We start from the raw sequence: 72,089 nt of genomic DNA on the forward strand, positions 1-72,089 counted from the left end.
AAGGTGATGGGTGACACTCTTTACCTTTTATTATCTTCACCTGTTACTTATTATGAGTTATAGATGATGAGTTAATAGTATAATCCGTCACCTATGACTTATTATGAGTGATAGGTGATGATCATAGGTGACGGGTGTCACCCGTCATCTATGACCATATATGTATATATTGGCTGAGTCTCTTCCCTCCTTCGTGTCATTTTGCCTAAGTCATTTCCCACTCGCCCGCAACACCCACTCGCGCTAGGGTTCACCACCGCCCCGCTCCACCAAGCCTCTTCACCACCCTCAGAGCCCTCATTTTGCCTAAGTCATTTCCCACTCGCCCGCAACACCCACTCGCGCTAGGGTTCACCACCGCCCTGCTCCACCAAGCCTCTTCACCACCCTCAGAGCCCCTCCGCCCTCTACCCTCCATCGACCCTGAGCCACCTCCGAGCACCAGGCCGCCGTCGACCCCCTGCCCTCTCCTCTGTGTGCCGCCACACTCCGAGCATTGCCTCCCTCTGGTCCCTACCACCTATCGTCGTCAAGCACTCCGGCATCGCCGACACTCTTCCCCGGTGACCATGCTCTTCCTCAACAGCCACACTCCTCTCCGACGACCTCCGGTAAGAACTCAGCCGTCCTTCTACCCTGCCTTTGTGCGGTCTCCAGTAAGAACTTGACCAATGCTGCAACAACCACCCAGTTCCCCACCAACCTGAGTCCATCCACAACGAGCCAGTAACACCCAATACCACACCACTCTTCCTCCATGAAGGAGTCGCCCCCAGTCCAATACACGCATGTAGCATCAATTTACACACAACATGACTGAGATAACACAATCCTTAGTTGCTTCTTCTTAGCCTTGAGATTGGCATTCTTCAACTTTGTTTTAGTTTCAGGTCCAAGCATGTTTGTGCCCCACTCCATATACTTTGCAAACCCTTTCATTGAAAGGTACCAGAAGGTGTTCATGAGTAAAATTAAGAAATACTAACATAAAAAAATATTTATTTGGCCTAAGGAAAAGGTGAAATTAATATGCATACGTTTTCAATGAGTTCAAGTGCTAGGTCCTTTGCAGTGTTCCCATCAGAATAATACACTGAATCAAACATGTTGTTAAAACTGGTTGTATCCTTCAATACAATCCGCACCTACAGAAAATGCAATAGAAATTGTGATTAGAAAGTAATAGTTTTATTAGCATATATTCTTTGTAAAGTATAGTTTTATTAGCATATATGGAAGAACGGAGGGATTAATATATTCTTTAATACATGCTTGGTGCGTAAACAAAATATTTCCATAGATACATCTCGCTTGTTACTTTCTTAATCTATCTTTTTTAACAAGGTGTACTAATTTAGGTTAGAATTTAGTCAGAATATGATTCAATTTAGGTTAATATGGATCAATCTTGAAGCCCAAACTTTGATTAGATTGGTTAATTTGGGAAGAAATATGATTCTATTTACATCATGTCCTAAAAATTGATTTCTCTCAATTAGGACAGAGATGTTAGTGTTTTAATTAGCTACTCAATATCAGTCAGTATAAATTAAATCCATTTAGCTAGATTGTTAATCAATTCTCAGTTTTTTCTAGGCAAACAATAATCTAGTGGTCGATTAAGTGTCATAGGACAAAAGGATAACAACCCCTAAGAAACCACAAGGATAGAGGATGCTCACAATAGAGGGCGCTCTAACATAGGATGGGAGCCCAAGCCCGCACCTGTCATCCTCCTCCAACAGCAGCGAAAGCGAGTGCTCATGGCACAGCCCGAGCCTTATTTCATGCTAGCGGAAGAGCCAACGTCGGGCAAGTAGCGCTGAATACAATCCCGCCGAAGAGGTATTGAGATGAGTCAATGTATTTTATACTTCTTAAATAGAGGAATTTTTTTTGTTTATATGAACTCCCCTTCTTTTCTCTCTAGAGGGTGCAAAGATTTTCACATCGATCATCTGTGCCACAACCTTCCGCTCCTAACGCATCTTCAACAATATCATCTGACGTGTCACATAGCTATGAAGAAGTGCAGTCTCCAAGTCAGACAACAGGTAGTGCTGCACAAGTCGGAAAGCTAAGGACACAATGGCCGATGGACAAGATTACTATCACAGGAATCGATGCGGATGGGCTGCCTACGTATGAGAAGGCCTTGAATAGATTATGAAGGGTCGTATGGCTTGTTGCTAGGGAAAGGGTGCTAATAATGACTAAGTTCGATGACCTTAGTGATGAAGCAAAGAGGGATTTGTTTGATAATGTCATCAAGGAGTACCTGGAGTACCATAAAAACATGTGTGAGTGTCAAAGGAATATCATGGTCAAGACAGCAATGAAAGTGATCACGAAACTTCACCGAAGCTTTAAGAGCAAGCTTGTTAATTGATACTTGGCTAAAGGGATGGAGACCTTCGAGAGCTACATGCACTTGAAAGTGGAAGATTAGGAAGCTTTTTGTGCAGATGAAGAACTCAAAGTAGTTCAAAAAGGAGAGTGAGGAGAAGAAGCACCTTTGGGTTAGGAACAAGCACAACCATAGGACTGGCACAACTAGGCACATGGGTAAAAGGGTGAAATGGAAGTAGAGGATGAAAAGTTAGCCAAAGAAGACCATGAGAATTCTTAGTTGTAATTCCCAGGATGATCACGGTCATATTTGCATACAAGGGGTGAGCTATCCGAAAGCAGAGAAATCACATTTAGAAATAGCAAAACCCAGTCAATTGCAAAAAAAGTAAAAGAAAAGTCAGCTGAAGTTAGCCAAGGTTCTTTCACTGGGGTTAGGGAACACGATATTCTCTTAGTGGCGCTGGGACACCCAGAACATCCAGGTCGAGTGCGAGGTATATCTAGTTCCTAGGGCTGGAAATATGGCTTTCCCGAAGACATCGAAATGTACAAGAAGATGAAGAGGTTGGGTGCAGTGGACGTGGATGCATTAATATAATACATCACCCAAAAAGTTTATGCAAACACTTGCAGCACAGGGAATAGACTGTGAAAATGATTGTGTAGACCCATGCCTGGGTTTAGGTGCCCATATACAAATTACTGTTGATCCTAGAGATATGCCTCCATTTAGTAGACATAGATGGAATAATTGTTCATGCAAATGAAAAGAAAAAGTAAGCTATTTTACCCGCTTCTCATATTTACAAATTTGATTACAACTGCTATTACTTCACACTATAGAATAAGTTTACTGATGCATTGTATTTTTCATTAGGAAAAGACATGGCAAGTGGAGGACGAAATGAGAATTCTACTGACTGCAATGAATACGAAAGAGGTAGGATAGAAAGAATTAGAAGAAATATAATAAAGTTCTACAATCTCTCATTGAAAAGAAAAAGGAGTTGGCTAACATAGTCGAGGGAAATCTTGGATCTGACTCTACTCATCAGCAGACAACAAAAAGAAAGTTAGGCATTCTAACATGCCAATTGCATGAAATCATATATAGTTGCATGCTATTGCTTAAAAAGCTATTCTATCTTCTTATAGAGATTGGATTTCACAAGTAGTGAGCCAACAAACATGAAGATGGGAATCCAAATATGCGGTCTAGGTCGATGAGAAGAGTAAAAGGGACTAACACAAGAACACAAGGTGAAGATGGAGAGCGTGATGCTAATAGCAATGATGTATTTATGCACGATGAGCAGAGAAATGATGGCTACATGGCTAATGATGGGCCAACACAAGAAGATAATGGAGGTATATATATTAGCAAGCTCCATGCCTATGCCTCAGCTTTTAAAATGAATACTTTACACCTTATTCACTTCTATTTTATTCTCATGCAAATGCTACTTTAAATGATGGACAAGATAATGGCTTGCCAAGTTTACTTCCTTCAGAAAACTACTAGATACTGCAGAATAAAAATGGAATGCAAGCTATTATCTGATTGTTGCTAAATTGAACCAACTGTTATAATGCAGCACATAGAAAATGGTTTTAAGCCACGACGAGATGACATGTATATTGAAACAGACACTCATAAGAATAGTCTTACATCAGAAGAAGCACAAGCTACAATTGTAAGTATTTTCTAAAATAGCACGTCAAAGTAGTTGAAGAAATAGTTAATATGTTTTTGAATTTGTTGAAAGCACTTCACGATGCAGTTGAAGAACATCCAGAGTGGACAAAGAAAACCATAAATGAAGGTGACCTCATGTCGCGTGTACGTGGACCTGAAAGAAATGGGTTTGTTCGATCAATAGGGAAGGGACCAACTTGTGGGGATTTGGAGATGCATGGAAAGCAGAAATATAGACAACCGAATGGCCATTGAAGGTCATCGACAAGCTGAATTGGAGAAAGAAGCTCTCGTAGAGCACTTTGAAAGAAGGTAATCTAAAAGCGATAGAAAACTTGATGCCCTTAGTTAGCAAGTGAAAAAATTGACTAAATTATTGCTTGCTAATTCTCAAGATGGATGACATGCGCGCATCAATCCACAATATGAGTCAAATGCTCCAATAAATGAGGTATAATGCAATAAGTTCATGTCCGTTAATAATTCCTTTTTAGGAGGGCAATGCTTGTTTACTTTTTAGATAATGCATATTATCTCTTTGCCACAATATAGTTCATATATAATATGATTTATGCACATGTAGATGCTTCATAGATATGCAGCTCCTTCACAGCAAGCACAAGAAGTAGTAAGATGTCACATCTGTCTTACAAGTTTCTTTTTCCACTCTGTTTCACATCTTTTTTTTTGTTTTACTAGACTTATATGGAAATATTCAACGCTCACATGTTTTAGGGTGGAAAAAAAGTTATATTGTACTCCTTTATTAGACCTCATGATATTCCAGTGGCAAATGATACTATTCTATCAACAAACTGGATGGCTATAGTAGGTGGTACTCTATTGGGTCCTGTTTGTTATGAAGTTGTGGTTAACAATGTGCTGAAAAGATGTGCTCCACTCCTTCGTCCATATGGGGATATGAATCTTATTTCTGATGCTATTGGGACATCTATTGCATGGCCATGACAGTACATAATCATCCATCTAACTTTGTTTGTAATTCACTTTAATTTTCTTGTCTCAATTATGTAATTGCATATGTTATAATCTGCAGTCAAAAGAACATCTGAAGTCACCAGCACAACAAGAAGGTAGCCATGTTCGTGGTAAGGATCTGTATTTTAATTTACAGAAATTCCAAGTTCGAGAAAATCATATCGATACCATATTGTAGTACTATAATTTATCTCTTTTGGTAAACAAACATCTGTGGTTAAATGATTGAGTTTACTTACATGTTGTCCTAATTTTTTGTTTCTGTTCAAAGATGGTAGCTGCTTGTGATGATTGAATTAACATCAAATTATTGTTCACTTAACATTAGATTATTTATCAACTGCTAGCTGATGTTCATTTATTTACATTTTATTCATTTCACTAGATTCTTCATGCATGGGTAAAATGTAAGTTTTAAGGCAACCGACTTCCCAACCATTATTTTCAGGTCATAACCGAAAGGGCTATTGAAGGTATCATTTGTCGAATGAAGTCTTTTATCTACGGAGGATGGATCATTGTCGTACAAGATGGTTGCAAATAGTTCGATGCACTTTATAAGCTTGTGCTAAACAATGCTTTCTTTTGTATGAACCCTACAAACTGCACGTGTGCTTATGTATGTGCCGTAGTACAAATGCATATGTATTGGCTGTCCTAGGTGCAACATATACTTGATAATTATGTATTTGTGGAATAGAATTCCTTGGAGAATCTTAATCTATAATGATTTAATGTACGATTAACTTGAAATGTTGTATGTGTAGTGATGAGTGTCTATCGAGTCTATAATTTGGTGGTTGTTTTAACTTGTAGAATATGTAATCTCAATTTGCGAAAATGATATTATGTGCTGCACATTAATGGCTAATGTATTATCAAAACCCTTTAACTATCAAAAAAACATCTAACTACTGTGGATGCTCTACGGATATTGGGTCAAAAAAATTGCCTATTGTTCAAATATCCACCAGGGATGCTCTGAGCAGCTAGGGCAGTGAACTGTTGAGAATTGTGATATCTGCCGGGGAAACCCATTCACGTCAACACTTTACCAGCCAGTTGGTAAGTGTTGGGAATACTTTTCCCTGGCAAATGAATTGCCACCCCAAAACTTTTCTAGGCAGTTGTATTGTGCTAGATTCTATGTCATGGTATAGTGGACCCTATTTATTCCGTCAACCGCGTTCTCCATTCTGTTCTACCGGAATGGAGACATTTTCATCAACTGCAAGACATGCTTGAATGCCCATTTCTTGCTGAACCATGGCTGACGTTTGGTAGCATTGCATTCTGGTTTTGGCTCATGCATGAGACAGTCAAGGTATAGCCGGATTTGAATGACTATGAGATGCTCATTGAAGATGATGCTTGGGTTGATATCGTACTGAAATGCAGGAAACTGAGATGATGTCTATCATCTCTTCTTTTTGGAACATGGCATCAATCGACCCAAGTTTGTCCATCATTTTCTTCTTTTTGGAAGGACAGTGTCGCCATGATATCCATCATTTTATTCTTTTGGAATATGGCATCGATTGACCAATGATGTATAGCTAGCTAGCTCTATGTGTTCTGAACAATGTGTGATGTGCATATATGTGATGTTCTTAACCTTTGTGATATTTAAATACTTGGGTTTTGTAGTCTGAACAATGTATGATCGATGTTGTGAATAATGTGTGATCGATATTCTGAACAATGTGTCATTGTGTTTAATTTGTGAATCATAAAGTGTGTATCTATATGACCCTTTCTACGTATGGAAAAAAAGGAGACACACCGGTTTTTTATAAAAAATTTGTCAATGATAATTAACACATACGAGTTTTAAACAAATATCAACAATGACTCTTACTATGTATAGATGGTTATCTAGAAAATTCGTCTGTGTGTAAGTATATTGCAGACGGTTCTGAAACTATCTATAATAAGGTTGATATCATAGATATATTTATATAGATGTAACCTATAACTGTCTATGATAGAATTTAAAATTAGTCTGTAATAACTCGTTCTATGTAGTGTTCCAGTGTTATGTATGAGCATCACACGTGATTTTGACTTGTTTGTTGATTTTCTCGAAGACATTCAAGAATAAGATTGGAAATATCTGTATTGGAACATCCAATCTTGATGCTCTTGAAAAGGAGGTATGTGGTCTCTCAAAACTATAGCGAGAGGATTCTCAACTGACAGTAATTAGCATTAGCAGTTGATAACTCAATTGATGATTTTGCACTTGATTTACGAACGGCAAGTTCTCCTGTGACTCAAATCAAACTTTTCTGGTAAATTATCAATTGTAACATTTGTAGTTTCTACGATACATTTATTTTTTGAAATACAAAGAATAGTTAAACTACTGCTAAATAATATGAGTATTCGAAACTTCTTATAACTAAGTGGTATAACTCAGCAAGAAAAAGAAAAGCTTTGTTTAACTAAGACTAATATTTATCATCTCGTGTAGAAAAAATTATGTAGCACGATATGATATACTACCACTACTTATAGAACATATCATAAGTAACGTCATATCAGTATTTATTATGTAAAAACCGCTATAGAAGATATATTAGTACCGATTGTTAAACTTCCGAGCGTGAACAATGGCTGAGGCGCTAAGAATCTGAAAAGTCACTATCAGTACCAGTTCATAGTGGAAACCGGCACTGATACATCAGTACCAGTTCTAGCCGTAAACCGGCACTGATAGTGACTTTTTAGTGTCAGTTTGTGCTACAACCGACACTGATAATGAATGGAATATCAGTGCCGGTTCATGTCACGAACTGCCACTGATAGTTGATGACAACTGATTTTTTTATATTCATAACTTTTTGGTACGGTGTCAGATGGAGATAAACTTTATATGAAAATTATAGATTTCAATAAGATCTATAACTTTGTAGTTGACAACTTTTTGATTTGAAGTAATTTAAAAGCCAAAATAATCATGACAAACTTTTGGCAGGAGGGGTCAAAAAGAAAATACCTCGTAGTGCAATCAGCAATGAGAGATAGATGAGAGGTCATAGCTTCAAATCCAATGGAACGCACATGCGCGAACAAACATGATGACGACGTGTGTGTAGGGTAGTTCGGGCCTCGGTTGCTGGTGGTTGAAAAAAATCTATTTTTTGGCTTCGGAACGTCAATTTTTGGAACCGTTATCAGTGCTGGTTCCAGTTAAGAATCGACCCTGATAGCACTTTTAGTTTCGGATCCGAAACCGACACTGATAATTGGTGACTATCAACAACGAGTAATCAGTGCCGGTTCAAGAATTGCTACCCGGCACTGATGGCCTATTATGTGGTAGTGCAGATGAGTTGGAAGATATGTGTTCTCCTTAAATGCACGCCAATTATGCAGAATATGTACAGTAGGTAGCTAATTCCAACTCGTACTAATTCTTGAACACTTAAAATGGGGAACGATTTAGCACACATTAAAAGTAGAAGGCACTTAACCACGCCACAAATAGTAGGTGAAGCCATCAACTTAACGAAAAAAGCAATTATATAACCCCTTGATAAAATATGTTATCCTAGTACTGATTAGCAGTATGACAACCGATATATATCCTCACTAGAAATTAATTGAAACAAAAAACCCCAAATATATCTCAGTGCAGCTAGCTCAGGTTGTATATATATATCTTGCATTCATATCCATATGGAAAGCTTATGAAATGTGGCTGCCTCCCATTGGTCGAGGACGCTTATAACTAGAAATTAATTAAAACAGAAACCCCATATATATATATACACGCACGTACGTATTCAGATATACTCGCAGATTGTATATCTTTCATCCAAATCCATGCGAAACACTAATGAAACGTGTCTGCCTCCCATTGGCCGAGACGCTTATATAAGGACACAGATACTTGTAACCTCATTGGTCCTCTCACGTCTTCTCTCCCTCCTAGCTAGCTTCCCTCGATCGCCATGGGCACCTTGTCCTGCCACAACGCTGGCATGGAGATGCTGCTGGTGCTGCTGCTGATGCCAGCATTGTTGTCACGGGTGACAATGGCGAGCGACCCGCCGTTCTCGTGTGGCCCATCGTCGCCGTCGCGGGGCTACCCATTCTGCGACGCGTCGCTCCCCGTGTCCCGGCGCGCGGCGGACCTGGTGTCCCGGCTGACGGTGGCGGAGAAGGTGTCGCAGCTGGGCGACGAGGCGCCGGGCGTGCCGCGGCTGGGCGTGCCGGGGTACAAGTGGTGGTCGGAGGGGCTGCACGGGCTCGCCTACTGGGGCCACGGCATGCGGTTCAACGGCACCGTCGGCGGCGTCACCAGCTTTCCGCAGGTGCTGCTCACGGCCTCCGCGTTTGATGACGGCCTCTGGTTCCGCATCGGCCAGGTACGTACGTACGCACCTACCAACATATACGTCTCTGCGTACATACGTACGTATCCGCAATGTGGGAGAGCATGGCAGTATGTCAACACGTATTGATATGAACAAAGAAAGAAGGAAGCGAAAAGTGCGCAGTTATGTACGTGAACTGCACAGAAAGATGGTAGTACGTAGTACGCACCTAACACCATGGACTGCAACGAAATTATGCATATTATACCGGACTTCGGTGCAAACATTTTTCGCATATTTATGTCCATATATAGAATGTTGTTCTGGGTCCATCTTTGGACTACTAAGATACTCCTTCACTCATAAATATTTATTATTTTTTATATTTTACGATCTTTGATGTGTAATTTAAAAATTATTTTTTAGTAGAATAAAATTATAACATCTAATAAAAATATGATATTGTGAAAGTATTTTTCAAGATAAATCTACACATATGATTCTTATGTTTCCAAACTAAATATTTTAAAAGTTATTAACGATCAAAATTTTAAATATTTGATTGAATCTTGATCAAAGTAATAAGTATTTATGACAAAAAGAGTATTTCGGTTCAGAGCACTACTTTTGAAAGTCCTATTTATACTTATGAAGACTGAGAACTATATATGCTTGCAAACTGAAAGTACAGACTGGCCAATTGTGCGCTTCACAACGTTAACATATTGCCCTGGAATCCCAGTTTGTCGTAGGGCTCTACATACTTACTATGTAAAAAAACACATTAGCGACAGGCACTAATTATCATTAGTGACGAGTAACACACCTACCACCCTAAATGTACCACTAATAAGAGATTATTAGTGACGGCTCATAATCCATCATTAATGATCACATTAGTGATGAATCATAATAGTGATTAGTCACTGACGTGCATCTCTCGTATGCTAGAAGAAACCAAGGTCTTAAGGTACATCTAATTTATGTTCATTATCTATAATGTAAAAAAAATTCATTCTTCATTAGCAATTATCTTAATTATATGATTAAACATGTGAGTAAAAATTCCATACAATTACACTAGATCTGTAGCATATTGCAGTTGATCGAGCAAACTTAGTATCAGATCTAATATCAATACAAATCACTTATACTAAGATTTTGAATAAAGATATAAAATAGTTTATTACAACTTAAAATATAAAAATCTATCAAATAGAGGTTAGAGGAAGAGGAAAGGGGATATGCAAATCTTCAAAGATCTAGTACCAATTCAAACTTCAAATCAACAAGATATTAGAGAATCTCTAGCGGAATCGAAGAAAATCGCCAGAAGTTGGTGCCAAGGTCATACTTTGTAACTGTTGATCACGTAGTAGCTGCCTAACTCTAATAACAGAGCTAACTCATCAGTGATGGATCATTACAGTACATGTCACTTATGACTTGTCATCAGTGACAAGTCATAACACTCGTCACTTATGACTAGTCCAGAAAGACCTATTACTAATGTGGTATGTATTAGTGATGGGTTATAGTCTGGTCACAACTTAAGGTTACACAAGTGACATGTTATATAAAGATCCGTCACTAAAAGTTGTTTAGTGATGGGTCCTAGCGACCCGTCACTAATTTCATGTTCTATTTATTTATTTTTCACAAAGTGACTTGTTAACCGTGGTAATTTATAGTCCTTACCATAACTACTCTCATTGTAAAATTTAATGTGGGATGTAGTAAATTTGAGAAAATAGCAAGTTATAATCTGTACATGTTGTAATTTTTTTTTTCTCTTAGGTGAACACACACCTTTTTGACTATTTGAGGGAGTACCATTGGCACTATTCTAAACCCGATATTTTGTTGGAATTGAATCGAGTGTGATCTTATATATTTATATACGAGCGGAATCGGATAAATATTAGTCACATATACACGTGGCCGCAGTCACTATCCGGACAGTCGATTGATGCGTTGAGATGTGATGCACGAGTCAGAGCTGTCCAAATAAACGGTCCAGTTCGACACGGCTTAGATCCAGTCAATCACAATCCATTTAGACGTCTTAGCCAAGTACGGTTGTGCCATACCATCCTAGTGTCGAGCAATTAGTCTAGGGATAGCTGATTTAAGGTTAGGTCGTCAGTAGGAATTAAACTGGAGAGACACTTAAATAGGTCGTGTTCTACTCATACGACATGCCGTGGCTACAGCCTAAGTCACCATGCCGTGACGACTTAACCTATTTATTATCGTGCCGTGTCATATCTAGACTGAGCCAAAATAATTGTACCTCGTGCCGACCTATTTAGCCTGACCCACTTGACCAGCTTTAGCACTAGCGGTCCGTGGAGATTTCAATGCACCAATCAACGTTGCAGATGGTCGCTGGTGCAAGTGGAATATGCACTCTAGAGCGGAACCCCGGAAGGCGGTGGTTGTTCTGTCCATCAGCACAGGGCAGTAGAAAGAGTTCAGTCAGTTAACACTGAAGGTAGAGGACAAGAGGGCAGAATGTGATAGTCTGGTAGTAGGCAGTGGTAGTATCAACGATAGTTGCGTGGGTATTCGATCGCCGCCCGTGGGTATGCACGGTCGGCCGGCGCGGCCAGCCTGTGCGCCCGTGCCGGTGCCTCGAGGGAGAGGCGCCTCAGAGCATGATGCTGCTCTCTCTATATATATATTGCACCAACACGACTGATTAGAGGCTCCCGCGTCGTCTAAGTGTTTCGTAATTTAAAACGATTTATTCCCAGTCGGCTAACAATAACACATCAAGAACACGGAACGACGCGAGCGTAAAAACAATGTAAACAAGTGAATAGAAGAGGGGGAAAGTGAAAATAGTAATGTCCGACTTGCCAGTTTCAGTGTCTTAAGAATTAAGCAGCATGCTTGTCAAAAGTGCTGTTAACAAATGCAACTCATATGGCGGTGTTCAATCAGGCCGGCCGCACGTGCCTGTCTTTGTCAGTTGTAATAGCGTGCGGCCTCCGTGACCACCGGTCGATCCATCGCATAACTAAGCGGGGACAATACAACTCACATTATCGGTTAGGTACTTTGCAAAAAGGATGTGGTCACTAGCTCACTTACTCGTCATTTACTGGTCAATGATCGATCAGTTGGCCACACCAAACGTGCCCCCGAAGCATGTCCTACTCTGATGCACCCACTTGTTTCTTTAGAAAATCGAAACTTGTTACAACCTTTGTATCATATGATATACATAGCTTGATTCATTATTATATTATATTAGCATATTGTTGAAAATCAAATTGAAACAAATAATAAACCACATGATGACCACTATTATTGTTGGTGAAGAAGTCCATAGTGACCGAGCTTCGATCTTTGGCATGCCAGGCTTATATTCTCTCTGTCTTCCACCTGCATGAAAGGTATGATGATATTTTTATCAAAAATAATATCATTTCGACATAGCTAAATAACCTAACATAGAGCGATTACCCTAACCCACATCTTTTTCTTATTTTGAAGACCCACATGTCCAAACTAATTCCCCATCTTATGATAAATGTTCTTAGTGTGTCTATATTCAGAGCAGTCCTTACAGTTCGCCAAATTGTTGTAGCAAGATGACAGAAAAAAAAATGTTGAACACTTTCGTTTTGATTGCAAAAGCTGCACCCACTTGGTAGCCCTTGTTAGTTCTCCCCGGATTGTCTACCACGTGAATTTTTTTCTTTCATTATTCCTGAAAATGAAGTGAAAATAGTCATCTCTGACTGATGCGATGCGTGCAGGCGATTGGCCGGGAGGCCCGGGCGTTGTACAACCTGGGCCAGGCGGACGGGCTCACCATCTGGTCCCCCAACGTGAATATCTTCAGGGACCCGCGCTGGGGCCGTGGACAGGAGACCCCCGGCGAAGACCCCGCCACGGCCAGCAAGTACGCCGTCGCCTTCGTCAGGGGCCTCCAGGGCAGCTCAGCAGTTGGCGCGGGGGCGCCGCTGCAGGCCTCCGCGTGCTGCAAGCACGCCACCGCGTACGATCTCGAGGACTGGAATGGCGTGGCGCGCTACAACTTTGACGCCAAGGTGACGGTGCAAGACCTGGCGGACACGTTCAACCCCCCATTCCAGAGCTGCGTGGTGGACGGGAAGGCCAGCTGCGTCATGTGCGCCTACACGGGGATCAACGGTGTCCCGGCCTGCGCCAGCTCTGACCTCCTCACGAAGACCTTCAGGGGGGACTGGGGCTTGGACGGGTACGTCTCGTCAGACTGCGACGCAGTGGCCATCATGCGCGACGCGCAGCGGTACGCGCCCACGCCGGAGGACACCGTCGCTGTGGCCCTCAAGGCTGGTAAGGCCCTGTTTGTTTCAGCTTCGGATTGTGACTTTCAGCTTTTACAATCCGAAGCTGAAACAAACAGACAACTTTTGGTTATAGCTTTTTAAAATCTGCTAGTTGGATTGTGAGAATCTGAGAAACTGGTTTTTCTCAGCTTTTGGTAGATTATGAAAGTCCATTTTACTAAACTGTCCATCAAAGTTTTTTAGAATCTACAACCTAAAAGCTTTTCATAATCCAGCTTTTTACAATCCAGTTTTTCATAATCCAACTTCTATAAACTGCTTTTCAGAATCTCTAGCTGAAACAAATAGACCCCAAATTATCCTAGTCTTTTCAGCAAAAGATGCTAGAATGGAAGTCGAGCAGTTCCCCTGTTTCATGATGTGAGTGAATTTTCAGTTAGTACGGTACTACGTCAGAGGACTATCGTTCCCTTCATCATAAGTACTACCAGTACAAAAACTACTGGTCCCCGCCGGCTTTGCTGATTATCAGCAGTTCTCGGAAAAAATTACTATATATTTACGAAAACTCCAATTTAAATCAAAATTTGTCCAAACTATATGCCGGTTGCCAATAGGATTGAGCTTACCAGAGGTGGATGATAGAACCAATAACCGGCGATTATCAGCCTAAATTTATTTCTCTGCTGGTACTTTCTTGGAGACAAATACACTTCTGAAACGTAACATGCACCATTTGTTCTAGACTGTAGTATATTTCTGAGCTATATATACTTAATCAGACGAAACTTAGGGAAAAGCAGCACAATTTATTGTACTCAAATCTGAAACAAGATTTCTAAGCACCAAATTGACCCAATTTTTTTTTTATGTTAGGAGGCACTCCACTAGTCCATTAACCTGGGCACCTGGCCGTGAAAATTTCAGGTCTGGACCTGAACTGCGGCACCTACACACAGGAGCACGGTATGGCCGCGCTCCAGCAGGGGAAAATGACTGAGCAGGACGTCGACAAGGCCCTCATCAACCTCTTCTCCATCCGGATGCGGCTCGGCCACTTCGACGGCGACCCCCGGGGTAGCGCCCCTTACGGCGGTCTTGGCGCCGCCGACGTGTGCACGGCTGATCACAAGAACCTCGCCCTTGAGGCGGCGCAGGACGGCATCGTCCTGCTCAAGAACGACGCGGGCATTCTCCCGCTCGACCGCTCCGCGGTCGGCTCCGCCGCCGCCATCGGCCACAACGCCAACGACCCGCTCGCGCTGATCGGCAACTACTTCGGCCCACCGTGCGAGTCAACGACGCCGCTGAAGGGGCTCCAGAGTTACGTGAACAACGTGAGGTTTCTCGCCGGGTGTGACACGGCGGCCTGCAACTTTGCCGGGACGGGCCAGGCGGTCGCGCTGTCGAGCTCGGCGGACTACGTGTTCCTGTTCATGGGGCTGAGCCAGGAGCAGGAGAAGGAAGGGCTCGACAGGACGAGCCTGCTGCTCCCGGGCAACCAGCAGAGCCTCATCACCGCCGTCGCAAGCGCGGCGAAGGGGCCCGTGATCCTTGTGCTCCTCACCGGCGGCCCGGTAGACATCACGTTCGCGCAGACGAACCCCAAGATTGGTGCCATCCTCTGGGCCGGGTACCCTGGCCAGGCCGGGGGTCTCGCCATTGCCAGAGTCCTCTTCGGCGACCACAACCCCAGCGGTAGGCTGCCGGTGACGTGGTACCCTGAGGAGTTCACCAAGGTGCCCATGACGGACATGCGGATGCGCGCCGACCCGGCCACCGGCTACCCCGGCCGGAGCTATCGCTTCTACCAGGGCAGGACCATCTACAAGTTCGGCTACGGCCTCAGCTACTCCAAGTTCTCGCGCCGGCTAGTCACCGGCAGCAAGAACCCGGCGCCCAGCGCAAACCTACTCGCTGGCCTTACAGCGACATCGGAAGACACCACAAGCTACTACCACGTGGACGAGATTGGCGCCGACGGGTGTGAGCAGCTCAAGTTCCCGGCCGAGGTCGAGGTGAAGAACCACGGCCCCATGGACGGCAAGCACTCGGTGCTCATGTTCCTACGGTGGCCTAACAAGACCGACGGCCGGCCGGCGAACCAGCTGATCGGGTTCAGGAGCCAGCACCTCAAGGCAGGGGAGAAGGCCAGCGTCAGGTTCGACGTCAGCCCGTGCGAGCACTTTAGCCGGGCGAGGGAGGACGGCAGGAAGGTGATCGACCGAGGGCCTCATTTCCTAATGGTTGACAAGGACGAGTGGGAGATCAGTTTTGAAGCATGAATTGCAGATGGCAGGAAATGAACTACAGTTTACAGGTGGGAGCAGTGCAATTCCTTGGATACATAGTAACAGAAATTCACCAGATGACACAGCAACTGTTGCGTAATTTATAACTCATAGTTGCCTTAAAAAATTGAGGTTTTTTATAAGTGATTTATCAATAAGCATATTTACCTATCAAATGTAACCATGTTTACTGGTCAAGTGTAGCTAAATTATAATTCTTTCAATAAAATGATGGATGTCTTTGAAGTGGGAAAATATGACATGTATGGGTAAAAGTAGTTAAATTTAAACCAAAATTTTCAAATGTTTTTATAGCATTTGAATTTCTAGGATTCAAAAATTAATTAAGTTCTTATTTTGCTAGTGTATTGTTAGTCATACCTCGATCATTTTGGAAAAAATGTTATGTAATACTTTTGGTTTTAGCTAATAAAATAGTGTCGATTGTCACGTTCACGCGTTGGATGCCAGCATATACATAAAAATTGGTTTTCCATGTTATCGGTAGGCGTGAGCTCATTCACTACCTTAGAACGAGTTATTACAGATGGATTTTAAAATCTATATATCATAGACGATTATAGGTTATGTCTATGTAAAAGTGCCTGTAATATCGATCTTGTTACGCATAATTACAACTCTATCTGTAATAGAGATACACACAGACGAATTTTCTGTAAAACTATATGTGAGTAGTAAGGGTCATAGATAGATTTTTTTAAACTTCGTCTGTATAAATTGTCATAGATAAATTTTTTTGGAAAACCATCTGTGCGATCATTTCTCCCTTGAGAAGCCATTTTTCTTACTGAATGTGCTCATGATATGACATACACATTTCATGATTCACAAATTAAGCAACAACACATGCATTATTTACATATCACATATTGACACATTGTTCAGAACATCGATCACACATTGTTCAAACCTTAAACACATGCATTTACATATCACAAATGTTAAGAACATCACACATTATTCAGACACATAAACCTAGCTAGTTAAACACATTTTTCTTATAGAAGGACGAGATGCTTGACATCATTGACGTCATCTTATAGAAGGATAAGATGATTGATATCATTGGACATATCATCTTCTAGAAGGACAACATGATTGACATCATTGGTCAACGCCGTCTTCTAGAAGGACGAAATGATTGACATCATCCGTGTCACATGCGCTTCAGCACAATGTCAACTAAAGCATCATCTTCAATGATCATCTTGTTGTCATCCGGATCAAGCTCCATCCTTACTAACTCAGTTATCTGCTAGAACCAAACTGCATTGGTGTCAAACCATCAAATATGGTTAAGTAAGAAATGCGCGTTCAAACCAGTCTTATAGTTCACAAAAATATCTCCATTGTGATGAACATAAATAGAGAAATTTTTATATGCAAGAATAGAATGTAGAACACGATTCACAACAAAAATAAGGTCCACAGAGGGGCCCTTCATAGTTACGAATAACATGAAGGCCACATGACTGAGATTGATGCCAAGCATCCGCACCGTGAAAGTAGACATAGGAAAAACCCTATCTTGTTAGCATCTGATAGTAGTGAAGAGAGACATTGCAAATCTGCAATGGAAACACCACATTACCCTTAGTTACACAGATCGAAGCAAAACCTAACAAAACCATGAGGAAAACCCTGCAATACACACCTCAGTGCAGGGAAGAGGATTCAACGCCCATATCTCGCTCCTCCGACATGGAAAAAACCATAGCTAACCATCATGGAATGGGCTCTCGGATGGCAACGAGGAGAGTGAGAAAGATGAACACTCCTCCTCGCTTTATATTGAGTGAGCGAGGGGACATGAGCGGTTATGTGTGTGGAAAGTTAAAGAGCTAGGGAAGATAAGCCAGATTGTGCGTAGAAAGACAAAAGAGCCATGGAAGATGAGCGGTCAAATTTAAAGCAGTGCCGAGTCTTTAGGTACAGACGGGTTTCAAAAAAATATGTCTGTGTCCATCATACAGATATAGATGGATCTTATAAGAAACCATATGTGATAATATCACAAATGAATTTTTCTAATCGCCATCTGTGTCTATATGATAGTAACATACGGATTTGTAAAATTGTCTATGAGTTTAAGCACATCCAGTCAATGGTATTGTGACAGACACGTTTATTTTAGCAATCGTCTGATGTTATTTTATCAGTGATGGGTCCTAAAAAATCGTCTATGACACTCCGTCTGTTTTCACTACTTCTGTGGTAGTGATTGTAGCTCTCTAATTGGTAACCAAAACCGATATGGATCTTACACCCTAATCATGTCATCATCTGCATTGTGAGAGCATAACAAATTATTTTTCTTTTAGAGAAATGTTTGAGCATTTTTGTATGTGAGTCAATGTAGGGATCGGTGATGTTCTAAGAGGGGGAGGGGTGATGAATTAGGACACCTAAAATTAACCGGTTCTAAAAACTTTACAAGATAAACCTATACCAATTTCTCTTTAAATATGCTCTAGGTTCTTCTAGTGTGTCTACTCTACATTTCAAAAAGATTTGCAATCTGTAGTTAATCCTAGCAAACTACTATAGGAAGGTAAACATTCAAACGTAGATTGCAACTATGTAAATGCAGAACGTAAAGATGGTAGAGAGATCAAACTCGGCACAAGGGATTTTTATCCCATGGTACCAATGGCATAAACGCCACTCCTAGTCCATGTTGGAGTAGCCACCTAGGCTATAGCTCCCGGATAACACCCGGTCACATCCCTTGAGCCACATAGGCCTTAAGTAGGTTGAGTCACCAAGCCACCAGGGTAAGGTCTCACCCTAAGCCTCTCTTCTGGTCACTTGCTGTCGTCTTCATTTTGGAGCTTGAGCCACCAAGACAAGGGTCTCTGTGTCCACATACAAGCTTCTTGCTGCCGCTCCACACTAAGTCGGAGGGTCAGCAAGCATGAGCCACCAAGGCTCACGGGGTGCTGGTGAGTCACCAAGACTCGAAGGTATTGGTGTACAACTTGGTATGTAGGATCACTCCTTGATCCTTTCTCTATGCAGCAACACCTAGCAATAACTCTCTCTAGGTCTATTAGCACTAATCATTTTCTAATCTTGTGCTTAATTACCTTGGATGATTATTTTTAGCACTTTGGTGGCTTGGATGTTTTCACAAGTATCTATGAGCTTCCCTAGACTCTAGCACACTAAAATGGACGAGTGGGGGGTCTTTATAGCTTCAAACCTATGAACTAGCAGTTGCTCCAATGGTAAAAAGAGATTGTGAACACTAGATGATTCAGCACCAATAGCAGTACAAACACCGGATCATCCGACGTGTATAGCAGCAAAAACTAGCCATTAACTAGCTGTTGGATCCACACTCAAACTCATTGCGAAAACCAGATGTTCCAGAGCTATCTTAAACCCTATCACCAGACTATCTGATAAGGGCACGGCTCCTTCGGATACACACAAAGTGAATTTGCCCCTTATTCTTTATATTTTCTTCATAAAAGAATAGAGTACTACTAAGTTTTGTGTTATTTTTAGGAATATGGGAGAAGTATCACAACCCCTCCTGTACATCATCACTCGAAGGCCAAGTCTACTCGGACTCAAGGCTGGGCTCTAGTCGTGGTCGTGGTTGAAGTCGAGTTCCAGGACAACACGTTAGTAAAACTGGCATAACTCTCTCATACAAAGTCCGTTTTAGGCAATCTTGGATATTCTGGAAAGATTATGACGAGCCCTTTCCAACGGATATGAGCTCGACCAAATATTAGTTATAGTTTAGTCAAAGTCAAAGGAATAAGGTGTTGCACCACCGTTTTGAACCCTGCTAGATTTTGTAATCATGTCGGAGTCGGAGTCCAGTTTGTGCACGCCTCTCTCCACGGTTGCACAACCCTAGGTCAACCTCCTAACACCCCTCTTATATATACATAGTAGCCATTGTAGTTTAGGCTTGGGTTTAGTTTAGATTATTCTGTTTAATACAATTTCATTGTTTATGGGTTTGTTGAACCCCAAACTCGAGTGCTTCATTAGTAATTAGAAATATTCAGATTGCATCTACCTGTTATTGCTTGTGTTCTCGATTCGCTTGCAGAAAAAACCTTCTTGGCGAGGTCAACCGTGTCTTGGCACGGTTGATAACCATGGAGTAGTGGTGTAGTGGTTGTGAGGGTTCTTGATTTGTTCTAATCGGAGCCTTTGGATCATCAACGTTGAAATTCCACTAATTGACTTATCATATTACCTTTGAAAGATCAGGCAAACACACATCACTATTCAACATGTAGACTTGAGCCAACTGAGCCACTTCTCACTGAGCATTGTTTGGCGTGTAGGTCTTCTATCGGCGGACATCTGTTGTATACAGCCACGCCAAAACTTGTTGTTGCAACATTTTCTGGAAAATACTCCGGTGTAGCCAATCTTCATCATCAGACCATCCGACATGTACAACCTTTGAACCATCTTCTAAGAATGCTCCGGCATGTACAAGCCTTTGAGCATCGTACCATCCCGTGTGTACAAAACTGTAGAGAAAAATACTCTGGTGTGTACAAATGTCTCATCGCTGAACCATCCGACCTGAACAATTTTCTTAGAACTTGTCCAATTCAATCCAATCTTTATTCCACTTTAGTGCCTTCTTCATGTATTGAATTCATGAGACCTACTAAAGTATATACTTGATAAACATGTTAGTCCAATTGACTATATTATCATTAATCACCAAAATCACATACATGCTCTAAAAGGGTTATGTTAGCTACAATCTCCCCTTTTTTAATGATTGATGACAACTGTCGGAGGGTTAATTCCTGTCGCAGGGATACTGAGGGACCCCTTTTTAGAGATTCGGCAGGGGGGACGATCCTGAATATGTTCGCCGGAGAAATAAATGGGTATAAATGCGATGGCCGGCGGGATGGAATGATCTAGTGCGGAACGAAGTAAATGCACTGGGGTTTAGACAGGTTCGGGCCGCACGGAGGCGTAACACCCTACTCCTGTATGGATACTGTAAATGACCTGAGAATGTCCCTCAAGGATGTTGCTGGTTACAATAATGTTTGTCTATCCTAGAGCCTGGGGCTCCTTGTTCTTCGGTCTGTGAGTATCTGTTGGCTTTGGGTGCTCTTGGGCTTCTCTTCTCTTCTCTTCTCTACTTACTTCCTCTGGGATTTTCCTACTTCCGAGAGATTGTCTAACTCGTCCGGCTTGTTCTGCTCCTCAGAGCTTGTTCAGGGATTTCAAAGCTTGTTCCGATCTTGAACCTGTCTTTGTCCGTGCTGCCGGCTGCTTTAAATACCCGCCGGTAGTAGCGTGCCCCGAAGGGGAGGGCAGGAGTTCCAAGGCACCATAAATGGAAAGGGCGTCATCATAGCCTCTACGCAAAGTGACCGGAGGTGGAAAACGCATCCCGCGCCCGGTCATCCGTCACCATAAATGCACTGGCAATGGGTGCCGTGGGGAGGGCCCACCGGGCAGCCGCAGAGCGGCCCGGTGTGCCCGCCCTCTCTTGTTCTCCTGCCACAGCAGCGCGGCAGACGGAACGCCTCGGCCTTCACGACGTTATCTCGAGACGTGCCGGATGGCACGGGATGGGACCCGTGCATTTAATGTCCCCACGCCCTTCTGCCAGAATGTGGCAGGAACTGACACCGAGCGTGGCGGGAGCAGTTGGAGGTGACAGGCCACGCGCACTCTTAAATGCGGCCTCGGGCCTTTGACTGGCTGACACCTCATCAGTGGGCCCCTGTGGGGGCCACTGTCAGGGGGCTTCCTGGGTCGTCGGGGAACTGAGTGCTCGGGGGTCACTGTTCACCTCCCCGAGCACTCTCTCCTGAGAATGCCCTTTCTTGGTCCTCGGGGAACCGAGTGCTCGGGGGTTACTGTTCACCTCCCCGAGCACTCTCTTCCGGGCACACTTGTACGGATCCTCGGGGGACCGAGTGCTCGGGGGCTGCTACACGCAGCCCCGAGCACTCTCTCCTGGAACTTCCTTCAGTGGGTCCTCGGGATACTTGGGTGCCTAGGGGGCCACCGCATGCGGCCCCGAGCGCACTTCTCCCGGTACTTTGCTTTCCTGGTAGTCGGGGGACTCGGGTGCTCGGGGGTCACCGTAGACCTCACCGAGCACTTTCTTCCCGGCACTTAGACTTCGCAGATCATCGGGGAACTTGGGTACTCGGGGACCACTGACTGTGGCCCCGAGCGCCCTCTCCCGGGACTTAATCTTTTTTACCCTGCGGAGGAGACTCCGCGGGATGGCGCCATGTGGCGGATTGCTAGCCTGGCCTCGGGATTCGGGGACCCCCGGTTCTTGATTCACCGACAACAACACAACCAAAGTAAGTGGAAAAATAAATGATACCAATTGTAAAATGCACAAATAATGAATGATAACACTTGTAAAATGCACAAGGAGTTACCACTTTGCTTAGATGCATGATAAGAATAACTAATGATACTAATTATAAGGAAACTAATGATACCAATTGAAAGTGCACCAAAGATACCAATTGAAAATGAACCAATTGTAAGGAAAAGATCTCATCTTTATGATACCTTGTTCTTACTTTCACTTTTTTTCCCCTTTTGTTGTGACTACCATGGAGATAATTCTCCCTCTTTCTTCATCGCCACTATTTCAAAATTATCCCATCCAAGAAACAATCTTGCATCTTTCTTAACAATCATGCATCTTGCTTTGATCGTCAAAATTATCCTCCTTTGTCAACAATCTTAAAGAGGCTACAAACATATGTTAAACTCAAGGGAAAACATTGTAGCACTTAGGAGAGAGCTTTATAAATCATGATGATCCAATAATAAATTATACCAATTGTAGGAATGCAATTTAAAGGGTAATGTGGATACCATTTGAAATGAAACAATATGGATCATAAGTCATGAAGCTCGCATAATGTGATCTAAACCCCCCCTATCTGTGTGCATATATATGAGGATAATGAAACATATGTACAATAGACAATATGTATATATAGGAAGTTTAAGCTATATTATGTATGGATCTAGCTTAAAAGATCAAATGTTTTTAACAATAATATCAATTGATGAATAAGCATTGTATACATTTAGGGACTTGTAGATTACTCTATGAGACTACAAAAGATACGACTTGCAATACATGTTAGTCTCAAAATCATTATCCATAGGATATGCTCCCCCTAAATGTGTGCATACAAGTGTCGAATATTTGTGAGGGATATGCACTTGTCATTGATAATAATAAGTAATTTATCCTATAGATCAAACTCATGGTACATAAAGTATACCACTTGAACTTACTAATACACCATATAGGTTGCTCATGAGTTAGAGTGGAACACAAGCAACCTACCATATGAAAAACCTACACTAGCCATTGAAAGGAAATGAAATATGTATATGCAATCCTAGATAAGGCAAATGTACTCGATGCAAAACAAAAGGTATGAACAGAAATCTAACTACTATTACCTTTTTTATCTTTAGTTAAGGATTTAGGTATATGATGATTAAGGTCTTCATCAATACGCTCAATCTTTTATAATTGGCTTTTTTTTGCTTGAATCTTCACTTCATCTTGTGCGCCAAGTCCTCAAATCCCCTGAGCCGACCCGTGGACTTCAAGTCTTCTGTGGAACCCAAATTGATTAGGGCTCCTTCATGTTGGTGATGACTTTTTTGGACACCCAAATGGGTTGGTTCCATCTCCGGTCCTTTCTCTTAATCATGTGTGCAATCACTTTACCATTATCCTTCTTCTTGAGCTTATAGTGACTGTTCTTGGTCTTGGTCTTGTAGTTGTGCTTGGTGTAGATGTTGGAGGTTTTGTTTGAGAGGTTCATTATCTTCTTCTTGTTTTTCTTCTTGACTTGCTTGAATTGAAAGAATTTTTGGCCTTCTTGATGACACTTGAAGCATGTCATGGTGGACTCCTCCATAAACTTGTTCACCATGTTGTCACAGTTATCTTAAGGAGGTTGGATATGATTCTTGCTCTTTAATCTTGATAAGTCCTTAAGTTTCTTTACTTCTTACTTGAGCTCATCATTCTCTTGTGCAATGAGATCATTACATGATTCTACAACGACATTTTCAACACATGACTCATTGCAATAGATGAGCTAGATAGATCATTCAAATCATTGCAAGAAGTGGAAACATCTACCTTAAGATTTAAATTAAAGAAAGAGGTAGATTGCTTCAAAGGGACTTTAGGTTGAGATTCAAGACCCTCAAGTGTTTTCCTTAAGCTCTTCATACTCCTTATTTAGCAATTCAAATTTCCTCACTAAATGTTTATAATTAGAAACAAAGGTAGCATGAATGTCATTAAGTGCATTGAATTTTTTAAGTTCTTTAGCTTGTTTCTTTAAGGCCCGTTGTTGCTCATTTATCAAATTAAGAAGTTCTTCTTGAGACGGTGAATTCTCACCGGATCCATCATCCCTTACATTGCTTTTCATACCTTTGTCCATAAGGCACCTGTGTGGTGACAACCTTGAAGAATATCTTCTCTTGGAGGAGTGGATGGTGAAGCTCTTATTACATGAGCTTAAATCTTTATCTGCACTCACCCACCTTCCGATACTTGCAAATGCTTTGCCTCTTCCTTTTGTCTCCTCTTGTTCTTGGTCTTCTTCTCCTTCTCGATATTATCAATTGTGTTGACCCAGTCTTTCATAAAGATTAGATGATTAATCTTGGTGTTGATCCTCTTGAGATTCTTCTCTAATTTTGAGATGAGCTTGGTGATCTTGGGATCCATTTCTTCATCACTTGAGGTGCTTTTCTCATCTTCTTCATCATTCTCTTCATTTTTATTACCATCATCTTCGTTTGAGCTTGATTCTTGCTCTTTCCTTCTCATATTCTCTTTTATATGTGGGAAGGAGCTTGCTTGCTTGTGAGGGTAAGGTTCTTGGTACTGGATGAGGAGGAAACTTCAACCTCTATGTTCATGGTCATCTCATGGGTGGTGATCTTTCCGAGAACTTAGCTTGAAGTTATCTTGCTAATGTCGTTGTTGTCGTACATGATAGAGACTATAAACTTGTACTTTGAAAGTAGAGCTTGAAGTGTCTTCTCACTACTTGATCATCTCCAATTGGCGTCAAACCAAGCCTATTGATCTTATTGACAAGAATATTCAAATGTGAGTATATTTCATTAGTACTTTCATGGACAAGTTGTTTAATGCTATTGAGCTTGAGACTAGCACATGACATTTCTAATTGCGCACATCCTCTGCGCCTTTATGTATTTCAATGATGTTAGTCCAAATATCATGAGCATTAGCAAGAGAATTTACTTGATTGAATGCATCAATGCTTAAAGATAATAAAAGGATACTCTTTGCTAATGCATCGAATTGCCTCTTCTTGTTTGTAAGACGTTGCTTCATCCCATCCTCGATGATTCTCCAAACATCTAAACCTTTGGCTTACAAATGACAAGTTATTAGAATTTTTCAACGTGAAAAATGAGTACTATCAAAACGTGGAGCACTACCGATATACATCCCTACTCTGGACGTCACAACTCTCTAGGATGTTAAGCTTATAAAGAGCACGAGGCTCTGATATCAACTAAAGATTTGAGAGAACCTGCTCTGATATCAACTGTAGGGATCGATGGCCTCCTAAGAGCGGGGTGAATTAGAACACTTAAAACTAATTGGCCCTAAAAACTTCACAAGATAAACATATATCAATTTCTATCTAAATATTCTCTAGGTTCATCTAGTGTGTCTACTCTACCATTCAAAAAGGTTTATAACATATAGACAATCCTAACAAAATAGGTTAGGAAGGTAAACATGCAAAGATGGATTGCAAGTTTGTAAATGCGGAAATATAAAGATGATAGAGAGACTAAACTTGACATAAGAGATTTTTATGTCGTGATATCGATGACATAAACACCACCCCAAGTCCATGTTGGAGTAGCCACCTAGGCTATAGCTTTCGGACGGCACCCGGTCACGGCCCTTGAGCCACCTAGGCCTCAAGTAGGTTGAGTCACCAAGCCACCAAGGCAAGGAATCATCACAAGCTTCTTTTCCGGTCACTTGCCATCGTCTTCACTTCGGAGCTTGAGCCACCAAGGCAAGGGTCTCCGCGTCCCCGTACAAGCTTCTTGCCACCGCTATACACCAAGTCTAAGGGTCAACAAGCATGAGCCACCAAGGCTCATGGGGTTCTAGTGAGTATCAAAGACTCCAAGGTGCTGGTGTCCTACTTAGTACAATCTAGGATCACTCATTGATCCTCTCTCTAGGTAGCAACACTTAGCAACAACTCTTTCTAGGCCTATTAGCACTAATCACTACTTAATCTTATGCTTAATTTCTTTGGATGATCACTTTTAGCACTTTGGTGGTTTGGATATCTTCTCAAGTGTTGATGAGCTTTTCCTGGACTCCAGCATACTTAAATGACCGAGTACAGGGTATGTATAGTCTCAAACCCGCGAACTAGTCGTTGCTACAACGGTAAAAAAAGACTGTGAACATTGGATGATCCAGCGTCAATAGTAGTGCAAACACTGGACCATTCGACGTGTGTACAGCAGTAAAAACTAGCCATTGGACCTGCACTCAAACTCATTGTGAACACTCGATGTTCTGGCGTTATCTTAAACTCGATCACCATACTATCTAGCATGTAGATTTGAGCCAACTGAGCCACTTCTCACTGAGCATTGTCTGACGTGTAGATCTTTTGATCGTCGGACCATCCGGCGTCTACAACCACACCAAAACTTGTCGTTGCAATATGTTTTGGAAAATGCTCCAGTGTAGCCAATCTTCATCGTCAGACCATCTGACGTATACAACCTTTGAACCATCTTTCGAAAATGCTCCGGCGTGTACAAGCCTCTGAGCGTCAGACCATCTATCGTGTACAAAACTGTAGGGGAAAATGCTGCAACGTGTACAAACATCTCATCACCAGACTATGTTAAAGCATATACTTGATAAATTTGCTAGTCCCATTGACTATGTTATCATTAGTCACCAAAATCACATACATATCCTAAAAATGCTATGTTCGCTACAGCCAAATGCATGTTTTCAAATTCATTTCAATATTAAAAGTTCCTCTGAATACCCTATAACTGTTGGACTATGTAAACATGGGCACAATTTAATAAATATGGCATTTTAGGAGAAACTTCGGAAATTTATTTTCTCATTTCCAAAAATATTTCAAGTCCTTCGAAATTCCAAAGGCTTAATCACTTTTAAAAAAGGACCCTCGGCTTTAGATAAAATGGTGACCAAATTCAAATGACATGGGAAAAGGCCTAACTAACTTAATCTAGGGACCCTATTGCAAAAACGGATATTTTGCAAAGAATTCCGAAGCTAGATTTCCAACTTGAATCTCTTCCGTATACTCCAAGCAAAAGCAAGGGCAAGGTGAAACTTGGTTGCTCCAAAGATGTCCATCCCTTTGATAGTTTCATGCAGAAACTGGAGTAGATCTGTGCAGGACAGAAGCCTCAAAGTTCACAGTGGAAGCTTTACAAGCGACACTAAATTAAGAAGGATGACACGGTGACACATCCCAATGATCAAGAGCATCAAGTCTGAAGCTGAGCCTGTTCACACTACTACGAAAGCAATTTTTAGAGGCAGGTCGTAACCCATTTTCATAGGTGTTTAGCCAACCCGTCTGGGATCGAAGGCTTGTGGAAATGAACAATTTTTACAGGCGTAAAATAGACCGCCTATGAAAAAGTTATCTTAAGAAACTGCCTGTAGAAATGTGTTTTTTCACAGGTGGTCCTCTTACAAAACCGCCTGTGAAAACCTTTTTCACAGGTGGCTCACTTTAGCTTCCGCCTATAGATATAAAGATTTCTACAGGCGGGTGACATAAGGACCCACCTGTGGTATGTATTTCTTTAAAAAAAACTAATGAGCATATATTTTATTCCCTCCAGATTTCACACAGTTTCAATACAGAATTCTACATCACAGATTTCAATATTTAACACAAGTACAATAACATTCACAAATATTTTTACATCACAAGCCTATATTGCTAAGAGTCTTTCTTCTCTCACTCACAAAGTCTCGGATGGCTAGCTAATTCGCCTTTGAGATGAAAGAATTTGCCACTCCTCTGGATGACTTTGTGCATAATAAACCGGCACATGTCACGTTGGACGTTTTGGATATCTTTGTCTATAAGAGAGAGCTTGGTACGTTGGATCATCCGTGCCTGGAATAAAAACACAACTAAAATAGTTAAAACACTACTAACTATAAAAATATAACCAAATAAGAATATGCAGGCACAATGATGACTTACGTCCTCAGGGTTCGTTGTGTACCTCCCGTTTGCCCTAAGAAATTGGCAAATATAGTATCCACAAAGAATGCTATCGAAACTTTGCTTGTGGCACTTCAAATAAAAATGCAACGTATTCATTAGTTCAATAAGACTCTTCGTCGTAAATAGTGAGATACAAGCATTAGAAGTGTGTTATTACCGGAAAGTGTATACGGACCGTCATCGCATCTAGCTTGGCCGTATCGTGTATCCCACCTTTCGTTATGTACCACTTGTAGGCCATATTCAAATGCCAATAAGTAATTATCAATTCATAAATGATTTATAAGAATTTTATGTATGGAGATTTCCTTTACCTCTATATAACATCAATGAAATCTTGGTAGGATTTTTGTTGAAAATCGGCTGAGTCAAGGACCACAATTTTGCTCGACTTCGGCATCTGCATTATACAAATATAGTGGGCGCTATATGAATACTTATGTTAGATTCTTGATCGATCAATTAAGTTGAATACTTATGTTAGGTTCATAACGTATCACACTTACTTAAAGTTGTAGGGAGCCAAGATGTAGTCCTTATCCTGCATTTCTAGCATAGCTCTTCGTATATAGGTTGACATTTCAAGCCTGCGTGTTTTGGTCATTTCTGTTATGACCCTTGAGTTCTCCTTGTTACTCTTCCCCTTAATCTTGGAGTTATCAGTCCTCAAGTTCACGATCATGTTGGACTAGGAAATTCGTTGCGGATTAATGAATCTGACGGGTGCCTTCAACTTCTCCGCATCGTTAAATTGCATTCTACAGAACAAGTCACTAGTCATTAGCTTCTATAGCATATATTGGTAGATATATGAACGTAAGGGTAGATTGTAGGCACTTACAGGCACCACGCGCTTATGAGATTAATGTCGAGCATGTCCTTAAAATCCACCATGAGATAGGAATCTCTGCTTAGATAAACATTAACGGGGACAAAAGCAGTGATTATGGAGAACCCCGCACGATATGCCCTCATGTACCATTTGTGGAATCTCCTCATCTCCCATGAACCTTCTTGGAGTTGAAATAATGGCAGAAATGGCTTGCCATGCTCATATTTCTCAGGAACATCCGGTGTAGGCAAGAAATCCAACTGAGAGGTACTTAATATTTTGCCACTTTATTTCACGAGATCGCCCTTCGTTGGACATTCTTAAGCGGATGATGCCTTTGATTTTGATGAGGACAGAAGCCACCTCTTCACCGGAGTTGGTACAGTCTTTTCGTACAGGGTAACCATGATAGGGACTCTTCGATGCTCAGGTGAATGTGGCGGAGGCGTAGACACTGGAGGTGAAGATGCCGGAGTCGCAGACATTGGAGGCGGAGGTGACGGAGTCCCAGACGGTGAAGCACAATGCGAAGATGCCTGAGGCGTAGATACTGGGCGCAGGGGCGAAGGTGCCTGAGGAGGAGAGGCTTGGCTCTGGGGTGGAGGTGCCTGAAGCGGAGAGGCTTGGCTCTGGGGCGGAGGTGCCTGAGGCAGAGATGCTGGATGCTGGGGCGATCGTGACGCTAGCGATTGTGACTTCTGACAGCTGAAGATGATATCCCGTCTGGGCCACAAAATGAAGTTGCCAACAGCCTCATCAAGAATCTCGATACCCTCAGGTGTGCTGATGTCAAGCTTGTACTTCATGAAAAGTGGTTGTACCGAGTCCACTTGTACCCTAGTGTAACCAGACAGAATATCTTGATTGTGAAACACATGTCCTGGAATGGCCTGGCCCGTGGTAGCCTTGACAGTGAAGTCCCTCATGCCAACCGAAACATGTAGCATGCACGGGGTAGAGTCTGTGATATCATCCACAGGATATCTCTGGTTATCGACCTACGTGGACCCAACGCTGCTTCGAAAGCCTGGGCTTGTTTGTTGCTCTATCATCATTAATGCCGTCTTTTCCTTCTCCTTTTCATTCCACATCTTCATGAATTGGAACTTAACCTATTCTTGTATCTCTTCCGCTAGGATCTTCTTATATCTATTACAGGTCTTGTACTGGTCCACGGCGTCTCGGAACCATGCTTCCAGCCCACTTTTGATCCGATGCCTCAAGTGCGACTCAGGTGTTCCTTGTTCCCCAGGGCCTTGGTAAGCACGTCATTCTCCTTGTTGAGCTCTAGAGACCCTTCTTTAGCAATCCCTTGAATGGTCTGGGTCATCTCCATGGTCTCGGGGCTTTGGAAGGCTAAGTCCCCAGACTAGGTTCATTGTGACCGAGCGTAGACCCAATTCTTGCTTCGCTCGTCATAATTTTCCAAAGGGTTGGGTTTCCCAATCCGGGCAGCCTCTTCTTCTTGCCTCCTCCACTCAGAAATTTTGGGGGCATACCTAGACGATCCCAGGTGATGGTGGTGCTTGTTCTTCTTCGCAAGGTGCTTGAACAATTCACCCAGTTTGATGGCCTCAGGTGTGGTCTTCTGCCTAACAAATTATGTCCATTGGTTTGGTGTAATCTTTTCGTATTTATTAAAGGGTACCAAGTTCTTCTTCATAAAGTCCTTATTCAGCTCACTCTTCCAGCTACCCAAGTTAATGATCAAGTATAAAACTTTGATAAAATCAACTACACAGTACCAACCGGCCTCCAACACTCTACAGAGGGAGCCCAATCGACACAATACAGTAGGGCGCCCCAAACGACCAGCACAAGAGCACCAATAGAGGTGCCTACCAGCAAGGCCAAAGGAAACAGGGAGCTGAAGGCACCGCAAGGACACCAACACTGACTAGACCAAGCACAAGGGTGCCCACCCAATAGAGCATAGAGAGCAAAAATGAAACAGGATCACAAACTGGCGACTACGGCCTAGCTCAAGAGCACAAATGAAATACTAAACGAACTTAGCCCATTGTCATCACAGAGCTGAGAACATATATTCACATAGCACCGTGGCACAATGGTGGGGCATCACAGAGCACGGCGGCATGATGGCCGGGCATCACAGAGTACAAGAAAGGACCACGGCTCTACCGGAGCATCGACTATGATAACTCAGTCGGGCATCACAGAGCACAAGAAAGGACCATGGCTCAACCGGAGCTCTAGCTATGATGGCTCGGACAGGCATCATAGAGCACAACAAAGGACCACGGCTCAGCTGGAGCATCGGCTTCGACGGCTCGGCCGGGTAGAAAGGGGGATGGCTACTCACCGGAAAGTTAGGGTTAGGGGTCACGCGCAGGATCAGGGGTACCTTGGGCGGCAGTGGCTCCTCCTCGGTGGCTTGAGAGGCGGCAGCTCCTCCTCAGTGGCTCGGGCAGCGGTGGCTCCTCCTCGGTGCAGCGGACGGAGAGGGCGGACGGAGAGGGCGGACAGAGAGGGCGCGACTCCTCATCGGGGGGTGGCGGATAGAGAGGGGTGGCCCTCCTCGTCGGGGGAGAGTGTGTGGCGGATGAAGGAAGAGGGCACGGTGGACGGAGGAAGAGGGTGCGATGGACAGAGCTAGAGAGGCACGGCAGACGGAGCTAGAGAGGCGCGGTTAATTTGGGCAGCCTGACGGCGCGGGTAAACTAAGTAAAAGGCTAGGGTTTTCAAGGCCTTGCGCGATTTTATATATAGTAGTCATTCCATAGGCGGTTAACCTTAGTAACCGCCTGTGGAAATGATTTCTATGGGCGGTTGACCTTAGGAACCGCCTGTGGAAACGTATCTTTTTCCCTAGAACAGGCAATGATTGTTTTTTGCGAAATATTCTTCTATTACAGATTAAGCTTCTTAAATTAAAGCATATAATTTGAATATTTGGATACAATATTCTATTAGCTTTCTAACAATGTTTGAGGCGGTCATTGACTGTGGATACATTTCGAGTAAAATAACGCAAAACATCAACTTGTTTGGTCACAATGACATTTTCAGAAACAGTATAGTATTCAGCAACTTACTATGATAGTTAAAGCATACAACTTGAATATTTGGATACAATGTTCTATTAACTATTTGCCTTGAACTTCTTTCCCTACACCATCAAAGCGCATGTAGGGCATTACAGATCTATCTAGGGTTACTTCTACAAGTTTGATTTTTTCTGGATCTCTGAAAAGACGGCACATCATCGAATTGATTGTATTCTTTCTCATCCTCCACATTCTCAATTCTAACAATTCTTTGTTTTCCAGCAACAACTACGTGCTTCTTTTTATTCGTAGGGTCGAATATATAGAAAACCTAAGCGACGTGATCAGTGAGTACCCAAGGGTCATTTTTGTGGCCTACAATGCTGAGGTCGACAGTTGTGAAGCCGTAGTTGTCTACCGCCACACCATTTGGGTGTTTGACCCATTTGCACCAAAAGACGGGGATCTGCAGATTCACTCCATAGTTGAGTTCCCAGATTTCATCTATGAACCCATAGTAAGTGACCTTTACCCTTGTTGTGTCATAGGCTTCTATCCGAATGCCGCTGTTTTGGATCGTGCTCTTCCTGTCCTTTGCTTTGGTATAAAACGTGTACCCATTAATATCATATGCTCGCCATGACGTAATTAAACTTGATGGGCCACAAGCTAACATTTTCACATTTTTGTTATCTACAGATTCACCATCCAGAAGGTTTTGGTTCTTGAACCATGTAGTGAACCGACACTTGTGCTCTTTCAAGATCCAATCATATGAGCGGCCTTGATTTTTTGTGTGAAGTTCATTCAGGTGTTGGTCGACATACGGTGCCACTATCTGGAGCTACTGCAAGATGGTGAAATATGCTTCTTCTACTGCTTTGTAATCATGATCGATGAATCTTTTCTTTCTTTTAGTCCCTCTCCCAGACAACCTCCCCTCATGTTGAGATACAGATACACTAATCGGTTTAGAATCTTTTATGTAATTGATGCAACACTCAATGACTTCCTCAGTACTATAGCTCTCGATCATAGAACCCTCTGGGTGAGCACGATTCCTTACATTGCCCTTGAGAATGCCTATGTACCGCTCAAACGCATACATCTGATATAAGAATACAGGGCCCAGTGCAATTATCTCATTCATGATGTGAACAAAGAGGTGTACCATGATATCGAAAAAGGATGGAGGGAAGCACATCTCAAGTTGGCACAAAGTCTCTACCAAGTAACTATGTAGAGCATCTAGTTTTTCAGCATCGGTCACCTTCTGAGCAATTGCGTTGAAGAAGTGACACAACCATGTGATGACCACCTTTATGTATCTTGGCTTGATACCCTTGATTGCAATAGGGAGCATCTGCGTCATCATCACATGACAATCGTGAGACTTCATACCGATTAGCTTCAAATCTTTCATCGAGACTAGGTTCTTAATGTTGGATGAGTAACCAGTCGGGACTCTCACCCCACATAAGCACTTGCATAGTGCTTTTTTCTTCTCAAGTGTCAGGGAGTAGCTAGCCGGGGGAAGATAATGTTTCCCATTTGGTCTGTCTTTAGAGTGTAGCTCTGGCCAGATTTCAAAATGCACCAAGTCCTTACGTGAGTTGATTCCATCCTTTGTCTTGCCCGGTATGTCCAGTAAGAGGCTAAAGATGCTATCACACACATTCTTCTCAACGTGAATGACATCTATGCTGTGAAGGACGTCCAAGTCCTTCTAGTAGGGCAAATACTTAAAGAAAATCGGCATCTTCTTCCACAGCATGCTGGTCGGCGTCTCACTTTTCTTCCTCTTTTTACCCTTCGGCGGCTTCTAAAAAACAACCTTGATGCTATTGACCATTTGAAAACACTAGTGCCCTGTTGCGAGGTTTTGGGCCAGTACCTTCCTCAACCATGTTGTCAAAATATTTCTTCATCTTGTGGTATCTGTGAGTTCTGAGTAAGAACCGTCGGCGTCACGTGTACACTACCTTCTGTGCATACGGAAGGTACACAGACGCTGTTTCATCCAAACACACTACACATCCTTGCTTCCCTATAACCTGTCTCGATAGGGAAAAGGGCGGGATAATCATTGATGGTAACGAAAATCATGGCTTTTAGCGTGAAGTACTATCGTCGGAACTCATCCCACACCCGGACCCCCTCGTTCCACAGTTTCGCCATATCTTCCATCAATGGTTCTAGAAACACATCTATATCGTTATCAGATTGTTTCGGTCCTTAGATAAGAATGGATAGCATAAGGTACTTCCACTTCATGCATAGCCATGGAGGAAGGTTGTAGATGGCCAGGACACTGGCCAAGTGCTATGTGAGGCGCTCATGTCACCAAAAGGATTCATTCCATTGGTATTCAACGCGAACCTTATATTCCTTGGTTCTTTAGCGAATTATGGATACATGGCATCAAACTTTCTCCATTGGCTAGCATCAGCGGGGTGTCGAAGCTTAGTTCCATCCTTCTTGTATTTTTGAAATACCAACGCATCAGTTCAGAGTCTCTAGGGTTCGAGTACAAACGTTGCAAGCGGGAGATCACTGGTAGGTACCACATCACCATCGTAGAACTTCTTCTCTTCTTCTCCGCGTTGGAAGAAGTGTCTTCTTCGTCACGACCAGCATTACTCTTCTTCTTCTTCGTGTTGGCGGAAGCATCTTCGTCCTTACAATCATCATTCCTCTTGTACCGACTCGCATTGCACATTGGACATCTATCCAAGGCTTCGTACAGTTTGCGGTAAAGGATACAGTGGTTCGGACACGCGTGTATTTTTTGCACATCTAATGACAACGGGCAGATAAACTTCTTCGCTTGATAAGTGGTGGTGGGCAAGAAGTTAGGCTTCGGAAGCATGTTTGCCAAGAGACTCAATAGATCTGAGAAACTCTTGTCGGACCATCCATTGCTCGCCTTCAACCTTAAAAGTTCAAGCACCGAATGCAACACCGTAAACTCCTTATCACAGCCCTTCTATTCCTTATATAAAAGTTTCTTTGATGCCTTCTGTAACGCATTGAAATTATCTAAACCTCGCGTGTCCCTTAAAAAATGCGGTTCTGCGTGGCGCAACATTTCCTCCAGATCAAAATCAGTATCATCATCCATCATAATATTAGTGTCGCCTTCGACTACTCACTCATCATCACCATCCACTTGATCAGTAGCAATAGTCCTCGTTTGGTTCGCTTGTACGTTGTTCGCCGTGATTGGACCAACATGTGTAATCCTCAACAAAACCTCGTAAGATCAAGTGTGATTTGATTATGTTTGATTTATCTCACAATTTCTGGTTCTTGCAGTCAGAACATGGACAATATATTTTCTTTGTCTTCTTAGTCAAAGCGTCCTTCTTGGCGGCTTCAATAAAAGTAGAGAGTCATTTGATGTATATTTCTTCATATCTTGGCGCATCGTACATCCATTCTCTGTCCATCTTTAACTTCAACCACAAAATTAGATACATTGATTAATTAATTTGAAAATCAGAATAAAAAAGATTTTTTTAAAAAAGGAAAAAAGGGGCTTATTATGATTATAATATGTCCACGCAATTGAATCTACATTGGCGCAAATTTATGGCTCAAAATAATGTAAATTCATTATTCTCTCTCCCTCTCCCTCTCCCTCTCCCTAGAGATCTAGCGCTAGAGAGAAAAAATCCCCATTCATGATGAAACCTCATAAGACTAAAAAACTTCAAATTCTAGCTATATTTTTGAAATATAATGCTAGAATCATGTGAATCTATACAATTGAATCAATATTGACAATAAATTTTAGCTAATCCGATGATCTAAATGGCAAGAACCATGAGCATCTCTTGAGCACATCTAAACCCTAATTAAGCCTTAAATCTAAATCTAAACTTCAAAAGAATGCTAGCTAGGGATGAGATACCCTTACCTTAGATGGCTCATCCAAGGAATTCAAAAACAAAACCTTACCTCCTTACTTTCCAAATCCGCCGTCACCTTGAGCTCTACTGTTCGAATAGTAGAGCTCTCTGTCTGTCTGAATGGAGCTACCCGATTGGATACACTATTTATAGAGTTATTTCCATAGGCGGTTCCTTATGTGAACCGCCTGTGAAAATAGAGCTATTTCCACAGGCGGTTCACATAAGGAACCGTCTATGAAAATTAGTTTTCACAGACGATCCATAACCGCACGGGGCCGCAGCCACTTACTCAGGCGGTTTGTCCTATGAACCGCCTGTAGAAATAAAACCTATGTGTCTTAAAAAAATAGTTTTTTATAATGTCAATGGGCTTTTTATTTTGTGTCCTCTTTCTTTTTTTTTTGACAGTAGAAGAAATATTCCATTAACCATGATAGCTGCCGAATCGCAAGGTAAGCAACCATAGAGGATACACAACGTGGAATCACATCGTGCCACGTGGAATTTTGACATTTCAGCTTTTTTAGAAAATATTTTTTACAAATAACATTAAAAATGTATAGATATGGTCCCTTTCTACGGCACCACGATATTTAGCATCGTTGGACTATTGCTCGGCACACCTGATTTGGGGCCGTCTGTCACGTAGAATATGAGCTGAAAGCCTTCGCTGACGTGTAATAATACGGCATCAAATATCACGGCGCCCGTAGTTATGGTACTGTGCCAGATGTTTTTACGCCCAGTATAAACTGCACGGCGCCACGTTTCTTTGCGAAGACGCGCGTACTTGCTAGCTAGCAGAGCAGCACTGCAATGGTTAAAGAATCATGCGCCGGTCGTTTTTATACTCGGCTTCACGCACCGTCGCCAAAACAGCGGAGAATCACATCGAAAGCTAGTCAACTTTTATTATACCCCTAAATCCTAATCACGGATTCAAAACACATCAGCGTCCCGCAAGTGGACAGGTACCCAACTCTGGCCATCACAAGAAGAACAACAGACCAGCCCTCAACCGGGGGGAAAAAACTAAACTGAGGAACAGATCATGCCCACTCCATGACTCCATTCATCAGTTCTACGTATGGATCGAAGCGCAGAAAGGATGAAGCTGCCGCATCACAACTGCCAGATCGCATGACTACAAACTTGTAACAGAAGCAATGAACACAAGCCTGCCATTTCACAGCTTGATGCTCAATGTTGTAATAATAACCGGGTTGTGTGCATCGAAATGATGTAGAGGCCTGAATTGACTTTACATTTTATATAAAAAATTAAGTCTGCTGTTTCATGAGGAACCAATTATTTCATTTCAGATCATGGAGGCGCATCACATGTATACATACATACATACATACATACATACATAAACGGTTGTTGCCAGCCATATCTACTCCCCCATGCTTTTATCCGAATTAGTGTATCGTCCGGCACATGTGCTGTTATCAAGTTAAAAAACCTGTACACACTCATGGAATGGCAAAGGAAACGATGTATTAAGAACAAACTCGCTTAGGTACAATTATCATCTCCATGTTAGCCGGACCTGGAGGAACTCTTCTGAGAGAACAAATCCATGAGCGCCCTGACCAGCTCGAATTACGGCACTGGACTGATATAACTTAAAAACTATTGCATTAATCACGCGGGCCATCAAATGACTGGATCTTCCTCAAGTTCCAGCTTGAATTGCGGAGGAAATCGGTTGTTGAATCCACCAGGCAAGCTGTGCGAACATGCCAAGGGGAGATGCTGCAAATAAGAGCTATCGAAAATCTAACTATAGGTATATACGTATAAGGAATACACCATATACGAATAGGGTACATCATACATCTGATGGACAATTCCGGATATTACAGATCCGAATCTGCGAGATCTAATATTCCCAGAGATCACGAAAACATGTACTAGGAAGGTCTCTATCAGGTTAATCGACTTGAGTACGACTAGTATCTAAGCTGGATTTGACTGCCTAGCCTTGATCGGCAAGATGAAGGACTCCATATTGACTATGGCTAGGACTAAGGCGGCACCATGACCCCTTTATAAGGTGGGGACCCTAACTCCCAGGAGAGGGATGATAGATCAACGCCTACACAAGTCGACGCAAGCACAAATACCCTAGCTTTGGAGATACTTGACGATTTCAACTCTAGATTAGTTTTGATCCAATCTACTCTATTGCAATAGGTTTAACCACCTTGCTTGTGCTCGAGACAATTCATATACAACATCATCCACAGAGGATGTAGGGTATTACTCCGCTTCGAGGGCTTGAACCTGTATACATCACGTGTTTTGTTTCCTGCTCGATCCCTGATCTCGAAGATACCCCAGTTCAATTACAGACATATTGTCAGGAACTAATCTTTGGCAATTGGCACGCCAGGTAGTAGGACTTCATTTGTTTTTCATGATCGATCATGTCTCAAGTATGCGTTCATGTTGGATTCTTCGACACCGGCTTCTAGAACCACTTCGAGTCAGCAGCAGTCATCTTTACATCACCTCCTGTCGGCTCAGATCTCACCTTTGGAACAATGGCATACAGCTGGGACAATCAAAGTGAACTGATCCACAACGGTATCATTGAGTCTAGCCCATTGGATGCATACCGCAAGGTGGGATACCTCAAATGGGATCCCAAGGAGACTAATGTTCTTCAGTTCATGGACACCGACAGAGATGGTGAGAGTCAGGAAAGTGGTGACAATGGCTCCATTAACGGCTAGACCAGCTGAACAGATCGATTCTTGTTTACAGCCAAAGCCGACGACGTACCCATCGAGTAAAACATGGAGGATCCAGACATCATGATGAATAATGGTGAAGGAATCCCGAGGATCCAGCAGCGGCAGCCACTGCCTAAGGCAACGGTATCGTTGGAGGATTTCCCCTAGAGACGTCCGTAGCTACGGCTATGCAGGCCCTTGATACTGCCCATCATTTATGAGCGATGGAGGGTCTGGTGAACCCTAATATCCGATGTCGACTTGGCCTAGGAACACCTGCTATCCAGGTGAGGCCTCCACCCACAACGATTCCAAGATTGAGGAACGAAGTCCCTCAACATAGTGATCATGGAGCGACATTGGTTGAACCATAGCTAAGTCTGGGCAGTAGTGTTTTCAGCACTCCGAAAGTCAATGTCCAGGGTGCTCATGTGATTCTAAGGTCCTACCTCGAATTGGATCCGAATCCTCTAACCCCGATGGCCAATCAACTCATGACTCTACTCGATGCGGCTTAGATTCAGGAGGCTCGAGCGAATAACCCTAGCATCTCTAGGCACCCTAGCCAGTAAGGTGCTGGTTCGAGGAGCCATGAGCCGAGGGATCCCAAATAGGAAGTTTGGGTGATCGAGCTCGAGTGTAGTCCTATGGGCCAAACTACAACTGCCTCATCCATAGGCGTAGGAACCAGGAAGACCTGAGAAACTGCATCCCTCACAACAAGCACGATCTACGAAGAGTGATAGACAACCACCATGAGGAACGCAATGATGATTATCATCATCATAATGACCATAGATCTCCAGGACACGACGGTGGACGTGACTCCCCGGTTTGAAGCAACAAACATGACAGTCCCCCACCATCTCCTCCTAAAGAATTCAACGGAGGCTACGAAGCATTCACACCTAGCTTTAGTCGATACGATGGCCTGAGAAGTTCAAGATGGGTCTGATCCAGAAGTACAATAGTAAGCTCAACCCCAATGAGTGGTTACAGATCTACACCACTATTATTCGAGCGACTGGTGGCGGCAATAGGCTAATGGCCAATTACCTACTGAATGCCCTCGATGGACCTGCATGGTCCTGGTTATTGAACCTACCGCCCAACTCAATCTGATTGTGAGCCGACCTACAGGCTCATTTCATCGCAAACTTCTAGGGAAAGTTTGAGTGCCCAAGAATGGAAGACGATCTCCATCAGTTGAACCAAGGTAAGGACAAAACTCTTCGGGACTTCATTCGTAAGTTCAGCGACAGGCGCAATACGATCCTGGACATCTCCGATAGCTCAGTCATCATCGCTTTCAAATGAGGTGTCAAGGACAAAGATCTGGTCAGGAAGCTAGCTACCCAGAAGATCAATACGATAAAATAACTCTTTGAGCTGGCTGACAAGTGTGCAAACCATGCTGAAGCTCAGGCACATAACAAAAACCCACAGTCTGGAAAGGACAAGCTCGAGTCCTCAAAGAATGAGGGGAATAAGATTCACAGAGGAAAGGAAGCAAGCTATCCAAGAGGATGTTGGAAAACTCTTAAAGGTGGGTTTCCTCAGAGAGGTCCATCATCCTACATGGCTCGCAAATCTAGTCCTTGTGAAGAAAGCCTACGGCAAGTGGAGACTGCGTGTCGACTTCACTGACCTCAACAAAACTTGTCCCAAAGATCCTTTTCCTATTCCTCAAATCGACCAGATAGTCGAGTCTATAGCAGGTTGTGAATTGCTGTGTTTTCTAGATGCCTATCCAAGGTATCACCAAATTAGCATAGGGATAAAAGATGAAGAAAGATGCCTATCCGGGTTAATGTATTTTTTTGAGGAACTGTCCAAATAGTATTCTAATTAATCATCAGGAGGATCATTATTCATAATCATAATCTCCATGATTAACTAGAATACCATCTGGTAGTCCTGGAATGTGTTTTGTGCCTAAGATCGGAACACATGCCTTTCCAACATAAGTCATCACAACAAAGTTTAAGAAAGAGCGAGTAATTAAAGTTATCTTACAAGCCTTTAGGGAAGCATCATTTACAATAGTTTATAAAGATACTACGTAGCGGAAAGTAAAGCTAATAACAACAAAAGCTAGGTGAAGCTGTGTGCCCATGGGCTCCACCCCAAAGCACGCCATTTAGAGTAGGATGCACTACTCATGCCCGCTACCAACATCGGCAGGTGTGAAGTAGATAAACACCACCTCTTCCTCACCACCAGAATCTGAAAGAGCAGCGTGAGTATGAAGGTACTCGCAAGACTTAATCTATATAGGGCACATATAAATAGCCCAACTCCAAGGATTATACATTGAGCCATTAGCAAGGAGAAAGGCCACAAGGTTAAGTAAATTAACACACATAAGCAACCTAAACATATATGTGTGAGCACCTATACTTAACCATGAACAAAACTACACTGCAAACCTCCATATGAACAAAAATGTAAATGGAACCATCATAAAAATAAATGTAAAGAACCATCTCATCCTCATACCAACATACCATAGCCACCAAACCAAACTCGGAAACTCTACGACCGATGCAAATGAATAGAAGCATGCTTAGGAACGAGAGCACGTCATTTCAAAATGTTTTTACACCCTCTAGGGGATACTCTTAGACCCACATGACTTGAGAACCATACGACTCACGTGTCCACAGAGGCCCACACAAGGGGGTACTCGCGTCAACCTTTCCCAATAAGCCCCAACCATTTGGATCATGCATCGCTTAGTACGGAGGTATCTAGAACTACTTCCGGAGCAAACTAGATACCTCTACAAGCCTACCCACTCACACCGTCAATGTTCAGGCCCAAAGTACCACAGCTACAGAGGTATTTGGCTCGCCTTACCATTAGATCAGCATATGATGAGTAAGGTAAGTGCTAGAGACAACTGCACCGACGGACGGCCTTAAACGATGCAGGCAGTCTACGGTGTTTGGGTTCCTCTCCCGAACTGCCCCGAGGACTCCTCCTAAGCAGAAAACACCCCTAACACCACCCACATCTCGTCTCATACTCACCACTCATCCAACCATCTCAACATCATATGTATTCATAAACCATAAGTGAGCCCTACTCTAGCGAACAACGGTGGTACCATCGCTCGACTTCTACTGAGGACCTAAGCGTTGCTAAGCATATCACATAAACTTGTAATTAGACATCGATCATGTGCTCAAGGTTACAAAGATATGGATGAACAAAAATTCAAGGTAGAGATCATGCAATCAACAAAGGTTCTACACATTTTTTCCCGACACCTGGCTCGCTAAACATTTGACATACATAAGCATAATTTATCAATTTTAGACTTCATTCAATTAAACAAAGGGTGCCATATGCTTAGATGCTTACCTTGCTGCTCTGAGGTTTGTCTAACACTACCTACACAGAATTCTCAGAAGTGGTGAGCCTCGATGTCACCCTCGATCACTCCCGCGTCACGTTTTGGTTCTTCGTTCACTAAAAGAATCGCATGTAATGATGAGCATGAATGTTGTGCAGAGAAAGATGCTTCATAGTGTATGACAACTGCGGAGATGCAATGCATCAAGGGATGAGACTATAACATCAAATGTTTCTTTAATTTGGTTTACTGTTTAACATTAATAACTTATGGATTAACTTAAGCTTAAGCCAAGCTCAAATCAAATTAGAAAGTTAACTATGTTTAACATGAGTGTGAGTATTTTTAACGAACAGGGAATAATAAAATAAGATTAACAAAATTGATTTCATCAATTTTGGAGTTACCAATATTTAATTATGGATTAATGAAATTCAAACCTATTTTATTAACCCATGAAATTTGAATACATATTTCATAGCTCCTAGTATTTTTAAAATGTAGATAATGATCATACAAACCTAACTAAATTGGTTTCATGATTTTTGGAGCTATACACATATTCCTATGCATTTTTAAGTGTTTCACCCAATTTATCAATTCAACAATAAAACCATTTCCCTTTTTCCCGGGACTTCCGAATTAAAAAGGCCAAAAAATATTTTGTACCAGGGGCCTATCTAGCCACTGCCATGACCGTGGGCATGGGACAATTGACTCCGGTCAAGAGGCTAGAGACACGACGCTCGACAAGGTCGGCGACTCTGCCTTGGATCGCCAGAGGCGAATGACGCAACGGCGTGGACTGCAGAAGGCACTCAAAGCGCCAACGTGACACGACGGACCCAACTGAGACACATGTGGTCGACAACAACTATCGGAAGGCGTCCATCGATGGCAAATGGCGACAATCAACGGTGGCAGCTTAGTCAAGCACGCCGGCGGCGAAATGACAGTGAAACCAACGCGGCTAAACGCTTCGACACCATCTACACGAGCATGTGGATCCAACTGTGTGCTCATCGGCCGCTGGGCCCGCCCAAAGCATGGCCGATGGTGTGCAGCCATGGGTGGCGGTGAACGGGCCTCGAGGCAGGCCGCGCTAGCGACAGGCTCAGCACAGAAAGGCGCAGGCCATAGATGGATGAGGGATACAGGAAGCTCACCAGCAGTTCAGCTTGGATGGAGGCGGCTCGAAGTAGAGGGTTGGTGGTGGAATCTCGGAACTCAGCGCTGGAGTTGATGAAGAACGACCGGGCGCATCGAATCTGGCCAGGACTCGATAGAAATCTAGTGAAGCAAGGATGTTAACAGAGTGGTAACGACACGGGGAACTCATCTTCATGGTTGTTGGCTAGAGCCTAAACAGAGAGCAGTCAGTGACGTGCACACAATGTGGCAGCGCTCGAATGCTCGTGGTGGGTAACACCAGCATCAGACCGAAGACCACCCAGCACGCGCCAAGGTTCACCAGAGGTGAGAAGAAGCTCACTGAGCCCTAGGTATTATCCCCGTGCCTCCCCGATTGTTTTCCGCTGCTCGTCGGAGTAGTTGGACCACCGGAGCGCTGTTCCAGCGGGTTTCAGGCGCTGCGCTGCCACGGGAATCGCCACCGCTGCCTCTGGTCTGCCGGAGATGAGAGCCTTCACGTGTGAGCTGTCTGATCCGAGATCAAGTGCTGAGATTAGAACCCCCTCATACCCCTTCGAGATCCAATGCGAGAGCGCCACGTGTTAGCTCATAATCCCAGTCAGCCAATGCCACGTCACTGTGCCAGCTCACCCAGCCACATCAGCGTTTTCGCTGATGTATCAAGCCACGTCGGCGCTAGCAACCGAGTCAACATTTGTTTTTCTTTTTAAATTGTTTGCTAAGATCATAATAGTTAAATATTGTGCAACAAATAGTTTTAAGTAGGAAAATAATTCTACAAATAATAATAATTGGGTAATTAATTTCTAAAAATGTTTTATAATGTTTTATAGGTTTATTTAATTCTTTTTTAATAGTTTTTAATAGTTTTATAATTCAAATAAATGCTAGAATATGCCAGAAAAATCCCAAAAAATCATAGATGGCTTTGGAAAATCCTAGAAAATTCATAGCAACATAATTTCATATGTAGATAATCTTTTTATTCTAGTTTTAATCTTTAGAAAATCATAACTTGTAAACTGTAGCTTCATTTTGACCCGTTCTTTCACCAGATTGTCAGGATTAGTGTGATCTTGTATATGATGATGTTTGTTGAGTGATATTTGGTTCTTTTTGGATCTTGATGTTTATATGTTGTTGTTTCTCTGCGTATGTTGCGAGTAGACGCCAACATTTCGGAGGAGCTAGAAGGTCCGCAGGATCAAGATTTTGAAGACCCAACTGAGTTCAGTGAAGGCAAGTTGTATTCTTGAACATACTTATCCTAGTTCTTAAATATTTTGTTTTATAAACATGCATGCTAGTAATTTATTGGGAATCCCAAGAGTTAGGTTTTACCCTAGTTTTTCGTTATCATCCTTGTTGCCATAGTATGGTTTTGGGTTATGGAAGGGTAGATGATGCTTAGCCTTGCTGTGGGATGGTAATCATGATTAATGCTCTACGAAATTGATAATGGTCCTATGCAACAATGATAAAACTATGATGGAATAATTTTTGTAGCAACATGGCATAGGGATTTGAGCAAGTGGTATGTTGAGGCTGGTGTGTGATGGGAAAGTAGTAGTCTTGCTCAAATCTAAGGACCGGTTCGTGGGGTGATCTTTCTATGTTTACAGTACAACCATAAGCCTGGAATGGGTCGGGCCTAGCCAAGTAATTTGCTTACTCTCAGCATAGTGTAGACCAGGCAGAAGAGCGGTGAATGGACAATATCTTGGGATCCGAAAGGCGCAAGAGGGGGCTTCTGTTGTTGAGGAGGAAACGTGCGGTAGTGAAACCTTAGCGGGTAAATATGTGCTCAGAGGGGGCGTTGTACATGCTTTATAGTGGATTCCTAGCGCACACCTTGGTAGTGTGTAAGAGTTGTTCGTCGGCCAACGGGTAGTTGGCAAAATGAGATGATACATCTTGTGGGTAAGGTACAACCTCTGCAGAGTTAAAACTGAATATTCAGCCGTGCTCCCAGTCATGAGCGGCACTGAAAACCTACTATGATTATAATTGGATGTTTTGGTTAGTCGGGCCAACTATGATGGTGGGAATCATAGTTGAGGGTGGTCAATCATAGTGGTGAAAAATATGATTGAGGGTTCAACCTTAGTGGATGGAACTTTGGTTGAGGTGTTGGTTAGCTGGTTGAGTCAAGATGGATGAAATCTTGAGGTGGTTTGTTATTCACTTAATTACTATTGCTTTTCAAATGTTTTTACTTAAATGCTATTTTCTGCAAAATAGCCCTTTAGCCATATTCTTGTTAAAGCCTTCATATACATACTATTTCCTTCACAACTTGTTGAGTACGACAAGTGCTCACTCTTGCTATCACCAAACACTTAGTTGGAGGAGGTATTGAGGAGTACGCTGAAGGTGGATCGTTCTAATATGCTTTCTACGTCGATGATGCCTGTGGAAGAGTCGTAAAGGATTAGAGTCTTCGTAGTTCATTTAGTTCCACTGCAGTTTATTTGGTTCTTTGACACTTGAAGGTCACTTTTGTAAGACAGTTAATTCGATTAAGTATGGATATTGTAATGATTATCATCAATGAAGTCCCTATGTGTTGGGATTGATTGCTGGGCTCAGCACATAGATAAGATTGGTTTATTTTTTTGAAACGGTCTTGACAGAGGTGGTATCAGAGCCATCTCGACTTAAAACGTAGCCTTAGATAGTTGGTCAACCCTAAAAAGAGGAATTTTAGGAAGAATAATAGCTATGCTTAAAAACCCCTTACCCTACTCTCGTCTAGTAAGGTTTACTTACCCCCATCTTGTGCTCAAACCAACAGATGGAGTCAGATCTCAGCGAAGTTCGTCATTCCAACGGATTGCGCCAAGGGATCTTACTAAGGATGCTATGGGCCTTACTTACCGACATGGCACACCAAAGGAAGCCGATGTACGAAGGAACAAGTCAAGCCAACTGCACAGAATGGTCTGTCACCGTCTTCGTCTATGGACGTCGCACACACGAGGGAGAATTTAGAGTTGCACGCACCTACACCACGGATACAAGGAGGTCCAGCTTTGAAGAAGGCATACGAGACACTGCCCGTCAAGCCCTCTACTGCATGTTCCTGGACTATGGAGCAACAACTAAGGAGTCGCTATACCGCTACGTCCCCGTTCCCGATGACTCAAGTTCGGATACTGGAGTTCGATGCTATTGCAATGAAGAGAATACCACACTCCAGATTCAAGTTCAACTCACCGTCACGCTAGGTCGTCTCTATGAAAGCACCATGCGAGAACTGAAGGAGGTTCGCCATCGCCTGGAAGAAGCTGAAGAAGAAAACATGACACTTCGACACTGCTTGCGAGAATTCACTCCTACGCCAGTGTCACCCCCAAGTAGGAGAGCTCACTGCGAACCTCTCTCCAGCTCAGGATCAGAGTACCAAGACAGTGTTTCGAATGGAGAACCTGCAACCCCACTATGTCCACCAGATAGGGAGTCCCCTATTGGAATAATAGAGATCGATTAGTACTGTCGTTTAGGTCATTCTGGAGTTTTTCATTCTTATGGATCGTATTGCTTGTGAGTGTCAGATGTGAGTTGTAGGATCGCCCTTAGGCACCCTGTCTGCATCCACATCTTAGAAGTAGGGTTTGATAATAGTAAGTAATAAATATAATAAGAGTTTTGTTTAAGCAAATCAATCTCTACAACATAGATTTCTTCTTAGAATCTTGTGCTTCCATCTTATCTATGCCCTACTCTGCTTGAAGGTCACTTTTGTAAGACAGTTAATTCGATTAAGTATGGATATTGTAATGATTATCATCAATGAAGTCACTATGTGTTGGGATTGATTCCTAGGCTCAGCACATAGATGAGACTGTTTTGTTTTCTTGAACCAGTCTCGACGCTGCATGCATATATCTAGGAATACTAGGTTCCAACAGAGAAAGGAGTGGTGTGGGTGGTTTTTGCTCAGTTGAGACTTCCAAGATGTCGTTCCTTGGATCGTTACACATTCTAATTTTGCCGTCAACCCAAGGCTGGTGACGACAAGATCAAAGGAGATAGTCACAAAAGGATGAGCAGAGGTGAAAGGTCAAACTCTGACATAGGGGAACGGTCACACTCCAACTAACGCTATTTTGCTATGTCAGACATTCCTTGGTTTGGTTCCACAATGCTATACACTGCGGAAAATGCATGCTATATGGGCAATAAAGAACTGAATGCATGCTCAATCTTTATCTACACGCTTCTTTCTAGAATGCATCACTCCCCATAACCAGAATGCATGCTCAATGCTCCTGGGGATTCATCAAGGTCACAATCATCAAAGGCAGGCATATGTTGACACACCATTCACCACCCTTCGCGCGATAAAGACAAGATGTTCGCATGAACGGTGCTTGTGCAACTCACCGCACAAATGACGCTTCATACGTTGTTGCCAACGTATTCACACCACGCACAAGCATTAAGTCAAGAGTACTAGTAGAATTCATCGCCGAGTAGAAAAATATTGAGGAAACAAAGGCAAATTTCATCGAGGATCATTGGACGCTTTTGTTTGATGGATCACTCATGCTTCAAGGCTCGGGGATGGCATCATGCTCAAATCTCCAACGGGTGACGAACTCAGTTATGTCATTTAATTATACTTTAAAGCTTCAAATATTGTTGTAGAGTATGAAGGACTAGTAAACGGGCTCCACATAGCTATATCACTTGGAATTAGGTAACTACTCATGAAAGAACTCATAGCTATTTGTAAACTAAGTGCAAAAGGAGTACCAGCGCTTAGATGACAACATGGCGGCTTATCTGAATGAAGTACAAAAGCTCGAGCAAAAGTTTGAAGGGTTGGAATTCACGCATTTGGAGAGGCGACAACTCCACCGCCAATAAACTCGTCAGGCTCGCTTCATCTCATTCTCCCATGAATATAGGAGTCTTTATTGAGAAACTTCTCAAATCATCTATCATGATAACCTCGAGTACAGATGCTGCCCAACTCGGCCAATGAGGTAGAATCCGCAGACATGAAATTTGCACTACTCAAACATGAACTGACTTGGATGACACCATTTTGAGCCTATCTCGAAGATCGAGAGATCCCTGATGATGATGCATCTGCAGAAAAAATTTCTCGTAAGTCCAAGCTATACGCTTTGGTAGGCAGCAAGCCCTTCCGGAAGGGGAGTAATAATCTTGATGAAGTGCATCACTCTGGAAGAGGACAATAATATATATCTTGATATCATGGAGACATGTGTGGCAATCATGCGTCTTACCGCACCTTGGTTGGAAAGGTTTTCTGCCAAGTATTCTATTGGCCGATTGCCCTTCAGGATGCTTCTGATCTTGTTAAAAAGTGCGAAAGCTACCTATGTTTGGAAGGCAAACCCCCAACTAGCTCAAGCTCTACTCACAATTCCTCTTTCTTTGCCTTTCTCCATTTGGGGCTTGGATATCCTTGGACCATTCCCAAGGGCTCAAGGTGATTTCAAATTCCTATTCGTGGCTATCGACACGTCCACTAAGTGGATCGAGGCCGAACCCATTAGAAAAATAACCGAAGCTACTGCTAAGAAGTTTATGAGGAGTATAATTACTTAGTATGATATACCACATAGGATAATTATAGACAATGGTAGCCAGTTTAGAAGCAGAGCCTTTTTCACATTCTGTGAAGAATTTGGCATAAAAACTTGTTTCGCTTCAGTAGCTCACCCTCAAAGTAACAGTCAGGTCGAGCACGCCAATGGTATAGTCTTGTATGGTATCAAAACAATGGTTTTTGACAGGTTGAAGACTTACTCGAAATGTTGGATGAAGGAACTTCCCTTGGTACTATGGGTCGTTCGCACCTTGACTAATAGGGCCACCGGTGAAACTCCTTTCTTTATAGTTTAAAGAGCGGAAGCAATGCTTTTGACTGAACTACAGTTTGGATCGTTGCGAGTGGAAAGTTACTCAAAAGAGGCGCAAGAGCAATTATGAGCGGACGATATCAATCTACTCAAGGAGTATCATAATCATGCATCTATACGAGAGGCTAAATATCAACAAGTGTTTCATAGATATCATAGTCAGAAAATTGAGCCTAGGAAACTCACTGGTGAGGACCTTGTTTTACGAATGGTGCAAAAACAGGTTATGCACCATAAGTTATCACCTAAGTGGGAAGGGCCCTATGTAGTAGTCGAAGTCACTCGGCCTGGTTCAGTACGATTATGTACTCCAAATGGTGAAGAGCTTGGAAACTCGTGAAACATTGATCAACTCCGACAGTTTCATTCACAGATAAGGTAAATTAAAGGTAAGTCGATTAAATTTTGATCAAGCTAACTACCATATTACATATTTTTCTTTCTAACTTGCGTAGCTAGCGTAAAGTTGATAGAAAGGATTTGCCTAGCTCTTGCAAATAGTGAAGATCCACCACCTCTAAGAGTTCAAACGTATGTGGACCCCTACTTGCCCTTGAATGAGTTGAAGAACCTTTTTTGCTCCTCCTTAGGTTGGCAACTGATCACCCTGGGAACTGGCCATCAGCCAGCATAAGGACCAGGGGAGAGTGGCTGAGGCGAAGACCCTGCTGGAGCTGCTAATCGCCAATAGAGATGTCGAGTGACCCTTCACGGGATGAAAAGGTGATCTGGTGGTTGTCGACAAAGAGGACGACCGCGGTTTCTTTACCACCGGAGGCTCAGGGGTTCCATCATCAAAGACCTCAATGGTGACCTGATCAATGATCTCGTCAAGATCACCACCAGCGACATCTACCTCTTGTGTAGCCCGTGTCATTGACTCCAGCACCATCCACTCCATGACCACCAGCCATGGTTTTAGGCTTTACAAGTTCTACTAAATAGTGCGCTGGGAGAAGGGAAGGAGATTGGGATGAAAATGAATGGCTTTGGGTTCCCTATTTATAATCACGAGAACGGGTTGAACGAAAAGGTTTGGAGTTGTCAAGATTCGATAATGACAGTTGAAATTCCGAGGTCGCCTAGGGTGCACGGTGATTCAAAGCTGACGCGTCAGGCGGAAGCCAAGACATCACCAAAGCATTATGGCACATCCAATCTCTGTGTAGATGGATGCCGCGTCATTATGACATATCAAGTCAGAGGTTGCGGTGAAAATGAGCATGAAGCGGAATGGGTTTTTAATATTCACCTGCCCGACTGTTTGAATTCACTCGATGACCATAACATAACCACAACCAAATTCTTGTAGGTTTATGCCTTTGAGCATGTGGTCGAGAATAATGAGTTGATCACTCTCCACTCGATCCAATCATTGAGTAGAGAGTTGGGGGCTACATCGCATCATTTTGATGCTTGTGCTTCAGTCTCTATTTAATTATCATGCTAACCGTAGTGCTAGGATTTACATAGTTTAATGTCAGTGCTGATGCTCTACTTTCTACTCGAACTCAATTATTGAGCAAAGTGTCAAGAGCCACATCGGGTATTTTTTGATGCTACAGCTCTACTCTCTATCTTGATTATCACATCAAGTAGAGAGTCGGAGGCTATATCATATACTTTCTACGCTACGGCTTTACTCTCCACTTAATCCAGTTGCCGAGCAGAGAGTTGGGGGCTACATCATCTGCTTTTGATGGTACAGGTATTGTTGGGGGGAAAATAGACCAGCCTAAGGATAATGGTTGAAGATCACCCTCCAGGTCCCTCCGAAGCCTTGATCTCCAGACCCTCTGTTAAAAGCTCGATCTCCGATGTTATCAGATCCCTTCACGGTACCCCTTCGTACCTACGAAGCCTTCCCTTGGCTCCGTTGGATCGACCTCCCGAAACCTCTCAAAACACAACCTCCCGAAGCCTCGGTCCTCCAAAGCTTCAGCCTCCCGAAGCCCCGGCCCTCAGGGGTCCCGCTTCCCAAAGCCTTCACCTCCCGGTTCTATGCCTTCCAAGGCCCCCGCCTCAGGCTGATTAGGCTGCCTTCCCGAAGGCAGCAGGGTGAGTCAGCAGGCCTTAGGAAAGATTTGCTGGAAGGGGAGCACCAGTCGTGCTTTGCCTGCAAGGAAGTGACCGGCATTAAAGGCCCAGGCTAATGGACACCACTCTGACACCCAGACGTGATGGAGGCTATCCTAACACCCCTGATAGTGCGGCACCAGGCCGCAATCAGTGACTAGCTCGCCCCCCTCAGGGGGTAGGCACCACGGTAATTATCACCGTGGATATTTATCTCCCTGATAGGGTAGAGGGTAGTTAACCGGGACAAGGCTCAGTAATTTGGTCAGATCCTGGATATTTGTACATTATGATAACTTGTACGCCAAGCTATGCACAACCCTATAAATAGGAGGCCATGGTCCTCTGGGAAAAGGGGACACAGCGGGAGAGAAAGAGCAAAACAACAAAAAAGATGCAAAGGTGAAAGCACACCAAGTCATGCTGTGATACTCCTTCCAGAGTGATACATTTTTCTACCATCAATATAATCGTGGTGTTCCTTCCTTGCAAACTTCATCTCCAAGCTTGAGTCTCCTCCTTAGAAGAAACTCTCGCCGTACTTGCAGGGGCAAGATGAACTCTTGCTCCAACAATGGCGACATACTTGCTGGGGCAAGACGAACTCTTGCTCCAACAATGGCGCCGTCCGTGGGGACACGAACACAGAAGTGCTAAGAGAGGTAAGAATCCACCAGGAAAACCACCAAAGGGTTAGCTAAAACCGCCATACCCACTGTTGCAAGCATGCAACCATATGCATGGCTGCCTCAGCCATACGCACCGTATGCATGCTCCAGCCCCGCTGTCGTGTGGGACGGCGTTCCTCCAACCTTGGCCAACTCAGAACCCTGGGTCAGTATATGAACTCTAGACGGCGCGGAGGCCTCCCAGCCTCTGCACGACGAACACCTCAACGCCTCAGGAGAGGATGCGGCCGAAGCCACGGTCAAGCAGGCTGCCTTCCAATGGTTCTGGGTGGTCCAACCCAGGAGTGCTCCCACCTAGACTTGGTCCCCAGGTATCCCCTTTAACCACACCTGGGATGCCCCGAGTGAGCCAACATCTTCGGAAAGTCTATCCACCCAGCGCCCTCCTTGGGCCCCTCAGGCGAAAGAGGGTTCCAAGGAGATGGAGGGCTCTAGGGTGCGCAGACCCTGCCAGCGCCTCTGACCCCTCCCTCACAATGCCAACCACGCACAGGGAACCCCCTAGCCCACCTCGTCCAGGGAGGCATGGTCAGAACCACTTCGGCCCCAAAGGCCGATGCACCGGGCAGCCTCGATGGTCTCCCAAGGGAGAAGCAGGCCCAGGGGAAACCACAGGCTTCGAGACACGTCGCCTTCGGCAATGACCCCAATGACAACTCCAAGCTCCTGTGCCCCCGGAGGCACACGGGTGCGACCTTCACGGACCAGGGTGCGGCCACAACACCAACGACTGCCACACCCTCATGACCTTCCGCGAGGAATACGTCGGAAAGCAAGCAGAATACATAACCACAGAAAGAGCGGGCGAAGGACGATGCAGGGTCCAGAAGCCTTGGGGCCAACTCTTGGGCATATCCCCAGCCCCTCAACCTTGCACCGACACTACCAACCCTACCGACGGTACCACAACCAGCAACAAAAACTAAGTGACAGACATGCCATCGCCAGGCTCCGGACGGAGTACCTCCGGAGCTGGGCAACGGCATAGGGCCGAGGGGGTCATGGACCACCTCTCCCGACTAACCTTCAACTACGCCTCCAACATTCCGTCGCCAGGCCCCGGATGGATTACCTATAGGGCTGGGCAACGGCTAAAGGCTAAGGGGGCAAGCACCGTCTCTCCCAGCCTAGCCACAGGCTTCGGGCCCACCAAACCTCTCAATAGATGCCTTATTCCAACAAAGGTACGCCCACTATTAACCACCAAGTAGCTTACCTAGTAATCCGTCTTTCATACGGCCAGGTTAGAGTCTGTTGGAGGCCTCCAACCTTACTGCTAGAAGTCTTTATTCAATAGATAGCCACTAGGTAGAAGCAGTAGAACTTAAGTTACATTCTCAGTTAGCATGAACAGTTATATAACCTAGCTATGTTTTATGCTACAACTAGCTTCTTATTGCCAATAGTAAACTGCAAAACATAGCTAGTAAAACCATGCAAAATCCCTACACTCCCGCATACGCATCGTGCCTAGGTCGCCTGGGGGGTGGGTCTGCCCAGATTTCCTGGAAGGCATTGTGCGGCCTCGGAAGTGTAGTTTCCACGTATCAAGGGATTTCCTTGATAGACCATGTTGTGGCGCCACTTGTAGGACATCTTCGGGTGGCGTGACAAGCCCACGTACCGTGGACGTATCATGCCTAGGTCAACTAGAAGGAAAGACTGCCTAGATTTCCTGGAAGGCATTGCGTAGTCTCGGTGGAGGGCCACTTATGCCTAGGTCACTTGCAAGGCAGATTATGCCCAGGGTACCCTGAAAGGTATTTGCATAGCCTCGGGTGTCAAAGCCACGCCCCGGGGGATGTCCTCGGTGGCGGAGTTGCGGTGGCCCAAGGAATGCTATCACAAGGAATCCTCATTGCACGACATGCCTACACACCGCAGGCGTAGCATGCTTAGGTCACCTGGAAGGCAAGACTGCCTAGGTTTCCTGGAAGGTATTGTGTAGCCTCAATAGTGTGTAGATGCTGGTTACCAAGGGACTTCCTTAATAATGTAGTTGCGGCACCTCCGGGGGATTTCTCTGGAGGCATGACAAGCCCATGCACTAGTAAACATTGCTTGCCTAAACCCGAGGTCACCTGAAAAGGTTTTCCGGAGGGTAGGCTTTGCCCTGGTAGGAAGTGGTGCCCACACACCGCTGGCGTAACATGCTTAGGTCACCTGGAAGGCAAGACTACCTAGGTTTCCTGGAAGGTATTGTGTAGCCTTGATAGTGTGTCGACGCCGCATATCAGGGGACTACCCTGATGTGAGAATGCGGTGCTATGAGGAATGCTGTTCCAAGGAATCCTCTCTGCACAACAGGCTTATATACCACGAGCGTCGCTTATGCCTACGTCAACTGCAAGGCAGATTATGCCCAGGGTGTCCTGGAAGGCATTGCATAGCTTCAGTCATATAAATGCCACGCGCCAGGGCACATCCTTGGTGAACAGTGTTGCGGTGCACCCCAGGCGTTTCCTTGGGCATAGCATGACTAGGTCACCTAGAAGGCAAGATTGCCTAGGTTTCCTGGAAGGTATTGCGTAGCTTCGATAGTGTGTAAGACCTTCAGCATTAATACATGCTAAGGAGTCTAGCAAAAACCTCTGGAAAAAATGGAGTCTTACAAAAACCTTCGGCAAAAACGAGGAGTCTGACAAAAACCTCCGACAAAAACGGAGATCTTACAAAAACCTCTGGTAAAAACGAAGAGCCTTACCAAATCTCCAGTAAAGACGGAGAGTCTTACCAAACCTCCAGCAAAAATGGAGAACTTTACCAAACTTTCGGTAAAAATGGAGAGCCTTACCAAACCTCCGGTAAAGACGAAGAGTCTTACCAAACCTCCGACAAAAACGAAAAGCCTTACCAAACCTCTGATAAAGACGGAGAGTCGTACCAAACCTTCGGTAAAAATGGAGAGCTTTACCAACACTCTGGCAAAAACAGAGAGTCTTACCAATGCACGACGCAATGCCCTCTTGTGTTGTGGTATTGAACTACGGTGCCATAGGGCATGACATCGTTCTTTGGGACTTAAAAGCGGGCCAGCTATAGCTTCTTTTCCCTCTCCTTTGCTTGTGCAGCAAACACACAGAGCTTGTGCCACTGCCGCTCGTCTGCCGACGATGCCCCCAGCGCCCATTCGCGTGATTCTCTACCACCCGTGCAACCTCACCGTTGGCACATGCCCCCGTGCAACCTCACCGCCCTAGCGCGCATGTCGCCCCAGCACTCGTGCTACCCGAGCGCTCGTGTCACCCTGGCGCCCGTGTCACCTGAGTGCCTACTCCACCGACAGCATCCCCTCCTCCATGGAGGCTAGGTGAGGTCTTGATCTGCTCCCTGTACCCTTCTAGATCTAGTTATCTTTGGCTCGTCCACTCTAGCAACTAGATCATCAGAAAAATCTAAGTCATCCACTCTAGTGAGTTATGTTCTATTTTGCTTATAATTGTGTCATTGCAGTTGTTGTTAGATCTAGCTGCATAGTGTCATGTTCACATTGGACTGATTATGCACAATCCTCTCCCCATTACAGTCTTTATTAGATGTAGGTGTTTCTTGTGATGATAAATTCATGAAGTTTATTCTCAATCTGCAGACGATGGATGATGACATACATGCTTATGTCTTTAATTTGTGGCCTCATATGTGTGGAAGTTGTGTAGAACAAAAGATATGCAAATAAATTCTGTGAAAAGCTGAAAGTATTTCATGAGCTGTGATTGATGTAGGATTTTGAGTTTATTTTGTGTTGCCTGGTTTGTTCCATAATGTAGCTTCTGGTGATAGCATGGAAAATTTTCTGCTGGGTATAGTTTTTGTTTTAAGTTCGATACTTTGGTTCTGGGAACGCATGGTTATGTAATTTTGGCTAGTTTTGCTAATTTTGGGGATGGTTCAAGTTGTTTAGAATTTGAGGTTGTTCTGTACTAATTGCTTGCAATTATTTGTTGGATCAGCATGTTCTGCTGGGAGCTGTTCCATTCCTCAACGATGTTCTGTGGTTGAAGGAGCTCAGAGTTTGCGGTGTGCTGACACTGAATGAGTCATACGAGAGGTTTGTTCCCAAATCGCTATATGAGGTGATTGATCAAATGCAACCTTTAGTTGTGAATTTCTTATTGCCTGCATGACAGTGGCATTTGGCTGTTGGGTGGTCTATGGTCTGATGGCACGTGTTGTAGTTGTAAACAACCTTGAAGTGTTCATGAGTGAATTGGGGTTTATTAGGTAGATTGGTCTTGAGATAATAAAGGTGGATTGAAGTGCCACCACTAGTAGTGGGGAACTAGAGATGGCGGCCCTAGTGCGGTTATTATGGCATCAGAAGTTCTAGAGAGGCAACCTAGATTTCACTGTTGTGAAATGTCACCTAGATATGGGTTGATGTCTATTTCACACAACCTGAACTGTCATAAACTTACTTTCTCGCTACGTGCAATCAAATTAATTTACAATTAAACATGTTAAATTGATAATGCTATGTTGACACCACATGCCTCTAGAGCATGCTGAAATCTTTTCAAGGAATCTGAGTACCTCCATTGTCAACAATTAGCATTGAAAAATAAAATACTTACTGCAGCTAGTCATCTACATGTGAGCTCGGCTTTCCATTTTATTACATCAGTCACTGCCACTTAGTCATTGCCAGTTAGTCAACCTTAAAGCAGGATTGAGTAATTGTTATTGGTCCACTGCAACTATATTATTTAAACTGAGAGGATAAACATGCACCTATATTCCTTCATCCTCGGGCTTTCTCTTTATGCAGAAGCTTATAAACAAAATTAAGAGGTTACTTGTTAAAGAGCTGATACTTGCTAGCTGTACTTGGTGTCATATATTGCATGATGCATGTTTTCAATCGATATAGTTGTTACCCCCCAAATACTAATAGAAAGACAAAGTTTGAATTAGTGTAAAATTAGTTGTAATGAACTTACTTCTGGATGATTAATTTGGCCTGTGGATTAAATTACTCTTGCAGGTTACAAGCATAAAACAAATAACTATTTTCTAGAGGTTGGCCTCAACACAAGGATTGTCTCTACTGGTATAACTGGAGGGTAAGCTGTTGTTCAAGGCATTGAAGTTTCTTCATACTGCGAGTCATGCTTGCTTAGGATTGAATACATAGACATCCTTAGTTTCAAGAAATCGAGTCGTAATTTAAATTATTTGGATTGATGCATTATGTTCGATTTTGGATTTTTGTAGATGGCAAGATATGTGAGGTTGAACCATGGAGGAACTATTCAGAGGTCCAATAATAATAGTATTGTATTTTTGAACATGAGAGAGGAGACATTGCTGTTTGGTGAAACTTCATCGTTCTCTACTTGTGGCCATGAAAAAGAGGAGGACGATGACACCCATGACCATGATGAGATTGGAGCCTCCTAGCTCGCAGATGCACCACCGTCTACACAGATGTCCCAGTGTCCTCATCGGTAGGTGCAGCGGTACACCCTGGGTATGGGGGCACTTGATCGTGGCAAGGGAAAGGTGAAGAGGACAAGGCAGTGATTGCATCATTGTAATATTTGGACCTATGTGTAATATGGATTGTTGGGGAATGGTCTCATAGGCCCCGTTTGGATCTTGGGTCGAAGGCCTCTACAGCCATTGTTTACTGGCAAAGCTTACAGTTGTCGTGGGTCTGTCATGTTGCAGGAATTGTTCGACACCCCGAAGGTAGTGTTCAGATCGGAACAGCAAGAACATCTCCACTGGATGGAATCGGCGAAGCCTACGCCAGGGTTGCGTGTGCCAACCGAGGGCCTTTGCTCGGTGTCATGAGGGCATCAGCTTAATGGGCGCTGGAGGTGTCATCACATGCAAATCCTTCCTTGGGCCTTCAGAGGCCAGTTGAAGACCACCGCTTGGCGCTACCAGGGGGACAGATGAAGAGAGGCTGAAGGCATCACCAAGTGTGGGCCTTCGGGAGCTCGAGCGAAGAGTGACTGTTGCTGACAACCAAAGACAACATGTGGCCGAATTACTCATGAATATACCAAGAATGTGCCAATTAAAGGGGCAATATCATAAACAGTAATGGAGAGTGGGTGAGTACGGCCTATAAATAGGCTGGCACTATAACCGAAAAGACTGGCGGCATTAAGAGCAGTGCACATTTCCCCACCTTGTGTGTTCTTCATCTTAGCGTTTGGATCTCTCTGGGTTCCGAATGCCCACCATCTTGTTCGATCACACAAGTTTCCAATAGTTGGTGTTGTCTGTGGGCATCGACACATTCCGAAGCCATGCCAAGAAGAAGCTGAAGGGCATCAAAGAATCAACACAGTAAACGCAACAACTTTCGACGGGGGATGCGATTGGGACCTCTACCCTTTCGACCATTGCAGAGCTAAACATCACCGTGGTCGAGGCAGTCGAAGAAGTATAGAAGAAGAACATGATGTGGCCATGCTAACCAATGGGGAGGGTGGAGTTCACAAAGACCCAACTCACCAGGAAAATGCAAATGCTTCAACGCTAAGGGTAGAGGCTGGCCTTCATGCTTGTTTGGAAGCTTCAATAGCTGCGAAGGAAAAGGCCTTTCAGGGTGAAGGGCATGATGACTCCGATCATTTTCAAGACTATGAAGACGATGATGAAGGATAAACTGAAGCAGAAAGAGTTGCATAGCTAGAAGCTGAACACCTAGAGCAACAAATAGCACAAAAGAAGCAAATGCTATAAAACTTAACACCGAGTCAGAAGGTATATGAATACCATCGACGAGCAGATGAGGTCAGAAGAATATTGGAATAGTTGCAAGGCCAAATTAACATGCTACTGCATGAGGGCGAGGAGGCGCCACACACCATCACCCCTTCGTCAACGTTTGTGGCCCGGTGCGTGTAAGACCTTTGGCGCAGGTCTCGTGCAGGTGATCCAGACTCACCGCTCTTCTCTGGCATGTAGAACCAGCCTTGGTCTTCAGGATTCAAAATGCCAAGGGTGGTAATGTTTGACGGAGAATCAGATCCGAGGGAGTTCATCATGAGCTTCGAGACGGTAGTCGAATCAGCTGGTGGAGATGACACAACACTGGCACTGTCTTTCGTGTTGGCAGTGAAAGGGATAGCAAAATCCTAGTACTCTATCCTACCTCTGGGGTTGATTTACTCGTTGGACCAGCTGTGCAATTCCTAGTTCTACAATTTCTAGGGCAATCGTGCGGAAAAAAATCATAGCCATAGACCTCTTTGCAGTCAAGCATTAGCCAGCAGAGCCACGGAAAGACTACATGCATCGCTTTGTACATGTATGTTGTCAGGTGCAGGGATTGAGTGAAGACACAATCATCGATGCCGCTATCCAAGGCATCAGGGGAGGGATGCTGTCAGGAAAACTAACATGAAAGAGGCCCAAGAGTGTCCAGGAACTCTTTAACAAAATAGAGGAATATGCAAGGTCTGAAGTGAGCCATCATCAAAGGAAAAGCGAAATGGCAGCGTCAAAACTATCAAAACCTTATCCCTCAAGCAAGGATAAAAATGTTGGAAAACCGAAAGACAGGCAGAAGCAACCAAAGAAATACGAGTTCTTCAGGTATACTTCAAAGCAAAAAGAAGTGAACCAGATAGAACCCTTCGCACATCATTGGACAATTTGGCCCTTATCTCGCTGGGGGATTGACATCATTGGACAATTGTCGGCTGCTCTAGAAAACTTTTGCTACGCAATAGTGGCTATTGAATACTTCTCCAAATGGGTGGAGGAAACTCCACTGTTAAAGATAATGTCAAAAATTGTACAAAAATTCTTGTAGCAAAACATCATCTATCACTTCGGTGTTCCTCGTGAAGTAATAGTTGATAATGGGACACAGTTTGATAGCGAAGGCTTTAGAAGACATGGGAATTAAAGTCCACTTCGCTTTGGTATACCATCCTCAGTCAAAAGGAGCTGTGGAAAGAGTGAATGGCATCATCTTGACTAGTGTAGTGAGACGCCTGCAAGGTCTGCTGAAGGGAAAGTGGGTCGAAGATTTGCCAAAGGTCTTGTGGTCGATCGGAACAGCAGGAACCAGGCCAACGGGTTTCACATCGTTTCTCTTGCTCTTTGGCGAAGAGGCTATGATTCCAGAGGAGCGTAAAAATAAGTCATTCTGGGTAATAGCTGATGCAGCTCAAGGTGAAGAGCTTGTAGCCAAATATGCACTAGAAGAAATCAAAAAGTAGGCCATTGAAAATTTGGTGAAGTAACAAGAGGAAACCAAAAAACTAGAGGAACAAGAACATATCTCTAAAGGCTACCCAATGCTTCTAATATGGGAAAGATGCAGAGCAACTGAGATGGGCCTTTCCTGGTCAAGAGATCGAAGAGGCCTAGGTCTTACCACTTGACTACACTCGAAGGAGTAGAGATTACGCTTACTTGGAATGCTATCAGCCTTTGCAAGTATTATGTGTAATCAAAGATGTCAGGAGGGACCTTCGTAGTAATAGGCGAAACCCTTGTAATAGATTTACTTTTAATTTCAGCATTTCAATTTGTGTACACGTGTTGTACTCTTTTCCTCACAGGGGGAACCCCTTGTTAGGGTGTGAGGTTTTAATGAGGTAGTCACCTTTGTAAACATTTATGATTATAAGGAATTACCCCAAGAAAGCATATGCTTCAATAGAATTAATGCATAATTCATCATTGAAGTGATGCAAGCCTTTGGTAGAAGGATGCGAACCAATCAACAAGATAAGGTAGGCTGGAGCTAGCCACAAAAAAGTCAAGGTCAGGAATGTCAAACTGTGTTTGACACCTCACCCTTTGACTTAAAACACGGGTACACACCTGAATGAAAAAGCCAAAGTATTTGATTCACTTCGTATTTACTCTTAAGCAATGGCATTCACCGAAGGTTTTAACCTTCATTGCAGCATTTATTCTTATGTTAAAGCATTAACTCTTCAATTGTACCATGCACGCATACATTTAGCGAACACAAAAGGTGAGGGCTAAGAGTCTCTACCCTCGCTCCGAAGGTAAGTCAACCCTTCAAGCAATAAAAAAGGTGGGAGCTAAGAGTTCCAGCCCTGCACCGAAGTAAAAACGGACATTCGAAAAAGAAAGAAGCTGAAGTGTTGCTTAACCATAAAACAAAGGCAGCACACCTCTAGACTCAAAGAAAAAAATGAAGTGAAGTGTTGCTTGACCTTAAAATAGAGGCAACACACCTCTCAACTTAAAAGAAAAGACGGGGGGCCAAAATTGCTCGCCCTCACTACGAAGACTCAAATAAATCTTTCGATCATAAATAAGATGGGAGCTAAGAGTGAAAGCCCTGCACTGAAGTTAAAACAGACCTTTGGAATAAAAAATGGAGGTGTTGTTCGCCATTGCTAGGCAAGACACCCCCTCTGAAAGAGCTCAGAACATTGAATCGATTACTATTTGTATATGTGTATCGAAGCCTTTCTTTCCATGCACTCGCTATGTCAATGCATTGAAGTGCAAATTCTTCATGCATACACGCCGAGGTAATGCTAAGCCTCGAATAAAAAGCACCATGCCTTTGGTTTTGAATTAGAAACGCTTTGTGTCGATAGAAATGATTAACGAACATGAAAAATGTAAATGATCTTTGAATACACACTTTGGCCGATATGATTTTTGTCCTCAAATAAAAACATATGAGCAAAGACACAAACAGTCAAAGCAGTGCTTGACTACGTTGCTGCCGAAGGTCCTTACAATTTAAAACTCACGGGAGGAACAATGTTTTTTCAATGGACCCTTGAAGTATGTTGCTGCCAAAGGTCTCTATGGCTTAAAAGTATGGGGGAGATGGCATTTTTTCGATTGACGCTTCATGCACGTTGCTGCCGAATGTCCATACGGCTTAAAAGTCAGGGTAGGGACGACATTTATTGAATTGACACTTCATGCATGATGTTGCCAAAGGTCCCTACAGCTCAAATGTTGGAGACCAGAGACTCAATGGAAGAATGCAACAAAGAATAGCAAAGATTAATCTGCGAATTCATCGATGTCTGGATCTATAATATCTTTATAAATTTGTCTACGACCAAGTTGAAAAGCAATACCTCACCTTATGTAACAACTTGTGATGGCTGAGGTCGTCGAATAACAAAATTGTCAGAGCAAAGTGGTGTCATACGCTTCATCAATCAGCTCAGGCTTCGGCTCAAGAAGCCCTATCGGGGGGGGGGGGCAAATTCTCCATGCTCTGTCCTACGAATTACCCTCTTGGCCCTTCGGATCTCTAAGTCCGAAGGGCAAAACAACTCTCAAAACTCCTTTGAATTAGCATTCCTTGTGTTGTAGATTCTGGCCTTCGCTTGCCAATACTGGTCAAATTGTGTCTTTGGATGGCAATGACAGAACGATTCCCAGCAAGCCCATTACATATAAAAATTATCCCACATTATAGATAAGGGAGCAACATCTTCAGCTACCTATGCAAAGTCTAAGGGGAGGACCTGCACAGGAAGTGAAGACTATAAAATATTTAAAGAAGAAATTAAGGTATATTACAAACGTTACGAATAACATCAAATGTTTCAAGTGCAACTAAAAAACCTCTCTCTCACACTTGCTCCAGACCGACATTTTGCGCTCCATCTTGCGATGGTTGAAGCATTCATGGCCTTGGCAATAACCTAAACAAAAACAAGTTAGATTTAAATGAAAAAATAATGAAAAGATGCTAATGTATAGCGAAGAGGTACTTAGTTAGCGGCGGTTGTACTCCGCCTCCTGAAGGGTGAGGGTGTGCCCATGTTTGCACTAGAAGTTACTAGTGAAGGACCAGGTAGAGGCCTTTGATGCCTTCGAGACTGCCCCGACTCTGAAGTGCCTTGTGATGGTCACAGCCCATCAGCTCCAAGGATGGGATAAGGCTTCGGCCTGAAATCATAGTGCAGAAATCACCATACAGCTGAGCTACTGGCTGAAGGTTTTGAGATGATTAAGTGATCCACCTAAGGAGGCCGCCCAGATCAACTTGGTCGAGGGTTGGGGGAATGACCGAAGCGCCTAGCTCTTCAAGTGTCTGGCAAATAGCTTGGCTAGCTTCAACCGCCTTTGGTTCTAGAACATCTACTTTCTCTCGGATGGCATCGCAAGAAAATTGCTTTGCCTCATGCAACGCTTCATTAAGTGTTGGTTCTCTACTTTCTTGGCATAATAGAGAGCCCGAAGCTCTAATATGTTCGCTTCATATGCCTCTGTGCATTGTTGAAGGGTGAGTACCTCTAGCTCTAGTCCTCGCGTACTTGAGCAAAGGGTTTCCATCTCCTTTTCTAACTCTTTCGACCTCTGTTCGACATCCTTTGCCCATTGAAGAAATTCTTTCTGCTTGGCCTCGGCCTTTTTAGCTCTTTGGAGCAAAAGTAGTCTCAAATCCTTCACCTGTTTGGTGCAAGCTTTGGATTGTTCAGCGTGTTGACGAAGAGCACGTGAAAGAAGCACACTCTGTAACAAGCATAAAACACTGTAAGAAAGGTAATGTGATGGGGAGCTTGATAATTGTTGCGGAATGGTCTCACATGCACTCTTCGGATGGTGAGTCAAATACCTCTAGTGAACACTATTTACTGACAAAGAATACAATTGTGTTATTTCAGGAAATGCTTGATAACAAATGGACCCTTTGGGCAAGTGACTCAGCCTTCAAAGGCCGACCGAAGGCCTCCCCATGTCGCCCGAGGAAATCTCCCGAAGAGAGCGCCAATTTGCGACACCACGGCGAAGCCAACTGAAGGTACGCCGAAGGTCCCATTTGCGATAGACCTTCGGGAGCTCGAGCGAAGGGGTGGCGTTCCCTGGAATCCGAGGATGGTGAAGGGTACAGTTGTAAATATGCTAATGCACTTAGGATTGTACTAAAATACCCTCGAATATGCTAGGAATATGGCAGTTAGAGGGGTAAAGTTGTAAGTTATAACTGGGAGTGGTTGAGTACGGGCTATAAATAGGTCGGTACTGTAACTGAAAAGACAGATGACATTAATGATATAGCATAGATTCCCATAAGCGTGTGTCACATTAAAAAGCCTTTGGTTCCCTCTGAGAAGCTGAAGGCCCGTCCCTATGTTCGGTAACCCTAGTTCCCAACAAAAATAATTGGGAATACCTTTGTGGTTGCCATGTCGAAGGCATCAAGATTAGTGGCATGTTTCCATGCTAGTGAAATTTTGAGCTTGGGGAGGACGAAGCTACCAAATACGTTCTTCGCATCCTTCACCTCTCTGGCGCTTGGTTCAAATGAAGTCACCTGTAGTGCTTCGGCATAGATGGCACTGGCATCACCTGAGGTGCCCAGCGACATTAGTTTTTTGCCACCACCAAGGCATAGGTAGGGATGGTGAAGCATTGCCCCAGTCTTCGCTTTCTACGGTCTACCAATGTTGTGAGGAGTCAGAGTCTAAACTAGATGAGCTAGCTGCCTCAGATTCAGTGTTGTCAGGGACAGCCTCTTTGCCCCTTCTTTCGCATCGAAGCATAGTCTCATCTATAGCTACTTCAGTGGTGACCCGCATTTCTTGCATCGTATTGTCATCTTGATCACTCTCAGTGAGGAGAGGAGCGAGGGTAATCGGCACGGTGTGTGTGATGTGTTTTGGGGAAGTGATGGCCACCTCTGGTATGTCTTCTGGAGGTGTCTGTCAGAGGGGTGTCACCAAAATGGTGTTGGGATCCCTGAGATCCTCATCACCCATGCGTCGTCGGCAAGGTCCTCATCATGGCAAGCAATCTTTTTTGTACTCCAGTTTTATGCCTCTTGGTCCCACAGGCCGAAGGGTTACCAACCTTCCATTTTCCCTTGCCTCTAGCATCGTCTGTCTCTTCGACTCCTTCGGTCTATCTCCATAACTGAGGTCTCAGAGCTCGAAGATCCTATTGAGCCAGCGACTGAGGCCTAGCTTGGTGTAGGCTTGTCCCGCAACCACGGTAAATTTTCCTAGAATGAGCCGTGCTTCGGCCTCCACCTCTGCAAGCATCACAACTGTTTCAGAGAACAAATGAAGGCCAATGGAAGTTGGACCAAAGTGCCTACTAGGTTTTCCTATAAAATTAAAATGGGGATGGCATAGTCTTTCTGGCCCCCTTCATCGTGAAGAATGGAATACTCCACCCTTCACTAAGTGCCTAATTCGGCAATAAATTCCTCTAAGAGATTGCGAGTGCTCAGGTGCTTCACACACCTTATGAAAGCATCAAAGGCTGCCTTTTGGGTGCCCCTTATCACTACGTCTGGGGTGCGGTTAACCCTAAAGTCCTGGCACTTTGACACAAGATAGTCCCTACTATCTACCTTATGGTAGAACAACCATTGCATCCAGTCCTTCACCCATTTGTTCTTGTGAGCCATAGCAGGTGTGGCCAAACCCCCCCGGTACATGAAATCCGCACAACCGTAGTGAGCTTCGGACTGCATGTTGTCAACAAACACTAGCTTTGGCAGGCGGTGGAGCTTGTGGGTGGCAGCGAAGGCCCTAGCAGAGCCTTTCACTTCTTCAGAACTCGTCGCCCAGGTGAAGAAATTCAAAAATCATGAGGACCTTTGCCACCAGATAATCGCTGGGTAGGTGAAGTCCAGCTCTGAAGTAGTCCACGAAGACCATCGCTTCGTCGTCTTCTAGCATCATGGTTTCCTGAACCTTCAGAAGCTTGACCTTTGATACGTCACTTATCCGACCCTCTTTTTTGAGACTAGCCAAGACTTCCTCGTCGATCTTCGATTTCCCAATCCAGTAGGTCTTCGACCTATTGATTTTGCTTTTTGGAGCCATTGAGTCGCCTGGTATTAGGCCCGAAGGGTTAAGAGTGCGAAGGGTTGTGAGTGCACGATAATCAAGTTTGGAACTTGGTTGATCAGCTTGATGGTGTCAAAGCAGTTGAATGCAAATGGGTTTTTTTAAGAAAAAGATATACGTTGATGTAACACCCTGATTTTCAGATTTCTCAAATTTCTGAAATTTTGCAAGATTATTGAATAGCTTCGCCAGTAGAATAGGTTTAAAACCTATTTTCTTAACCAATCAATCAATATAGATTATTATTTTGTGTGCATTGCATGCTGAGTTTTGTTAGGAGCTAGGTAAATGCATTAGAGTTCTTTTTCTTTTTCTTTCTCTTTGGTGTTTTGAGTGAAAATTTTTTGAAAAGGTTTTTACAAAACTCTGTAGTGAATTAGTTAAGGATATTAATGGTTGGAATTCAAAATTCTAGAATTCATCATCTACTCAATCCTTGATCATACTTGATCCTTCCCCAATTAATTCAAATCTTATCCAAATCCTTGTTTAAAGCTAATCTCTCCTCTTGTTCAAAATTCTACCTAAATCCAAATTCATACTCCTTACTATTCTTGTTCAACCTCATTTTTCGTTTCTCTTAAATTTACTCTAAACTCAATTCAAATTCAAAACCTATTCAGATTTCTCTGCAAAAGTTTCTTTTCTAAACCCTAGATATACCTAAAGTGTCTTTGGGCTTCATCTTTCTCAAGTCAAAACCCTTAGCCAAGTCATCTAGAAGGCTCAATACAAAGGATCCACAAAATCTGCAAATTTTCGCGGAGTCCTGGATAATCTCATCTTCTTATGAAGTTTTGGAGTTCAAAATGACCTCAAATGCAAATCTTGACAATACCAAAGTTGTAGGTCTCGTCGAGAGCTTTAATTTGAACACATGGAAGTCCCCTTTTGGATAATGGAGCTAGGAGTTATGGCCTCCGAAATCAGTGCCGCGCAGATAAGTCCGAGTCAAATAGTTTATCTTGTGGTGCATTGTGAGGAACCGTCCAAACAATATTCAAATTAATCATCAGGAGGATCATTATTCATAATCCAACCTCGACGATTAACCAAAATACCATTCCGATAGTCCCGGTACGTGTTTTGTGCCCAAGGATCGGAACACATGCCTCCAACATAGTACATCACAACATAGCTTAATAAAGAGCAAGTAATTAACATTATATTACAAGTTCTTAAGCATGCAACAAGTTATCACAATTTACAGCAAAAGAGAGCTAGGAGGAGACTAAAACCTGCTCAACTCCTAACCAACAAAAGAACTAAGCAGCGGAAGACTAAAAGCTATACAACAAAAGGATATAGAGCCACATGCCCTTAGGCTCCATACCAAAACACTGAGTTCAGAGTAGAGTGTGATACTCCTGCCTGCCACCCTGATCGGCAGGAACAAAGTAGCCAAACACCACCTCTTCCTCGTCGACCTGCGAACCCATCCTAGACATAGGTGTGAGTAACTAACTTAACCAACTTATATGAAACTACCCTGCCATAACCGACAACTGAGCATATGTAAATGTAACAACAAGTATATCAATGTGAACAAGTGCCAACTCGAACCACCAACCACCATACCCAGACCATAATAACATGCCCAAGCATCAACCTCATGCCATCATCCACAAACCACAACAAGAACTCTACGACCATGAAACAATAGCATGCTCATGACCGAGAGCGCGGCAGTTCGAACTGTTTATACACCCTGCAGGGGATACTCTTGGACCTACACGACACGAGAACCATTCGGCTTGTGCCACCGGCCAAAGTGCACACAAAGGGTACTTGTGACAACCTTTCTCAACCAGCCCCAACCGTGTGGGGCATGCACTTACAAGCCTGCCTGCTCACACCATCGATATTCATGCCCACAAAGCCACAACTGTGAAGGTATTCAGCTCGCCTTACCATTAGATCGGCATGTGGTGAGTAAGGTAAGTGCTAAAGCCAACAATCCCGACGATCGACCTTAAATGATGCCAGCGGTCTATGGTGCTCGGGTTTTGATGAGGACATCACTCCTTCGGTTACATGCACCACAAATATTCCTCCTCGTGCTGCTGTAATTCAAGGTCCTTTGACAAGAGCTCGTGCACGAGAACTTAATTATCAGGTGAACTCGTTCCTCGCTTTCCATATAAATGTTTCTAAGGATTGGATGCTACTAACTTATTGCGATGATTTTATTATCCTTAGGAACTTGAGAGAAGATCCATATAAGCAAAAGTGTAACCGGAGGGCTACCGCGCATAAATCCAGTTCTGTCCCCAAGATCAATTCGGAATCGGAATTACAGACAGCACCAAATTCAAACGACCATAAGTCTTGATTCCGAAAGGTGGTCGAGGCCCATGAGTACTGGTTGGAAAGCTCGCGGAGTCTACTTTCATATGAATCCGACCTCATCTCCAAATACCTTCTGTGTTGTCCGGAATCGGCAAAACAAGTCGCGTTGCTCTTCTAGTCCGAATCAGTTTGGACCTTGGGCCTTGTAATTGAGTTGTATTCGAGCTCCATCAGTTGTGGCCGAATCCTTTCTCCTCCTAGCTTATAAATAGATAGCCGCCCCCTCTTCTAGGGTTTGGGTTTTGCTTAGATTACAACTAGACAATTAGTCAGTTTTTTGCCGTTCATCGGTTTGTGGAACCCCAACTCGTGTGCTTCATCTTTATTAGCAATTCAGATTGCATCTTCCTTGTTCTTGTGAGTTGCTTCGATTGCTTGCAGGAACAATAACCCTCGTGGTAAGGTCGATCGCGTGCAAGCGTGGTTGATAATGATAGTCGTGCGGGTGTAACGGATTGCGAGGTGACAATCTGCGGGTTGAAAGCCTCCAAGCGTCAACGTCCTCATGACGAAATCAATTGAACCTATCGGAAGATCGGGCCGCTGTTCTCATCACGTGGTACCAGAGCCTCAGTTGCCCGGTAGGTAACTAGTATTCCTTTTTGTTAGTTTAATTTTGCCATTATCCTAGAGTCCAGAAAATTAGCCCCACAAAAATATTTGTTCATCATTTTCCGCTGTCCTACAACCCCTTTGTGCCATGCAATTTTCAGTTTGGTTTGCTTTTCTGAATTTTAGTCCCTCGCCTTGTCTTTGTGTCGCTGGTCTTAGTCTTGTTTTAGGGCCTGTGTTCTTGTCGAGTTGTTGTTGGTGCAAGGTGTCTGTCATCCTTGCGTTTCCATCTGCTAGCGTACCTAATAGATCGTGCCGTTTCCCCCTGCAGTGCGCTAGAAAAACTTGGGCCACGATTAATCAGCTAGCAGATCCTCCGTGCCAATTCCTTTTGTAAGCAACTGTACCTTGGAAACCGAGTAGCAAATTCTACCATATAAATCCCTCTCGGTTTGCTTTAGCTGCTGTGTTTAGTGTTGAAAAGAATAGTACTTCAATTCGTTTTGTTGGCTTGTAACAGATCCGTTTTGTTTTAGAAGAAAGCTAGTCGGTTTTGCCTGCTTCCAACTAGAGATAGAGTGCATTGAGAATAAAGATCCTTGTTGTGCATACCGAGTAGGATTTTTCTTTCTTTACTACTTCGGAAGAAAATATCCTACACAGTTCGGAAGAAAATAGCAGAATCCGATTAGGTTGCTGCTAGCAGTTTTTTGCGGCACTTTCTGTCATATAAAAAACAAAGAAAAGGAAAAGAGCAAAAGGCAAAGAGGTGCAGAAAAAGTGAAAAAAAAGCCGCACCAAAAGAAAAGAAGATTAAAAAAATAGAAACAGAAGTGCTTGCATCCTTTGAGTTCTTTGAGCTGAGTTGGATTTCTACTTGCTTGAACTAGGTTAGAGACGAGTTTAGGCCGGCGGCATAGACTAGCTTGGGACTACTTTTCAGTCTTGCAATTTCTGAATTGAACTATTGCTAATCCTTACTACCATATATTGTGCCTATCCAAGCTCCACATACTTTTGGCCCTCAGATTTGGATCCTCGCATTCGCCTCCGTCGCGGTCATACATCCCACCTTCTCCGGTCATACCACCTGCTGCAATTTGGTAAGAAATTCATAAGAGCTTGGTAAGACGCTTGAGAGTGTGTGATTCCACCTTCACCTCCACAACCCAGTAGTCGAGAGGGATATATATATATATATATATATATATATATATATATATATATATTTGTCTCTTGTTTGCTACTAACCATGGCAGGTAAAATGTTCGAGGAGGAGATGCGGGAATTCATGAGGAGTTATGGACGTAAGATCGATGAACTGGTTGAGAGTGCGAATAATCAAACTGAGAAGACGGACGAGATGCAACAATTACTTCAGAGCCATGAGACCCGACTTCATCATATGGATGAAGCATTAGGTTCTGCTAACCGTATTATTGTTAATTTCACTGATAGGTTGAACAGGATGGAGACGCGCATTCCAGAGCAGCCCCCAATGCAACATGGTATTCATGGCGACAATGGCCATCTTCAAGGTGCAGCCCAACATGAAGAGTCCGTCGCTGATGATGAAATTTTGAGGCAAGAGCGTGATGCCTTTGATGCACGACAAAGGAACCGATTAAACTTCAACTGTCAAGGTATGAGAGGTAACAATTTTCAGCAACATAATACACGTGGTAATGATGATCCATTTGCTAAAGTTAAGTTTACCATACCATCTTTTTTGGGTACTTATGATGCTGAAATATATCTAGACTGGGAGATGACGGTGGAACAAAAATTTAATGCTCACCTAGTTCCTGAAGTGCATAGAGTTAGGCAAGCCACTAGTGAGTTTAAAGACTTTGCTATCATTTGGTGGAATAGGGTATGCAATGATGGGTTATCGCCTACTACATGGGATGCTTTAAAGGTGGCTATGCGCAATAGATTTGTTCCACCATCTTTTAGACGTGATTTGCGTAAGAAATTACAGCGCTTAAACCAAGGCAATAGGTCAATAGAAGAATATTATCAGGAGCTACAAATTGGTATGTTACGTTGTGATATTGTTGAGGATGAAGAGGCTGCTTTGGCACACTTTTATGGAGGGTTGAGATGTGAAATTCAGGACATAGTAGATTACAAAGAATATGATAATATTCCTAGATTGTTCCAACTTGCATGTTTGGCAGAAAAAGAATTGCAGGGACGACAACAGAGGCCAAAGAACAATTTTGGAAGAACGTCTACACCAAGATCAACGCCGGGGCAAGTTAAAACCATTCCACCATCTGCTACACGGTCTGCTGCCCCCTCCTCGAGTAAGGCGCGTTCAGCAGGACCTACTACACCGTCACATGCAACTGAGGTAAGTAAATTTACTAGTGTGCAGGCCCCCGCTAAGAGTTCTTCTTCGGTTGCTTCCACGGGTCGTACGACTGGGATTGTTTGCCACCGATGCAAGGGAATGGGCCATGTCATGAAGGACTGCCCAAGTCAGCGCGCGTACATTGCAACAGAAGATGGTGGTTATGTAAGTGCTAGTGATATTGAGGATGAATATGTACTGGCTGCTAACATTGCAGGTGAAGGAGACGAGACAGAAAATGATGCTGATGATGGAGAAGAACAAGTAGCTGCTGTTGATACAGGGAGATACGTGAGCCTTGTTGTACAACGAGTTCTAAGTGCACAAATGGGGAAAGGAGAGCAAAATCAGCGGCACAACTTGTTTCAATCCAGATTTCTTGTGAAGGAGAGAGCTTGCAGAGTCATCATTGATGGAGGTAGCTGCAACAACCTTGCCAGTTCCGAGATGGTCGAGAAGCTTGGCTTGACCACACAGCCACACCCACGCCCCTACTACATCCAATGGTTCAATTCGTGTGGTAAGTTGAAGGTAAACAAAGTTGTGAGAGTACAATTTTCGGCTGGTAATTATAAAGACAGTGCAGGCTTTGATGTAGTGCCTATGCAAGCATGCTCTTTGTTGCTAGGTAGGCCTTGGATATATGATAATGATGTTTTGCACCATGGTAGAGATAATACCTACTCATTCTCACATAAGGGTAAGAAGATTAAGTTGTTGCCTATGACACCTGCTGAAATTTTGAAAGATGAAGTAGAACGTGCTGAAAATGAAAGAAAATGCAATGATAACAAATCTGAAAATCAGGTTGTAGCTAAAAATGTTTTTCCACTTCAACATGAGAACAAAAATACACATGCTAGGAAAGACACCATTAAGTTGAAGGGTGCTGCCATGTTAGCTACTAAATCTGAAATTTCTGATTTATTAGCACATAATTCATTTTGCTATGCTTTGATTTGCAAAGAGGCCTTGTTTACACTTGAGTATATGCCTCTCTCTTTGCCTCCTGCTATTGCTAACCTTTTGCAGGAGTATGCTGATGTGTTTCCAAGTGAAATATCCCCGGGACTGCCACCTTTGAGAGGAATTGA

General features: G+C 43.5%; 1 protein-coding gene across 1 annotated transcript; it reads left to right on the forward strand.

The window, feature by feature from the left end:
• Positions 1 to 8,969: 8,969 nt before the first annotated feature.
• LOC133899922 (probable beta-D-xylosidase 7) lies at positions 8,970 to 16,324 on the forward strand. The gene is made up of 3 exons (XM_062340960.1): positions 8,970 to 9,420; positions 13,137 to 13,698; positions 14,580 to 16,324. Exons 1-3 carry the CDS (start codon positions 9,004 to 9,006, stop codon positions 15,935 to 15,937), a joined length of 2,337 nt encoding a protein of 778 aa, XP_062196944.1. The 5' UTR covers positions 8,970 to 9,003; the 3' UTR covers positions 15,938 to 16,324.
• The last annotated feature ends 55,765 nt before the right edge of the window (positions 16,325 to 72,089 follow it).

The sequence above is a fragment of the Phragmites australis genome, chromosome 19 (genome assembly GCF_958298935.1).
Source record: "Phragmites australis chromosome 19, lpPhrAust1.1, whole genome shotgun sequence".
Lineage (NCBI taxonomy): Eukaryota > Viridiplantae > Streptophyta > Magnoliopsida > Poales > Poaceae > Phragmites > Phragmites australis.

Excerpts from the sequence above, each read along its gene's own strand:
- LOC133899922 (XM_062340960.1), top strand. The coding sequence starts at position 9,004 with ATGGGCACCTTGTCCTGCCACAACGCTGGCATGGAGATGCTGCTGGTG. Across the intron at positions 9,421-13,136 it reads TCTGGTTCCGCATCGGCCAG|GCGATTGGCCGGGAGGCCCG; the intron begins GTACGTACGTAC and ends CGATGCGTGCAG. Across the intron at positions 13,699-14,579 it reads CGCTGTGGCCCTCAAGGCTG|GTCTGGACCTGAACTGCGGC; the intron begins GTAAGGCCCTGT and ends TGAAAATTTCAG.